The 72089-nt window shown below is 40.4% G+C and overlaps 1 long non-coding RNA gene across 1 annotated transcript; it reads left to right on the top strand.

Moving 5' to 3' along the window:
* The first annotated feature begins 24874 nt into the window (after positions 1 to 24874).
* LOC124720374 lies at positions 24875 to 51622 on the top strand. Its single transcript, XR_007006139.1, has 4 exons — positions 24875 to 24978; positions 25102 to 25250; positions 44550 to 44679; positions 51480 to 51622. It is a non-coding gene; the product is annotated as an uncharacterized LOC124720374 (long non-coding RNA).
* The last annotated feature ends 20467 nt before the right edge of the window (positions 51623 to 72089 follow it).

The following is a 72089-nucleotide window of genomic DNA, read 5'->3' as shown; positions in this document are numbered from 1 at the left end:
CGTGTTGCTTTTGTTGGTATTCATATTATATCCACCTTTCAAGACACTGTCCATACCGTTAAACTGATCTTCCAGGTCCTTTGCTGTCTTTTGACAGGATTACAATGTCCTCAGCGAATCTCAAAATTTTGTTTTCTTCTCCATGGATTTTAATTCCTACTACAAATTTCTCTTTTGTTTCCTGTACTACTTGCTCAGTACACAAATTGAACAACATCGGAGCTAGGCTGTAACCCAGTCTTACTCCCTTCTCAACCACTGCTTCCCTTTCATGCCCCTCGACTCTTATAACTGCCATCTGGTTTCTGTACAAATTGTAAATAGCCTTTTGCTCCCTGTATTTGAGCCTTGCCACCTTTAGAATTTGAAAGAGAGTATTCGGGTCAACATAGTCAAAAGCTTTTTCTAAGTCTACAAACACTAGAAAAGTAGATTTACCTTTCCTTACTCTATCTTCTAAGACTTATCTAAGTCAGAGGGTCAGTATTGCCTCATGTGTTCCAATATTTCTACGGAATCCAAATTGATCTTCCCAATGTTGGCTTCTACCAGTTTTTCCATTCGTCTGTAAAGAATTTGCGTTAGTATTTTGCAACCGTGACTTATTAAACTGATAGTTCGGTAATTTTCGCATCTGTCAATACCTGCTTTCTTTGGGATTGGAATTATTATATTCTTCTCGAAGTCTGAGGGTATTTCGCCTGTCTCATACATCTTGCTAACCAGATGGTAGAGTTTCGTCAGGGCTGATTCTCCCAAGGCTGTCACCAGTTCTAATGTAATGTTGTCTACTCTGGGGCCTATTTCGACTTGGTCTTTCAGTGCTCTGTCAAATTCTTCATCCAGTATCGTATGTCCCATGTCAGCTTCATCATATATATGTGTGGGCTGCACAACTCTGAGTGTGTGCCACCCACAGTTTTGCAGTCCTCGTCTGTCGCACGGACTTTCTCCCCTATCACTGCCAGTTTTTCTATATTGTAAACTGGGAAACATAGCACAAGTGTACCTTCAAGTATTGATCTTATAAAGCGTTCCAAGTTGGAGTACATAAATCCATAACAACTTCTGAAATGGTCGGCTGTGCTATTCTGTGGGTAAAAGACAGACTCGTAAAAGATTCCCCAGTCGCCAGGAAACGTAATGTTACAACCAGCCAGCATCATAACAGGGCATTTACCGGTATTTATTTGGGAGCTAGACTGGTATGATCACGAAACGTATAAATATATGACTTAATTCTTGCTGTTGAGAGTGTGAAACAATCTCCCTCATGACTATGTCACACTTGCTAATTCCATCTTCTGTGATAGACTGCAGCTTTTCGAAACAGGCCATGTCCATCGTCACGAAGTTCTGAAATTCTTGCGGATCTTCAGGCCTCACTTCTTTCATAAGCAGTGAATATAATCTCCTGCCTTCGACTCTTCTTTTCAGCCATGATCGAACTCAACAATGTTTCGTTTCTATCGTCATTCTGCACAAATCGACAGGGCAATAGCTCCAAAAACAAGGGGGTCTTCCATGTGCAAAATGCTTTATAAATACAGGTCTAGATACACATACACCTGTATAACCAAGTGTCATAACATAAAACTAATTGTTGAATCTCTAATTAAGAACACTAGTAACCTACATAAGAGAATAACAACTACTTAATAAATAATGATGAAAGCAATTTCTTATTAAACAGTAACCTTGAGCTGACAAAAATAATTTGCACGAATGAGGTTCCAACATGTCACATGGTCCCCCTTGTGTTTCGTGCAGTAGAACGAACGACTTTACAAGAGGTCAACAGCTCTATTTGCTTTTCTCGTGTTACTGCTTTCTACTGCGCATGTGCGCCGGGTATATCGCGCGTGGATGGTGTAACATGTCTACACGAAGCAGCCTGCAGTCACAGATATGCACACTTGGAGCGCTGACGCAATAGATATACGATTTATGCGCATCGTGTAGCAGGGTCCAAAGACTGATCCTACAAACTGAGCTGAACTGTCCGCCATGTTCTTCCCACACGAGTTCTGTAAGTTTTCCTCTTCTTCTTCGTGCTCTACTTCCAGAAGACAACTCTTCCTGTATGCCTCCCAGCATTCTTCATCAGAAGAGTCCTGTGTATAGTGATCTTCACTTCTCTTAGATTGCCAAATTTGCATTCTTTTATGATTTTTCTGGTTGGTCTCTAGGAGTTTGCGAAGTGGTTTCTGCTGCAACATCCACATTCTCCATCACTCTAGTACCAGTACTAGCTGCATGAGAGACACTTTTTCCAGAAGAGACTATAATCTGTCTTCTTTTCGTGTGACCTTTATCCCCCAGGAATGTTGAGAGTTTCCTCTCTTTGAAGAACGAGCAGAAATGAATTGTTCAGATCGTCTTGTTGCACCTCTCTGTCTCTGATACTTTCAAGAAATGGTTCAGCACTACAGAGGAATGTCCCAAACTTCCTAAAGCCACTTTGGAGGTTACTTTATACATTTGACTGCATCACATAAAGAGTCCTTTTCAGCAGATCAGGACACTGTGTTTAGTAATAACAGCACACTCCATTCCTTCAAGTGTTTGCTTCCGCTCACAGTACCTGCCGCCATGCAACTTTCATGGGATGAAAGGTTACATCTAAACGTTGAGTGAGATGAGTCGAGTTTTGTGGAAGACACGTGAAATTAATGTCATTTCCTCTACACGTCTGGAAAATTTGGATATTCAAATGCGTAGAGGGTTTGGCAGCAATCACAAGCTTTTTTCCTTCCAGTTTCTTCAGCTTGGACAACAGTATGGTCTCAGAACAGTCATTATACGTCACTGCATCAAACCATCCTGAACTAGAATGATTGTAGGACGAGGAATTCCGTCTTATGCAAGACACCTTTCCGGTTTCGTTTTACCCAGACGTTTTCTGTGCTACCTTCAGTGGCTTATTTTATTTTATTCCTGTAAAATTGTCGTTACATATTAGCATTTAGAGAAACGTTTGGTACAAAACATTTACAATTGTGAATGAATAACTGTTGTAAAATATTATACATCATTTGTTTACAGTTCACAGTTGAGATATGTAGTAACGACCTGACGCACTTATGTTGTTTATTACATTATGTCTGAAGTTCTAGTTATAGCGTAATTGGCAAAAGAGTGGATGTATGCATTAGCTTACATACCTTACATGAAGCTATTGGGTATTTATGTTAGTAACTAGTCTGCTACACAATCTACAACTTTTCATCTGCAAACAGCAAAACGTAATTTTTATTTTTCTTATTATTACGCATTTACTGAACAAAACTTCCAAGAACAAACATGATTACACACAAGAACTGAACGCAATAAAACAAATTGCACTCGAGAATGGATATGATGCAAAGAGAGTAGATAAAACAAACCACAAAATACAAAAACAGCCAACATATTACCATGAAACACACACACAAACAAACACAGCAAATCAGCAGACAGTAAGCAAGAAATGGCACAAAACGACTTACAGCAACCTAGTCACACGCCGGGTGTGTAACATACTAAAGAAACAAGGATTCAACATAGCATACAGAACCAACAACACAGTGCAAAGCAGACTTAGAAGAAATAATACCAACACAGACAAATACAGCCAGTCCAGTATATACCAACTTACTTCCAACTGCTATCAATCTGTATATGTGGATCAAACATGCAGGAATTTCAGAACCAGGTATACAGAACATCTCAGAGCACTGAAAAGCAATAGCTCACACTCAGCATTCACTGACCACATGATAGCACACAATCACCACCCAACAAACATTGAAACTGACTTACAGTTCCTTAAAACTAGTATCATCTTATTCCAGAAATTAACTATAGAATAAAACCGTAACATCCAAAAATAAAGAGACCAAGGAAAGAAAGAACTAAATGAATACACATCACTGTGCAACAAAACCCTCTTTACAATGAAATGAATACCCTTAGCTGCATACAGGCGTTGAAAATGTGTGCCCCGACCGAGACTCGAACCCGGGTTGTCCAGCTTATGTGGCAGATGCTCTATCCATCTTTTTTTTTATCGTCGTGTTTGGTCGTTGCGAACGTCACATGGCATCTGTTCAAGTTCATTTGTTGATCCTTCCACTCAGTTTTTTTATTACAAAGGTCAACCAGCTCTCTGACTGAGCACGCTGAGCTGCAGTGCCGGCTATCCATCTGAGCCACAGAGGACGCAGAGTATAGTGCAACTGCAGGGACGTATCTCTGGCACACCTCCCGTCAGACCCCCATTCCCAACTTATTGCCCCGCTCTATATTCATAGTGCCCCTGCCCGTCATAATCATTACTCGCGGCATTACTGCCCATTTCCATGAGTTCGGGCACTGTTTGTGCATCTGCTCAGAAGAATATGGTCAAATGGTCAGTGAGCCTTATATATATATATATATAAATAAATAAGCAGGTGGTCCCGGGTTCGAGTCCCGGTCAGGGCACACTGTTTCAACTGTCCCTGTTGATTTATATCAACGCCTGTATGCAGCTAGGGGTATTCATTTCATTGTAATTTCATTCTAACGAGCTGCATGGTCACCGATGGTATCTGTTCTATTGGATATGTTCAAATGAGCAGATACCTTCTTCATATATATAAAACCTTCTTTGTCACAATTGAAGATCTATACAAATAACACCCACAACAAAACCACTCATGAGGAAAAAAACACCCATTCTCTCTCTCTCTCTTTCTTTCTCTTTCTCTCTCGCTCTCTCTCTCTCTCTCTCTCTCTCTGCCCCAGTGCTGAAAACACGCACACACACACACACACATACACGCACCTGCGCACGCACACACACAAACAAAACATCACAAACGCCAAATACACTTCAAACTTGGACGCCTCACCCAGACAAACACGCCACGAAACAAATGAATACCACAAAGCTACAACAACACGTAATGGCGGCGAAAGCTCTACCCATGTTGTAAGGTGGCTATGATTTCGCACATTACAAGCGCTCGTCTACATACTTTGCCATGATCTTCAACCACAATTAGGTATCATTTGATAGGTTGTACATGGTATATATGAATATTTAAAGAAGACTGACATTGTCACGTACGCCTTGTAAATAATTGTTAACGCTTTTGCATGAAAGGTGATCAAATCAAAACAGCGTAATGAATGATTGCCTATACAAGTAGAGGTTGGAATGTCAGTGGAGATGAAATGGCAGACGCAACTCGAGCCCTGGGTGGAAAAAAAAAGACCGCATGGATGTGCTGGTTCTGCTTGACACAGGAAGTGCCAAGACGGACAGTCTGGACACCTGGGTGCGGAAACACAATACAGCGGCGGCTGGCCAGTATTGTAGCTAGGCCAGAAGGATTACACTTTGGAAACTATGAAAATCTTCGATGCAGCTGCGAGGAACGAGGAAGTGTCACCTCGGAAATCACGCAGGCTGGGTTATTTCCGCGGATTTCACTCAGAAGCGTACCACTCTACGAGTAAAGACATTTCCTAGCAAAATTTCTGCACTGGATGACAAAAGACTAAAATACGATTGGTCGGCGTACAGAAGAATCTGTAGAGGGGGAGAATATTCCGTGGTTTCGAGAAGACGATTTGTTTTCTGAGTTACGAGGGTGGGGAGCCGAGCCTTGCTGGGGAGCCAACGGTGGAGAGAAGAGGACTTCCGTTTTCGAGCGCCCTTGCGTGACGGTCGCTCAGTGTCAGCTTTGTTACTACAGGCTGGCTTGCTGCCTTTGCTCTCAGGAGAGTTTACAATTAGAAGGGTTAGGCACTGTACTGTTGTGAACCTATACGACTCTGGAAGTCGCCACTGAGCACGTAGCGTTCAGTGATTCAGAGCATTTCTTCTGAATACACTTACATCGAGACGTTATTTGAACTCCACCCTTGTGGCTGGGAGTTCGCGTCTCTCGTCTGTAGAACACAGACAGGAGAAGACAGTATTAGAGTATATTAGTCAGAGGACTGCCTTCTGCTGTCCTAGTATTTGAAATAGTTTTATTTTGTGGCTGGAGTTCTTCCATCATCATAGACATGTACGAAAACTATCATTCCAACGAATCGGATGCAGTACATACGGTGATAATGCTAATTGCTTCGGGTTATTAGGGTCATGGTAGTTTATTTCCACTGAGGTTCCACACCTCCGTAGATTATCTTCTAGTGTTTGGTACATAGATTATGTCTGTCATTTCACGTTATTTATGTTAGATCACGTGGCCATAAAAATGGGCAGAGTTGGGCAATTGATCAACAATTTTTAGTCAGGAAATATAGACAATTGTATTATAAGGGGTTGTTTTTTAATCTACAATAAATGTAAAATGAGAAACAACGTTTATCATTTAGTAGTATTAGTTGCTTTAACCATTCATTTATGATGAGGTTGTAATTTATATGTTAAAGAACATTAAGAGCTCCTAAGATATGCTTCAGGATGTAGTCAGACACGGCCAAATTACCATTTTAACGTTCAATATTTTCCGTTGCGCACATGAATTTTACACCCACCTGCAGTAGCATCGTGGAATGTTTGAAAATCCGTTGAAGTATGTGTTGCCAAACGACCAAAAGTCACAGAAATCGGCGTATTCACCTTGTCAAAAATATATGAGAAAATACTACAACATCAAAGCCATAGGTTACACACAAAAATGTGATATATTCTCATTTCCGTTCGTAAATGCATAATAAACAGAAAAATAAAAATTATGTTTTGCTATTTGCAGATGGCGAGCTGTAGATTGTGTAGCAGACTTGCTACCAACATAAATACCCGACAGCTTCATGTAAGGTATGAAAACTAATGCATACATCCACTCTTTTGCCAATTAAGCTACAACTTGAACTTTGAACATAATGTAATAATCAACATACAGTGCTTCATGTCGTTAATACGTATCTCAACTGTGAACTGTAAACAAATGATGTATAATATTTTACAACAGTTATTCATTCAGAATTTTAAAAGTTTTGTACCAAACATTTCTCTAAATGTTAATATGTAACACCAATTTTACAGCAAAAAATAAAATAAGCCACTGAAGATAGCACAAAAGGTGCTGAAAGTTGATGGGTAAAACGAAACCGAAAAGGTGTCTTGCACAAGGGGGAATACCTCGTCCTATGTTCATAGTAAGCACGGACATAAGAAGAACTGCAACACCACAAGTTGATTATAATGACTGTACCTGCATCCCTTTGGACCTCTCTGCGTCCGTGTGTTCCACAGCTGCCTAGACTTGAAGCCAACGTAGGGTGGCAAAAGTTCCTCTGCTGCACTGCCACACATCATAATGGAGCAACTAAATTTAGAAAAGTTACAAATTCTTTCTGGGTATTTTGCACCTCGGCGACAAATAACTCTGCTTCTACCAGGATCATCTGTGAGATTCGTCTCATCTAAATTCCAGATGTGTGATTATGTTGTATCTGTTGCTACTGGTCAGATTTTCAATGTATTTACCAAACACGGTTTCATCAATTGCTGCCCTGCTGTATTTGATGTAGGCGGCAAATCTTTCAGTCAGTTGAGGATGTCATTGAAGGAAGTCTTTTGTCTAATTTTTCCGTGGTATATTGTTGGAAAATGCTTTCACTTTACATTACATTCTATCCAGATAAGATTTTACTACATAATGCACACCAGAAGAATTTAGGGGGAAGCCGTGATCACTCATCATTTCTATATACGATGTAAACGCATTCTCCTCATCTTCATTAACAACCTGCTTCATTCCTGGGGTGTTTTTTTTTAAGCTTGTTAAAAATCGCCCATCTTGGGATTCTGAAGTGATTTGCAGTCTTTCTGCTGGAAAGTGCACCGTTCCTCATACGTTCCAGGTATTGTTCTAACTGTTGGGGTAAATAATCGATGTGTTGACATGATCCTGGTTTCCTTTTGTATTCACAAACCATATCTATGAGAAATAATACAGAAATATAACTAAAAAACATTTCATAGAAATGAGTGGGGTTACTTTGCTCCATTTTCTGACTGGTGCAAAGTAGCCCCACAATTGTTGAAATTGTAACCTGACTTATTTATTTTTGAATAAGAGAAAAACAAACGCAACTGCATAATCAGACTAGATAAATTTTAATTCAGCATTAAATTCTACAACAAATGGTTGTATACTTACCCTTCCAGTAATAAAATTTTTTCTGCTAGAGACAACTTTCCAAACGCAACTTTCAGTTTGATAAAAAAAATACTTCAACTCAGTGGCTTCCATTCAGCAACTTAACACAAAATGGCAAATCCAGAAAGTACTGAAAGAAAGACTGTGATGCCATCTAAAGATTGAAAGATGAAATGTATTGATTTTAGTTGAAGACTTCCCCTCCAGAGGAGTTTGAAACTTTTTTCATTTCTGGGGCAAAGCGACCACCATAGGAGCAATGTAGCCTCACTTTACGGTACTATTTAAGATTCCCATATTTCCGCATTGTGAAAGATACCTTCGCACGGTGCATAAAAATTGCGTACTGCTGACATTGTATGCCAACAATAAAGTCCGCCAACATTGCGGCCACACGAGTAGTTGCAGGCGCATTTACAGGACACCCTTGTCCGGCGATACATTTCTGGGTCACAAGTGTTTGCAGGGGCCCACACTCGTGCCACAGAGCGCGCGACTGCAAGCCACCGGAAGGGAGTGCACCTTGCTCGCGCTTACGTCTTGCAAGCAATGAACTGAGAAATAACAAGAGAAATTGGTCGGTACAAATACCTTCTTTTTTTAAAGTAAGTATAATGCTTCAGGAAATGTAACTCGTGAACTGATGCTGGATCCGTACCTTTTCAAAGTCCCACCAATATTTCGCCACGAAAGTGGGTAAAAAATACACGAAAAACAGGTCACATGTGAGTGGGCCTCGGACACCGAGGGTTCCATACAAAACTTAATTATATATATGTAGCCAGTCCATATGTATCGGGTACTTGTAACCTCCACCTCACTTATCGACCTCAATGACAGTGAAAACTTAAACCACGTGTACCTAATGGAAATTTCGGAAAAGCAGTCGTGACCGAAGTTAATCTGTCGGTAAAGATGGAGGAAAGGGTTACATCTAAATGAAAGGAAAAATGCAAATGAAATTGGTGGAAATTAATTTTGAAAAGGGGTAAAGTTAATAAAGAAAGTAAATGTGTGGTCATTACATTAATAATTAACTGGCATTAATTAGATATTTGAGATTTGTGGAAAATTATGGTCGCCAGTCCTATGGACAACTAAAATAATAACTAAAAAAGAAAGGTTATTGCACATCTAATTAGCACTAAAAGCGTGGCAACTGAAGGTTGACACGTGTTGTGTGAAAACTGAATGTTTGTCAGAAGTAATAATTTTCGATATACTCTGACTTAATTTAGCAAAATAATTAATAAACCGGAAAATTGAAAGTTAATTTAGTGATTGAAAATAATAGTGAATTTTGTTTCTGAAGCACTACGAAATTCAATAAAATAAGGTTAGTCTTGCACTACCTCAACAATCATTTCAAAAGCTACTTGAATCTACGCAAATTAGAAATAAGAGATTTAACTTTGAACTTGAATTAAATGATTCTGAACAATTAACAATAGTAAAATTTAGTACGTACCAAGCTGAGCTGCAGTAACAGGTAAGCTAAAATATGGTAACAAAACTCGCACTCTTAATTTGTGCTTGTGTAATCTAAATATTGTAGCCAGCCAGCTATGGATACCTTAACTGAACTTTGAAATTAAAGCAGTGAAATGGAATGATATTACTTTAATGCTGATGTTTGAATTTCAACTACACTCGCGTTCATTTCGGAAAAGGAAGGGATCCTTCATGGTTATTCAATTGGGACAATGAGCAACAAAGGTTCACTCTAAGTTGCTGTATTTTTGTGAAGCAAATGGAACAATTTTAAAAGCTGAGGTCTGCCAAACAGTTCTAAAACTTTACGTGCTTCCAGTCTTCCTTGTTGTTTGATTGAAGGTTTGAAGTCGTCGGGCGAGGAGGTAGCGACAGTCACTCATTGTCGGCCGTCGCTGTTGCAGAAGCTGGATGCTGGCGCACCTTCTTCTCCACACGGTCACCAGGCGAAACGGGCTCTTGATGTGCGCCAGCTGATGCTTTCCGTCTGCGACACCGTGTCAGAAACTATCATAGCAAGTCGAGCGCAATTACATGCTGCCAAACCCCGAAAGCGCGGCAACTCGCGGGAGCGTCACACAACACACCTGCTCCACCGCCCTACTCCAGCCAGACTCGCCCTCTCTGCCCACGCGCCACAGCGGCAGAGTTAACACTACCAAAGATCCTAAACACTCTGATTCTTCACACGACCTATCAATGTAATCGTTCGATAGCAGTTTTCCGTAGGCAAGACCCAGCGTAAAAATACAAATAATATTTACAAACCAAACCAATTACGCATTCACATAAATGCATAAATCTATATATACAAATAGTAAAACAATATGTAAAGACACAGAAATGTCATATCTTCAGGTAACGAAATAAGGAAAAAATTTATAGTACAATAGATGGAATTAGGAGGATATGCATTTCCACCGTTAGAAACTGAGAATCTCGACGGTTTCTGCCTGCTATCAGCATTGATGCTGACAAGGTATCGATCCCAGGCGTTCCAAGAATTTCGAGAATGATTTAATTTCAAGTCTGAAGTCGGATAAAAAACGACAAAAAGTGTTTTTTCATGTTATATAATTAGAAATTAATACTTTTCGGGCTTTTTTCTATACTTTTTCTGTGAAACCTTGCTCATTGGCACGTGTTCACGACCCTACGTCAACAGGAAGCGACCCGTAGGTTTCGGTGAGTCTGGGAGTGTTTCCAGCTGCAGTCCTGCAGGGCTGTTTATTGCTGTGCGTTTCGTTGTAGTTGTGCTGTATCGTGTCGTGCTGCGTTCGCGTGTCTTAATTTATAAAGTGCGTCGAGAGGCCGTCCCTGGACTGTCACGAGGTTTTTCTGGTTCCCCGTCGACTCCTAAAAACCGGCAATTCGCAGCTGTGAACGACAAGTGGTGGAGATTGTACTAGAGTGCTGTGACTCAGTGCTACAGAAGAAAGGCCTGCTCCACGCAGTCTCGACTGAGAGCTGCTACGCACGCGGCAAAGTACACTGCGAGGAGATTTTCCGAACCTCATCTGGGCGAATCACCTACTAGATTAGACAGAAAACGTAACTGGTGCTATATTATTATAATTTAAAAAATTTTCAATATTTTCCCATGTTGTTGTTGTTGTTGCGGTCTTCAGTTCTGAGACTGGTTTGATTCAGCTCTCCATGCTACTCTATCCCGTGCAAGCTTCTTCATCTCCCAGTACCTACTGCAGCCTACATCCTTCTGAATCTGCTTAGTGTATTCATCTCTTGGTCTCCCTCTACGATTTTTACACTCCACGCTGCTCTCCAATACTAAATTGGTGATCCCTTGATGCCTCAGAACGTGTCCTACCAACCGATCCCTTCTTCTCCCCAATCCTATTCAATACCTCCTGATTAGTTATGTGATCTACCCATCTAATCTAAAGCATTCTTCTGTAGCACCACATTTCAAAAGTTTCTATTCTGTTCTTGTCTAAAGTATTTGTCGTTCACGCTTCACTTCCATACATGGCTAAACTCCATACAAATACTTTCAGAAACGACTTCCTGACATTTAAATCTATACTCGATGTTAACAAATTTCTCTTCTTCAGAAACGCTTTCCTTGTCATTGCCAGTCTACATTTGATATCCTCTCTACTTCGACCATCATCAGTTATTTTGCTCCCCAAATAGCAAAACTCCTTTAGAACTTTAACTGTCTCATTCCCTAATCTAACTCGCTCAGCATCACCCGACTTAATTCGACTACATTCTGTGATCCTCGTTTTGCTTTTGTTGATGTTCATCTTATACCCTCCTTGCAAGACACTGTCCATTCCGTTCAACTGCTCTTCCAAGTCCGCAGCTCGTGCTCGTGCGGTAGTGATCTCGCTTCCCGCGCCCGGGTTCCCGGGTTCGATTCCCGGCGGGGTCAGGGATTTCCTCTGCCTCGTGATGACTGGGTGTTGTGTGATGTCCTTAGGTTAGTTAGGTTTAAGTAGTTCTAAGTTCTAGGGGACTGATGATCATAGATGTTAAGTCCCATAGTGCTCAGAGCCATTTGAACCATTTTTTTGCTCTTCCAAGTCCATTGCTGTCTCTGACAGAATTGCAATGTCATCGGCGAACCTCAAAGTTTTTATTTCTTCTCCATGGATTTTAATACCTACTCCGAACTTTTCTTTTGTTTTCTTTACTGCTTGCTCAATATACAGATTGAATAACATCGGGGAGAGACTACAACCCTGTCTCACTCCCTTCCCACCCACTGCTTCCCTTTCATGCCCCTCGACTCTTATAACTGCCATTTGGTTTCAGTACAAATTGTAAATAGCCTTCCGCTCCCTGTATTTTACCCCTGCCACCTTCAGAATTTGAAAGAGAGTATTCCAGCTAACATTGTCAAAAGCTTACTCTAAGTCTACAAATGCTAGAAACGTAGATTTGCGTTTCCTTAATCTTTCTTCTGAGACGAGTCGTAGGGTCAACATTGAATCGTGTTCCAACATTTTTACGGAATCCATACTGATCTTCCCCAAGGTCGGCTTCTATCAGTTTTTGCATTCGTCTGTAAAGAATTCGCGTTAGAATTTTGCAGGTGTCAGAGTTACTTAGAAGGGTGTGTTCCAGTTTTCAATAACATCATTTTTCAATAACATCATTTTTCAGTGACACATGCTCTATTGTTCCTAAAGCCAGCTCAGTTCTACACGCAGGGGATTACTGTACACACACCGTAGCTCTGACGTGTCGCACGCCGGGATGGGAGTGAACATACAGGAGTCTCCCGTTCCTCCAGTCCCAGTATTCCTCACGTGAAGTAGCGAACTGCAGTGCACGTACGTACCGTTAAATTTTTACTGGTAATGTAGTCTCAGTTCTGTCCAGCTACCTGACGAATGTACGTGCTTTCACTTAAGACGAGGCGCGACGAGGTCATGCACGAAAGAAACGATTTCAATACGCGGGACATTCGAAACACTCTAGAGGAATTCTACTACGTCAGACAGATTGTGCCCAGCTTGCGGGAGCTTTTGCCAGTTTTGCGAGAGAAGATTGTGTTGTAACTGCGACCGGGACGGTAGCGGGGTAGCAATGACGAAAAGCGCGGAGAGGCCGGCGAACGACAGCGCAACGGGAGGGGAGGGACGCGACCGGCGGAGGACGGAACGAGTTCGACAAGACCGAACAACGGAGTCACAAGGAGACAAACCCGTCCACTCGTAGACAGAACAAGGAAGTAAGCTGTCTGACGTAAGGCGAGGTGTCTACCGACGTACCCCCGATTAGACTGGCTGGCTGCTGCTGCTGCTCCTAGTATGACTTCCTTACTGTGAGGATGTTCGATTGGAAGTTTGTGGCCTGTTGGTCTTTACTCCCCTGGGAATCTTGTCGAATCTTCTTTCTGTACTGGTAGGTTTTTCTGGACTGGCAAGGAGTGCCGATGACATATTTCTTGAGCTTGTCGATATGACGATTTTTCTTTTTCTTCTTACTTGTTGCTGAGGGCTCTCCCTCGGTTGGGATAGTGTGCATAGTGTATCCTGCTTTATCATATTCTCCGTTGATCAGAGCGAAGATGATGTAGCGCATTTGCCACTCTGTGAAGATAGGGTGGGAATCAATCAGATTGAAATCCTCCCTAGAAAGACCAACAAGGCCTTCTGGATACCCAAGTGGGTGATGTGGGGGTGGAGGTTTAGGATGGTTAGGTGGAACGAAAGGATAAGGGTTGTCGTCGTGGGGGTAAGTACCATTCCGAATCGAGTCGGCGATCTTCTTCGTTACAGCGCTTGCGCCGTACATGTCTGGAAGTGGGAGGAATGGGACTTCTTCCCACTCTTCTTCTCGCGCTGCTGCTTCGGTGTCCTCCTTGTGCCGTGTCGCCTCCCCTTCGGCAGGCTCGTCTGTCTGCGTGGCCACCGTCGCGAACTCCTCGCGTGGAGGAGTCGCCCGGGTGGCAGTGTCGACTGTCGTGGCGGAAACTGCTTTGGCTGAGCAAAGCTCTTGCGTCAGCACAGCAATCTGACGCCGAGCCTCGCCCAGTGCCGCCAGCATGGCCGCCCTCTCTTCTGCCATGGCGGATTTGAAGGCGGACGTGGCTTCTTGTACGGCGTCGTTAAGGCGCCTGGTGACGACGTCTTCTGTGCAAGTTGTGGGGCGGCGGTGGAAAATTATTATTTACTGTTGCATAAATGTTTGAATGTTGAAACACTTCCCAGCCGATTTATCCATATGTGGGGCGTCAGGTGGAATAATGTTGTTTAAAATGTTCCTATTATTTATGCTGTCTTTCGCCGTTCTCATCACTGGCTTTCTAACTACAATATTGGCAACCAGCAAGTGATTAGCAAAACGTGAAGCCTGTAATTAGAATTCCTAATGCCCACTTCATCTGAGAAACACACTTATAGCTGCAGCTTATAGCTCTGAGAAATTAGGAGATTGTCTGGGATTCATAATCAAAAACGATTTTCTAAAATTTCTCTGTATTCTGAAAGTCTCAGATGAAAAGAAAAAGAAAAATCCACACAATCTAACACAGCCATTCAGAGTCTAATGCGCTGATGCAACTATACCTGTCCAAATTAAATGTTTAAATGAATGCTCGCCATAATTTGATGATAATGTTCATCAAACGCCACGCTAAATAATGGTAGAATGTTTGTCCCGCGGCAGCACGTGAAAATACGACATACGCAAACTGAAGATCGATAATTAAAGTCATCCCAGAATTAACACTTCACTCGAAAATGATTTCATGGTTACGCGTATCCCGAGTAACTTAATACGGCATCCGAGGCTGTTTATAGCAACGATACCGACGCGACGCGACTCCCGACACAGATGGCGTGCTATTCAGCGTCTGGAGAGAACTGGGGCCTTCCTTCCTCGCGCAGCGTTCTTATATATAAAGGCGCGGTGCAGACGGCTAAGGGAACGCCTGATCAAATCGGCTCTCCCAACTAGCCGCTGGGCTAGTAATGCACCACATTAAGTTACCGAATAAATCATAGCTTCTTTTGCTGATGGCCGATGAAGCTCTTAATTTAAATGTGCATTCAGCACACAGGTAAGTAATCATAATAAAAGTTTGACGTGGCTAAGTTAAATATTTTGGGCGAGAGAATTAATTTAATCACCCTGCACGCAGTAGACGAGCTCTGAACTGGCCCTTTGGAGATACGCTATCGCTATAGTTTTATAGGTATTCAAATGAAACTTCTCACATCCTTATGGTTATAGCGGATCTCCATTCTACTTAAATATAAACATCCTAGCCTTATTTATTAGTCTACTTAATCTATCTTGCTTCCTTAATTTTTAAGACAAAAACCAGAAAATCATGAATTTCAACTAAAATCTTAAATTGTGAGATCCAGAAGACTGTTTCTATTAAATAATTGTGAAAAAGGAATCTAAATATAAATTTTTAAGTTTCTAGCTCTTTTCTGTTGCGCCAATGATTTTTATAGAAAAACGTCCAAATTTCGAAAATGGTTAAAGTTATCGAACTGATATTGAACACATATTAATTTGGTATTACTCCTGACACGCTAGAAATTTTTTAGGTTATTTGCTTGATTTTTAAAGTATTGCGCAACATTTATGACGTCAGAGCTAGTTACAGCGGACTGGCTGGCACACAATGGAAAGACTGATGTGAATTTACTACAGCGTGAGTAGGCTGCTTCCCTACAAAGGGACCACCTCTTCGTGTGTGGTGGTCACTTGCTTCTGCGTCTTCTGCTTCGGTCCGCGCCAATTTCTTCTGTAGGCGCAGGAACGGGCGTTGGCCGCATGTGCGCCGCCGCAGTTGGCGCAGGTGCAGGGGGCGTCCTTTTGCTTCTTGCAGTCACGTGTGTCGTGTGCTTGCGCACACTTCAAGCACGCGACTGCTCAGCTGCAGTGCTTGGCGACGTGGCCAAGGTTTTAGCAGCGAAAGCACTGCACTGCAGTCTTCCTCTTCTTCTTGCCGGATGTTCCTGCTAGCGTGAGCAGCAACCCCGCCAAGGCAGCAGCTTTACGTCCCCTTCCTCGTCCCGACATCTCGAGTAGCAACAGCGACAATCAGCTGTGCGTAACTCACCGCGGCGTGAGCGGGAATGACTGGCTGGCTGAGCGAGAGGCAGGCGCTTAAGTGTTCCTATCGGGGGCGCCGATATTGGCCGCTGGGAACACGTGTTCCAGTGTGGCGCCCTCGCACTAAAAGAGGGCTGGGATGCGTGCGCCGCCACAGCTTAAGCTGGGTTCACACTAGCAAGTCGCTTGCAGAAGTTATTGCTGCAAGTTATTGCTAGCTGCTTGCAGCTGTGTTTACACAGCAGCGGAAGAATTAAGCAAGATTCTTCCGCAAGTTCTTTTGCAAGAAACTTGCGTCAACAACTTGCTGATACTGTTCACATATGCTTTCAGTACCACTACGAGTGTCAGCCGAAGTGTAAAATGACAAGTAGGCGGCTGAGATATGCTGCAGCTCTTGTAATTGTAATGCAAAACGTGAAAAAGAAAAGAGAAGTGTTTGGGTTAGAGAGTAGATAATGAGAAGATCGCAAAATGGTGCCTGTAATAACCTTTTGCAAGAACTTAGTATCGAGAGCTCGGATACTTTTGCAGAATGTCCTCAAATGATCTGGAGTATTTGTTGATGTTAATAGCACACGTCATATCAAAACGAGACACAAACTTCGGTACTGCTATTTCAGCAAAGGAACGTTTGCTAGTCACTCTACGATTTATAGCTACCGGTGAGCTACGAATAAAATAGGCATTTCATTGATTTATGTGAAACACACAACCAAACAAAGTTTTAATTTTGAAATCTTTTCTTTGTGGGAGACTCACTCAAAGTCCCTAATGTACTTGTTTCACATTCCCGTCAGCTCGGTTTCTCTGATCGTACCCGACGTATGTAGAGCCATTTTTAACCTCTCGAAAAGGGAAAATTATTTGAGGGTATGAGAAAACACAGCAGTGAAATTAAATTTTTATTGAAATAAACTGCATTTTACAGAATGATATCCTTATAAAAATGTTTTTTTTTCTAATGATCATAAAATGGAAAGTGACAAGCTAAGTAAATATAACATGTAATAGACTCCTAAAACAACAAGCGAGTGGATGCAGGTGGCAAAGGGGTTCTATCTTCAAGTTATGCTACTTTCTATGTACTTCTTCCAGAGATGTGTCGAATATCGACGAGATCTCATTTAATGCACTCATCTTCTTTACTCTATCCTTAAAGTCTCGGTTATGCACGTTCCGTATTTCGGGGTAGCTCTCCACGGCTTCAATAAAATGTTCTGTATCCTGCTTCATCCATTCCCGTTTCTCCTCCATTTCTGAAATTTGTTTGCATATAATACGTTAGATGGTTGCATAAAATTAAGTCACAACATTAAGTAAAATGTTAAATGTGAGTGTTATGCAGACGACACACTTACTATAACTTGCGCTTCCTACTTGCAGGAAATAAAAATAAATCGTAAAAGGTGCAAGTTACTTGCAGATACTTCTCCCGTGGTGTTCACCCTGGAAGCGGAAAACGTGCAGCAAGTCACTTCCGCAATAAATTGCTGCGGTCGCGAGTCGACTTGGCGATATGTTTATACTCGCAAATCTCGCGGCAAGTTCCTCCTCGCAAGTAAATTGCTGCAATAGCTTGCTGGTGTAAACCGAGCATGACGGCGCCATGGTGCAGAGACCTCTATGGGTCTTCGACGTCCATGACGTCTGGCGCGGATTCAAATGCCGCGGCGCGCGGTACCAGAGATTGGATGCAAATGGAGACGTAGTTCCCTCGCAAAACTTTTGAAACCGGTGGGTTCAGTTTGGCGCCGAGAGCGCAATAAATGATCTGGAGCGTCGTGACATTGTGGTTCGGCATTACAGCCTCCTGTTACAGGGGAAAAGCGGCAGGCGGGGTGCCGGTGGAGAGTGCTACCTGAACGAGTCTCGGACGTTCGTCAAATACTAGCGAGCAGAAGGTGTCACAGGTACGCACGTCGATACTTTTAAAAATATCAGGAATCCGATATCCCTCCCAGAGGACACCAGGACAGCTCGTGTGTTCCGTCCGAGTCGAGAGCTTTGCCGACGGTAGCGTAGCTACTGGCAGGGTCACCCAGGGAGACATTCTATCTCGACAGAGGAGCCAGATAGAGTGTGTCCCACAACATAGGGCCGGGAAGGCAATTTCTCTAAAGCAGTAAACCCGATACGAGTCCTTGTCCTCCGAGTAGGGAGTTGGGCAAGCGGCTAACATCCCCTTCCCGTACAAAAACCCTGTTCAGTAAACTCAAAGTAAGGAAGCCAGACTGATATGTGGACAACGACACAGCACTGTTAAAGGGGAAGGCAAAGGCAAATGGAAAACCGAAAACGATATGTTTATTGGAACCTGGAATGTATGGTCATTATACAGGGTGGGGAGGACACTGCCAGAACAGCTCGATAAAACCGAGACACGCATAGCTGCCCTACAGGAAATGTGACGGAATGGACAAGGAGTGCTCAATATGGGAAGCTGGATATTTTTCTACCTCGATCCAGAGAGCGATTGTGAATTTGCTACAGACTTCGCAGTAAGACAAACATTTACACATATAATGGGTGGATTTACTGGAATAACATCTAGAATATCACAAATGAGATTGAAGACCCAATACGCAAACTACTCATCGACCAATGTATGTGCACCTATAGAAGTAGAAGATGACCAGAACAAAGACACCTGCTGTGAGAACTTTGAGAATACCTATGACAGACACCCTGGGCTTGATGTTAAAATTATTATTGGACACCTCAACGCACATATTGTAAAAGAAGAGTATTATTGTCCAGCAATAGGAAAGCATAACTTCCATGGATACACAAATGGTAATGGACACAGAGTTGTTCAGTTTGCACTACCACATAGCGTGGTTGCGGGTAGCACTAAGTTCCCACACAAAAGGATCCATAAAACAACATGATGAAACCCTGATCAGCATACCCTCAACCAAAACGATCATGTAATTATTTATGGCAAGTATTTCTCAAACTTAATAGATGTACATACCTATGGAGGAGTTAATGTGGATTCAGGCCATCATCTTGTAATTGCAAAACTAAGAGCTCGAATATCTAATGTGAGGAAAGTCAGAGGAATGTTTCAAAGAAAGTATATGGTATAAAAGGAAAAACTGAAAAGATTTGCAAAAACGTACTCTGAGAAGGTTACAGGGAAACTTGCGGTATACACTCCTAATGTAAGTGATACTCTGGATCAGGAATGGAATGCTCGCAGGGATGCAGTCATTAAGGGAGCAGAAGAAGTGCTAGGGAAAGAAGGAAAACAATCAAAAAATTCCTGGTTTGATGAAGACTGTAAAAGAATAAGTAATGAGAAAAACTCGGTTGATAGGAAAATGCTAGATAAATCGTATAGACGTTTAGCAGAAAGAAATTATCAAGATAAAAGGAAGGAAGAGAAGAAATTGGGTCGCAAGAAGAAGAGGGAATGGAAAACAAAGCAGACTGAAGAACTGGAGACAGCTGAAAAAAAAAAAGATGTCGAAAATTCTGTCAGACAATTGACAGTGAAAGAAGAACATTTAAGCTGCATGTTAATAAACGAAAAAGTAAAAATAGAGAATTATTGACTGATGAGCAAGAGATATTGGAACACCAGGTTGAATATTTTAGTGAACTGTTGGATGCTCCAGAGCAGCCAGAAGAAGATGGTGAGGCCACACTCTCCCCCCCCCCCTCTCTCTCTCTCTCAAGGAGAAAAGAAAAAATTTGCCTGACTGAAGAACACTAAGGCACCATGGACTGATAATATAGCACCAGCATTATTGAAAGCCAGAGGAGCTGAGTTAAATCTCAGGGTATACAAGATTTTGTGCCTTATCTGGCAAAAGAGTTGTCAGAAGAATGGAATGTAGCGATAGTGTGTTTGATACACAAGAAAGGTGGTATATGTAAATGCAGCAGCTACAGAGGCGTAATACTCCTAAATATTACATATAAAGTATTGTAAAATATCTTGTTTGGTAGACTCCCACTTATAGCAGAAAACATTATTGGACATTATTAATGTGAATTCACGCCAGGAAAGTCAACTCTGAACCAGATTTTTACTCTCCACAAATACTAGAAAAGACCGACGAATTTAATGTTGGTGTGCACCATCTTTTCATTGATTTCAAATCTTCATAAGACACAATAAACAGGGCATAAACTTTATGAGGCAATGCGAGAATTTCGGGTGCCAAAGAGGTTGGTGTATTTGATAGGCGTTACCCTAAGGCACCCACAATGTACTGTGTGAGTTCAGTAAAGGCCATCACCCCGGTTTCCCACATCAACTGGGCTAAGACAAAGTGATGGTCTTCCCTGCCTGTTCTTCAATCTGGCACTTGCAAAAGTGGTGCGTGAATTGGGTATCCAGGCAAGAGGTACTATCTGCAATAACTCCGTAGAATTGTTGGGATAAGCAGATGATTTGGACCAAATAAGTAGAACATTTAGAGACTTTGAAAGTCCCTTCTCAGCTCTAAGACTGAGGGCAGAGAAGATGGGCCTGAAAATTAATGAAGGATGTATAATGGTACAAATCAACCTTTACAGACCACAGTCACCTTCGATGGTCTGACTTTTGAGTGAGTGAGATGTTTCAGTTATCTGGGAGCAAAGATAGAAGCACTTTGACAGAAATTAAGGCTCGCATACATGCTTCAAATCGATGTTATTTTGGAATGCTGTGACATTTTAAATCCAAGCTTTTATCACGAGAGTCAAAGTACCGATTCTACAAAATGCTGATACACCTAAATAGCACTGACATACGGTTCAGAAACGTGGACGACTACAAAGCAGGGTGAAGGTAGACTGACATCATACGAAAGGAGTACATTGAGGAGAGTCTTTGACCCTGTGTATGAAAATGGGAGTTGGAGAATGCAAAGGAATGATGAGCTTTATGTTTGCTGTAAGGAGAATGGTGTGGTCAAGTTCATAAATTTGTGGAGATTGAGATGGGCTGGACATGTAATACGACACAGTGAGACAGATCCTGCAAGGAAAGCCTGCTGCAGTGAACCTGGAGGAAGAAGAGCAAGAGGCCGACGAAGGCTGAGATGGAGTGATGAAGTTGGAGAAGACACTGTCCGAGTTGGTTGCCATAACTAGAGGTCTACAGCGCAGTCCAGAGAGGAATGGCAGAAAATTATCTAGGAGGCCAAGTCCCTACCTGGGATGTAGTGTCAATGTAAGGAAAGGGAATCCGATACATCGATATTTTTTAACGGTATAGTTATAGGACATCGATGTATAGAAGAAATTATCGATATGTCGACAGGAAATATATCGACATACCAGCCAAAAAGTACTTGCTGCACATTCTAAATATACTGCCAGCTTTAGAGCTGTATATTTAAGATTTGATATATTATTAGATATTCTGTACATTATGAAGTTAGCATCATTCCCCTTAGAGCAAGACCTGAAAGGAAAACGGTGCATGTTCATGCTTGGCAACAACCACTTTGCTAACTTTGTTCAAAAAAATGGTTCAAATGGCTCTGAGCACTATGGTACTTAACAGCTATGGTCATCAGTCCCCTATAACTTAGAACTACTTAAACCTAACTAACCTAAGGACACCACACAACACCCAGTCATCATGAGGCAGAGAAAATCCCTGACCCCGCCGGGAATCGAACCCGGGCGCGGGAAGCGAGAACGCTACCGCACGACCACGAGCTGCAGACTGCTAACAATGTTAACTGCAGGTAAGTGGCACAATAAAATGTGCCTGATGAGTCCGTCGTTCGGTTTTGAAACATATCTGATTTGTCTGGAACACTTCATGTCGACTTCCTTGTTTTTTTTTCATTTCTGCAAAGGCCAGCGACCCAACAGTTGTACTGTCAAATTTGCATGGTGAAGCTAGACGTTGCAGTTTCTGTTGGCAGCAACGTCAACATTTCGTCTCACACGTCCTGCTCACCGCAAAGACCAAACTTGTAATTTAGATTTTTGTTCATTAATTTCAACAATTGTTTTTGAAGAATGTCGATAAGAAGAAATGATATATTAGTTGCGTTAAAAATTGTTTTTTAACGGAACTGGTGTACTATTTCTTCGCCTCGGATATCTTGTTATTCCATTCACACCGTCCCCCATCGGACTTCTTCTTTGTGCCATCTGTATTTGCTTCACACAGTCAAAGAGAAAGACTGGACGGGATGAAAGCTCAAAAAGTAGTAGGACTATTTCACAGGGTGAATGTGAAATTAAGTTCTACTCATATTTCAACTAACAACTTCAAATATTTACCGGAAATTGTGGAAAAAAAATAATATAAATTAATAATATCGGCATTTGATATTGCAATTTCGATATCAATATATCGGTGAAGAAAAATTTCGCCGACCTATATTGGTACAATTTAAATAATATCGATATTTTATTAATAGCCGTAGTTAAAGGTGTTATTCCGTAGGGTAGCACTTCAGAGGGTTTGATTATTGGTAGCGTAGGATCGGCAAGCAACCACACCTCCGGTTTTGGGCGAACTCAACTGTAGGTAATTTATCTTGGACAAATGAACTCCACTGATTCCGAAAAATGGTTTGCAGGTATGGTAGTTCCTAATTTTTCCACCCAATTCTGTAATGGTGCCGGGTAATGCGGCATACCCAGTAAAGTTGACAGAGCGCCTAGTAAATAAGGTCTCAGGATCACAATGTTAGAATGGTTTCGAGACAGAAAAATAAAGTGCAACCACTGAGAAAGGCTGGACTGTTAACTGAAATAAAATGAAACAAACCAGCCTAGGTCATGGATAAAATCGCTGGGAGCAGAGGCTGTTTGCTGCCCTGTAACTGCGATCTAAATCCTACAGAATTTTAATGGGCCAAAATAAAACGCGGTTTCAGGAGAAAAATGTAAGTGGTTACATGTAGAATCTTGTTAAGACTGCCTTCTTTTCATTTATTGCACAGGACTGGCGAGGTTACTGTGGAAAAGTGCAAGACTATAATAATAGAATAATGGAAATGACTACTGACAAAGTTATCATCAATACCACACTCTCAAGAAATGACGAGGATGAGGATGATCTTGAATCAAGCACAGATGACAATGATTTTAAGTGAACATCATATTGACCATTCTTTCGGCATAGTTTCTGCTAGGATCTGTTTAATAAATGCAATGTGCAAACGTTCCAAAAATGAGATTTTGTCTACCGATTTATAGTGCCGTGAACTTTACATTCATCTACTTTTCATTTTTCATTGTCTCAGATTAATAAATAATACGTAAGTTGTGGGTGAAAGTCTTGTGCATGAATATGTCGCAATAGTCCTCCCCCCCTCCCCACTTGATGGACAATACCGGAAACCCTCGTCAACTACGTGCAAGTCCACCATGGGAACCGTGTTCGGTGCATCCAGTGTTAATACTGGCTGTCATCAGAAAAATAAAAGTATATAAATGAATCTTAAATGTTTTTTATCGAATTGTTGTACTGTTTCTTTCAGGGTAGCAGTTACAATTACAGTCCTGAAGCCAACCGATCTATTTTGTCAACAAATACAGCATCCAAAAAAATTTGTAATGTTTACACAAGGTGAGGCTGAACAGCCATAAGATATTATATAAAATGCATTTTAACCATCAGCTGTTTATTTGTCCCATTAGTCATCTACCAGTTTCGATTACCCATCATTATCTAGCATGTAGGGTACAATAGATTAGTTAAAAATATCCCATATTCGTTTGAAGCTGAACAATATTGAAATTATCCAGTGAAATTGATGCAAACAATTTGTCATAGAATACTGACAGTCATATCTTATGCCAAACCGACAGACATCATGTTAATGAATACGACCCTAATTCTGACTCCAATGTCAATGTATACGGGCAGGGAAGGGGGGACTGGGTACTTACGTATGCCTAGTGGGCATCCAGGGCTGCCGTTAAAAGACAAAACAGGAAATTAGGTACAATAAAGAGGATATATTTCAAGGTACAGCGTACAGGGGGCGCGCCTAGGGTCGCAAGTTACCTGGTTTAGGCCAGTCTAGGAGGTCGAACATTAATTGAAGCAGGCAACGGAAGGGGAAGCGGTTCAAGTTAACATACGTTGGTGGCCGGTCATGAAAAGCAGAGTCAGAGGCTCTGCCTTCCAAAAAGACGACTGTTCTGCCCGAGGTCTGCGTTACAAGAGAGAGAGGCAGCTGTGTTCCGCACCGCAGAACACTCCAGCATCCACAAACGTGGCCTGTATCCCAAGCACGCTATTGGCTAAAACCAATGGCGTGAATTCGCTAGCAGTTTCAGCAAGGCGTCTCTTGTCAGTAGCTTTAACTGGACAGAACTGCCTCGGTTTTGAAAGACAAGCGACTAGTCTTACGTAGGCACAACGTTAAGTCGCTCGAGGGATAAACTTGTAAAGATTTGACTGGGCCTTCGAAATAAATTTTTTATACCAATTCTCTAAAATATTCCTTGACTGGCCTCCATCATGTACAATCGCAGGAGAAACTAGTCTGCTGTACCCAACTCGTTGGCTGTACCCTCTCTCATGGATAATGGTTAATATCCGAAACTAGCAGCTGATGGTTAAAATGCATACTATAAACAAAATGTATGGTTTTTTGGCAACCCACGCATGAACAATAATGTGTGACTTGGAATCTTCTGCATGTACTGCACAGTGGTTGGATATAAATGAAACTAGATTTTAAAATTATTTCCCGCGTTCTTATTGACCTGTTTGGCAGAATAACCGGTAGATGGTTCTGCAGTATGTGCACTTGGACTTGTTATCGATCTGATCCGTCTGTTGTTGCCCGACTCGAGTGAGACAATTGGGCGTTGACAGGTGACGAAATACTTGTTGATGCTGTTTTATTTACTTTTCACGTTGACATCGAAATATGGCTTTTGTTTAATGTTGCTTGTGTCAGTTTGGGCTCTAATGGATTTTACGACTTCATGTTCACAGTTGCACTCCACCAATTAACGGCGTCCTTGCAACCGTTTCTTAGTTGAGTATATATGCTTCGCTGACACTCTGAGCATGAAAATTTGAGTTGAAAATCGCCCACACGTCTTAAGATCAACTGTCAGAAGAAAGACAAGCTTATATTCCAGGTTAGCAAAGCGAAACACTGTCAAAATATGGCGGTTGGTGATCGTTAGTAAAAAAAAACATAAATTTCGTTACGTTAGTAGTTAAAATTCACGTATGCAAATCTAAGGTTGATTCTTGAAGATTTCCAACCCTCGGTGTGTGGCGGACTGTATTGAAATTCAGTTAACGCCTCTGCCACTTCGAGGCAACACTTTTACCGGTATTTCCAGCTGTATAATGTAGTTTGGCAACAGATAGTTTGATCCTGTACCAGAAACTGTTTTGGTGCAAATGTTGCCTGTTTGTTTACACTTGTATGTGATATGATAACATAATACCGTTTGAGTAGATATTTGTGACTAACCATTTTTATTTTTCACCATTTATATTCTTGATCAGATTTTGACATTATGTTAAAAACTTCAACCATTACTGTCACTCCTGCATTATTTCTCTAGTGTTCTTAGACAAATACAAGATTTTATTTTGGATGGTTACATACTATGTTGCAGTTTGTCATGTGTGCAATCAGTTATCACACAAAAAAATCAGTACATCTGAGTGAGTGATTTAGTACTTATTCATTTAAATTTCTTTTTGTGTGTTGTAAACATATGGTGACTTTTGCAAACATCATATTGTTTACAAAGGTATGGTACATATAAAATATTTGTGTACAAAGTTTTAATACATAACATATATATTTACATAGATTAATCGATAATATATACAGCTTAGATTTCTTTCGGTGAATACAGACATTTATTTACAAAGAAAATTTTAATTTTGTTTCAAAGGGAGTGTCAATGTGTGCTCTATGGACTCCGGCAATTTGTTTCACCAGATATATGGATAGAAACTGTATTTATTTCTTGTTTTGTGGTTATGTACAGCATAATGTTTGGGTGTGTCATCCTGTTAGACAGTTGGCTGTGTAAGTACAATGTGCTGCTCATTTTCTGTTGTAAAATGTTGCACAGTTTTCCCTCTGAAGATTACCATCCAAGTACAAAATAATATATTTAAAGTCTTCATTGTTTGTACTTGAATTCCACAAATATTTCCTACACATCTGTGGCATGAATTGCTTTCTTTGAACTGCAGTAACTGTGATTTTGTACTATTGTCTTTTAGGCCCTTGTTACTAAAATATTTACTAGTCACTTCTTTTGTCCTGTGTGTTGAATGTTATATCCTCCTCATTCTCACCATAAAGCAGCAGAGAGACTCGTCAGCACAAGTAATTATATATGACTTAGAAGTTTCTACAATACCATTTACACACCCCTGGTGCAAGCATCCTGCATTACTGTTTCACTCGTAGACTAAATGTTCTTTTTTTTTTTCATTTTGATAATTTATATTTGTACAATATTTATGTCCTTTTTAGGTATTTAGACAGGAGCTCCTGAGATGAGTGTTTGATATTACACGCCCTCAGTTTCTACAACAGAAGTGTGCAGTTCACCTTATAAAAAGCCTTTGTGAGATCTAAAAATGTGTCCACAGTAGTAGAAATGAGAAGATAGTTTATTCCCCTGATACGAGATCTTTAAATACACTTTAGTGATAAGAAACTCTTTTATGCCATGTCATAACAGCTTTGTTTTAAATTTTTTAAGTACCTCGGAAGTCAGTTATAAGTTTCGATACCTGTGTAAACAGGCCTGTTGTCCGTGCTGTGCCTTGCCAGTGACTGTCAGATCTCTCCCACTGCTATAATGTTTGCATTCCCGTTTAGATCGTATAGCGCTTATGTTTTGTAGTTAGTTGTGTACTTTCAGAAATGTATGCGTACTTAACGTCCCAGCTGGCTGTGTCCCGTGATGTGATGATGTGGTGGCACTTTGTGTTAAATGTTTGTGAACAGGAGGAAAAAAGAACATCTGCAATATTGCCTTTGTATCTGTATTAATTTTTGGAACATAGGTTGTGGAGACAGACTGATCTGTAGAAGTATAGGTCAGATGAAAAGCAGACAGTTCGGTTGAGAGTTGAAAAAACTGACGAATGTGAATATGAAGTCTAAGTTGTGGTGACATTCAGATCTTTAGTGTAGACTGAAATCTAGATTAGGTCGAAATTTGACAGTAGTTAGTTACATGTTCCGTAGATCATTCAAATGATTTTATTAATTGAAATTATGTGGAACGAGGCAGTTTACAAGATATGAATATGTGATTAGTGTTAACATTAATGAATGCATTTTCATCTTTAGTCCTGCTTGTGCAACAGTACGGTCGTGAATTGGTGCGGAAGGCTTCAGTATAATTAATTTGGTACTATTGAACAGCTCTTTGTACACCTCATTGTAGCTGAGATTGCACAGAATCCTGTACTAACTAGTTTTGAGGGATGGACGCAATTTGTATGTTTGGCTGCAGCACATCCCCATGTGTGATGAGTGGATACTTTGATGTACACATTTGCTCACAGTTCAGAACTGAACATTGTATACAACTTCATAAAAAAACTGCATGTGATTTTACCAAGGCAGATGTCTGTCTGATATTATGTCAAGGAAAGCTGTTGTATAATTTCCTTGCCATTGTCAGACTGACATGCCAATGAATCCATCCAGATTTACACCTTAGTCGGAAGTATGCCAAGACTTGGTCTTACTAAGGTTTGCTGCCTAGGCAATTACTTTCAAAATAATTCATTGAGAGGTGTAAAACACAAGAAGAATCAAGTGCAAGATTATTCTAATTGGGTTGCAAATGCATTGTATCATGAATTTCATCTTGATTTGTTTGTGTTCTTATTTTGTGTGAAAAGTTAGGTAAGGAGTACTTGGTGTTTCTGTACACGGCATTAATGCAGGTCTGTTTTGTGTTAAGGTCTTACAAGGGTATTCAGTGCCAGAAATCACAAAGGTAGACCTAGTCTGTTTACAGTGTACACTGGTTGTAAACACAACTGTAACAGGCCACTAATACATTGAAACATATATGTGTGTAATTGTTAATAGTAGTACGACTGTCAGTGACAGATGTGTATGCTGCCACAGTTAGTTAATAGTTTGGGGTTGGTTTGTAAACAGTTATGAATTCCTGATTCACTGGGGGTGAATATTTATTTCATATTGGCCACATGATACCTGATGGAAATATTGGGACCTGTCAGTAAATGACACAGAATTAAACATAACAAAATCGTGTAGAGTATCGTAACATTTATGCAGTTTACGACGTGAACTTACAGACAATGAGTTTGGCATTAAGTATGTATGAGTAGGCTGAAGTTTGCAATGGGCCGTCCATGCGGAGATGTTGGATGCCTACGATTCGATTAGATTAGTACTTGTTCCATAGATCATGAATACGACACTTCGTAATGATGTGGAACGTGCCCGGTTAATAAAAGGTGTCTATACAAGATATTACATTAGACAAAATATTACATGACACAACTCTTTTTTTTTAGGTTGGGGGATTACCCACTTACTATATCCAAAAATTCATCTAATGAGTAGAAGGAGTTGCCATTAAGAAATTCTTTTAATTTCCTTTTAAATATGCTATATGGCTGTCTGTCAGACTTTTGATGCTATTAGGTAAGTGACCAAACACTTTTGTGGCAGCATAATTTACCCCTTTCTGAGCCAAAGTTAGATTTAACCTTGAGTGGTGAAGATCATCCTTTCTCCTAGTGTTGTAGCCATATACACTGCTATTACTTTTGAATTTGTTCAGATTGTTAGTAACAAATTTCATAAGTGAATATATATATATATATATATATATATATATATATATATATATATATATATATGAATATAATAGAGGGAAACATTCCACGTGGGAAAAATATATCTAAAAAGAAAGATGATGAAACTTACCAAACAAAAGCGCTGGCAGGTCGATAGACACACTAACAAACACAAACATACACACAAAATTCTAGCTTTCACAACCAATGGTTGCCTCGTCAGGAAAGAGGGAAAGAGGGAAAGAGGCAACCATTGGTTGCGAAAGCTAGAATTTTGTGTGTATGTTTGTGTTTGTTAGTGTGTCTATCGACCTGCCAGCGCTTTTGTTTGGTAAGTTTCATCATCTTTCTTTTTAGATATATATATATATATATATATATATATAAAAAACAAAGATGAGGTGACTTACCGAACAAAAGCGCTGGCAGGTCGATAGACACACAAACATACACACAAAATTCAAGCTTTCGCAACAAACTGTTGCCTCATCAGGAAAGAGGGAAGGAGAGGGGAAGACGAAAGGAAGTGGGTTTTAAGGGAGAGGGTAAGGAGTCATTCCAATCCCGGGAGCGGAAAGACTTACCTTAGGGGGAAAAAAGGACAGGTATACACTCGCACACACGCACATATCCATCCACACATACAGACACAAGCCTTGTCTGTATGTGTCTGTATGTGTGGATGGATATGTGCGTGTGTGCGAGTGTATACCTGTCCTTTTTTCCCCCTAAGGTAAGTCTTTCCGCTCCCGGGATTGGAATGACTCCTTACCCTCTCCTTTAAAACCCACTTCCTTTCGTCTTCCCCTCTTTCCTGATGAGGCAACAATTTGTTGCGAAAGCTTGAATTTTGTGTGTATGTTTGTGTTTGTTTGTGTGTCTATCGACCTGCCAGCGTTTTTGTTCGGTAAGTCACCTCATCTTTGTATTTATATATAATTTTTCCCACGTGGAATGTTTCCTTCCATTATATATATATATATATATATATATATATATATTTTTTTTTTTTTTTTTTTTTTTTTTGTGGGGCTACAGTGGAGATTTCTAGCTCTTTAAATAAGTGTCTGCAGGATGATCTTGGATGAGCTCCAGCAATTATTCTGATTACACGATTTTGTGCAATGAACACTCTTTTACTCAATGATGAGTTACCCCAGAATATGATGCCATATGATAGCAAAGAATGGAAATATGCGTGGTAATTTACTCAGCTGTATATCGCCAAAATTTGCAATGACCCTAATAGCATAATGAGCTGAACTCAAACGTTTCAGCAGGTCCTCAGTGTGTTTTTTCTAGTTCAACCCCTCATCAATGCATACACCTAGAAATTTTGAATATTCTACCCTAGCTACCAATTTCTGATCGAAGTCTATATTTATTAATGGGGTCATTCCATTTACTGTGTGGAACTGTATATACTGTGTTTAGTCAAAGTTTAATGAGAGCCCATTTGCAGAGAACCACTTAACGATTTTCTGGAAAACATCGTTTACAATTTCACCATTTAATTCTTGTCTGTCAGGTGTGATAGCTATACTTATATCATCAGAAAAAAGTACCAGCTTTGCATCTCCGTGAGTATAGAATGGCAAGTCATTAACATACATTAAGAACAGCAGAGGACCCAAGACCGAACCTTGTGGCACCCCATTCTTGATTGTTCCCCAGTTTGAGAAATCACCAGTTTTTTGCATATTATGTGAACTGCTTATTTCAACTTTCTGCACTCTTCCCGTTAGGTATGATTTAAACCATTTGAGCGCTGTCCCATTAATACCACAGTACTTGAGCTTATCTAGAAGTATTCCATGATTTACACAATCAAAAGCCTTTGATAGATCACAAAAATCCCAACGGGTGACTTCCAGTTACTCAGAACATTTAATATTTCATTAGTGAAAGTATATATAGCATTTTCCGTTGAAAAACCTTTCTGGAAACCAAACTGACATTTTGTTAAAACTTTCTTTTTACATAGGTGTGAAGCTACTCTACAGTACATTACTTTTTCAAGAATTTTGGATAAGGCAGTCAGAAGAGAGATTGGGCACTAGTTGTTGACATCAGACGTGTCCCCTTTCTTATGCAGTGGTTTAACAATGGCGTACTTCAGTCTATCTGGGAAAATACCCTGCTTCAGTGTATGATCACTTGTCTGCACCCATCCATGTGCCTGGCCCCATGCTTTAATTAAGGGGAAAAAAAAAACAAAAACAAATCCTATCAAACATTAATTCACAATTCAGCTGTTCCACCATCTTAGATATCCCCAACGGGCCCTTGTAATGTTTTACCTATGAGGATATTAATGCAATATCTTAAGGTAATGTGACAATTTTATGTTATAAAAATTGCACTTCATTTTTCAAGGAATTTACTTACAGTGTAACAATGGTGGTCCATTAGAAATCACTCAAGTATTATTGTTACTATTATTATTATTATTTCCCTTTCCTTTCTCAGACGTTATGTCTGGTTAAAAATGGAAAGTGACGTGGACCTTGATCAAGCGTGACTTCCTTTTAACTGTACGGTATATGTTACATTGCATTTAGGAACTTTTGAGTAATTGAACATGTATCATTAATTACAGATTTCTGTAGTTGTATATATAAGTTTGGATGTACCTGTATTGCTTTGATGTACTGGTGGATATTGTGTCGTATGACTCCTGTAGTTGAGACTATAATTGGTATAATGTCAACTTTATCCTGATGCCACATGTCCTTGACTTTCTCAGCCAGTTGGATGTATTTTTCATTTTTTTCTCCTATTTTCTTCTGTATATTTGTTGTATTGGGTATGGATATTTCGATTAGTTGTGTTAATTTCTTCTTTTTATTGGTCAGTATGCTGTCAGGTTTGTTATGTGGTGTTGTTTTACTGTTATAATGGTTCTGTTCCAGTATAATTTGTATTCATCATTGTCCAGTACATTTTGTGGTGCATACTTGAATGTGGAATGTGTTGTTTTATTAGTTTATGTTGTAAGGCAAGCTGTTGATGTATTATTTTTGCTACATTGTCATGTCTTCTGGGGTATTCTGTATTTGCTAGTATTGTACATCCGCTTGTGATGTGATCTACTGTTTCAATTTGTTGCTTGCAAAGTCTGCATTTATCTGTTGTGGTATTGGGATCTTTAATAATATGCTTGCTGTAATATCTGGTGTTTATTGTTTGATCCTGTATTGCAATCATGAATCCTTCCGTCTCACTGTATATATTGCCTTTTCTTAGCCACGTGTCGGATGCGTCTCGATCGATGTGTGGCTGTGTTAGATGATATGGGTGCTTGCCATGTAGTGTTTTCTTTTTCCAATTTACTTTCTTCGTATCTGTTGATGTTATGTGATCTAAAGGGTTGTAGAAGTGGTTATGAAATTGCAGTGGTGTAGCCGATGTATTTATATGAGTGATTGCTTTGTGTATTTTGCTAGTTTCTGCTCGTTCTAGAAAGAATTTTCTTAAATTGTCGACCTGTCCATAATGCAGGTTTTTTATGTCGATAAATCCCCTTCCTCCTTCCTTTCTGCTTAATGTGAATCTTTCTGTTGCTGAATGTATGTGATGTATTCTATATTTGTGGCATTGTGATCGTGTAAGTGTATTGAGCTCTTCTAGGTCTGTGTTACTCCATTTCACTACTCCGAATGAGTAGGCCAATATTGGTATAGCATAAGTATTTATAGCTTTTGTCTTGTTTCTTGCTGTCAATTCTGTTTTCAGTATTTTTGTTAGTCTTTGTCTATAGTTTTCTTTCAGTTCTTCTTTAATATTTATATTATCTATTACTATTTTCTGTCTGTATCCTAGATATTTATAGGCATCTGTTTTTTCCATCGCTTCTATGGAGTCACTGTGGTTATTCAATATGTAATCTTTTTAGTGTGTTTTCCCTTGACTATGCTATTTTTCTTACATTTGTCTGTTCCAAAAGCCATATTTTTATCATTGCTGAATACTTCTGTTATCTTTAGTAATTGGTTGAGTTGTTGATTGGTTGCTGCCAGTAGTTTTAGATCATCCATGTATAGCAAATGTGTGATTTTGTGTGGGTATGTTCCAGTAACATTATATCCATAATTTGTATTATTTAACATGTTGTATAGTGGGTTCAGAGCAAGACAGAACCAGAAAGGACTTAATGAGTCTCCTTGGTATATTCTACGCTTAATCTGTATTGGCTGTGATGTGATATTATCTGAATTTGTTTGGATATTAAGTGTGGTTTTCCAGTTTTTCATTACTTTGTTTAGGAACTGTATCAATTTAGGATCTACTTTGTATATATCTCCAATATTTGTAGTAACCATGAGTGAGGTACACTATCAAAAGCTTTTTGGTAATCAATGTATGCGTAGTGCAGCGACCTTTGTTTAGTTTTAGCTTGATATGTCACCTCTGTATCTATTATCAGTTGCTCTTTACATCCTCGTGCTCCTTTGCAGCAGCCTTTTTGTTCTTCATTTATAATTTTGTTCTGTGTTGTATGTGTCATTAATTTCTGTGTAATGACTGAAGTTAATATTTTGTATATTGTTGGTAGGCATGCTATGGGGCGATATTTAGCTGGGTTTGCTGTGTCTGCTTGATCTTTAGGTTTCAGATAGGTTATTCCATGTGTAAGTGTATCAGGGAATGTGTATGGGTCTGCAATGTAACTGTTAAATAATTTAGTTAGATGTGAATGTGTTGAGGTGAACTTCTTTAGCCAGAAGTTTGCTATTTCATCATTTCCAGGGGCTTTCCAACTGTGAGTAGAATTAATTGCTCGGGTGACTTCATGTTGCAAAATTATCACTTCAGGCATTTGTGGTATCATCTTGTATTTGTCTGTTTCTGCTTGTATCCACCGTGCGTGTCTGTTATGTTGTACCGGGTTTGACCATATGTTGCTCCAGAAGTGTTCCATGTCTGATATGTTTGGTGGACTGTCTATTTTAATGTGTGTGTTATCTATTGTCTGGTAAAATTTCTTTTGGTTTGTGTTGAATGAATGTTTGGTTTTGTTTCCTTCTATTTTCACTTTTTTTGTATCTTCTAAGTCGTTTGGCCAATGCTTGTAATGTCTGCTTCTTTTCATCTAATTGCTCTATCGCTTCTTGTTGTGAGATTTTACCTAACCTTTTTCGTTTTTTGTCTGATATTTCATTTCTTATAAATTGTGTTAGCTGTCCGATGTCTTTTCTCAGTTTTTCTATTCTGATCTGTAGCCTGTGTTGCCGTGCTGGTTTTGTGGGTTTCTTCTGTGTGTTGGTTGGTTCTGATCTCTGCCTAGTGTGTATATTTAGTGTAGTGAGTGCTCCTACATAAACCAGTAGTTGTAACTCTTCCATAGTTGTGTTTTCATTTATTTTGTTGTGTATGATTGTGTTGATAGTTTTTATTGCTGTTTCGACTTGTGGGTTATTTGGCAGTCTATGCAAGAATGGTCTAATGTCTGTATTTGTGTCTTTGTATTCTATATATGTCAGCTGAAATTTCTCTTCTATATCTAACATGTGTGTCACTTCGTGTTCTATTTGTGCTTGTTCTGGTGGCTGTCTTAAGATTTCGTTTTCCTCTGATTGTTTAATTGATGCGTGTTGTTGTTTGTTTGTTTGCTCTGGGATGTTTGAGTCCATTACTGTATTTTCTTCTTCTTCTGATTGCACATTATTTTGTTCTAGTATTTGTTGTACTTGTTGTTTGATGTTTTCTAATTCTGACTGGGGTATCCTGTTATTTTTTATTATTACACGGATCTGATCAGCTAGTCATTGTTCTCTTAAAAATTTTATTTCTGGGTATCTGATAATAAATGTTGTGTATACTTGTGATCTGTATCCAGTTGTGTTGGTTCCTAGGTTTGTTGCTTGGTAATAACAGAACACGAGGTGTCGATTAACTTCATCTGACCATCTCATCCTCTGTCTTTGTTTTCCTTCTAGAGTGGTTGCAGGAAGCATATCCTGCGAAACACCTCTATTTGGATTTAAATCATTTTCCAGTTGGCTAGCAGTGTCATTACCATTGTGGGCGGGCATAGGGTTCAAGCGTCGTCCCCGACCATGACGGCGCTTTTCCAGAGCTTCTTTAGTTCTGTCCTGAACCAACTAATCACACTAAAAGGGGGTTGGCCCTATTAGTGGTTTGTTCTTTTTGTCGCCTTTTACGACTGGCAGAACATACCGGAGGCTTATTCTTTTCCTGGGCCTCCATGGGGTTTATTATTATTATTATTATTATTATTATATTTTAAGATAGGCTTCAAACACAAATTTGGTATTATTTGGAGGGTGTTTGTGCAATTGTATTTCACACTGGAGCAGAGTTTTCTGATATACAGGATTTCTGGGTTTGGAGGCACGAATATTTTCACAGTTTTTGGTTCTACGACTATTTGTAGAGCTGTTTGCTGATGTGCACTCAGTCGTGGCAAATATATTGGCAGGAATCTTTGTTCATATTATTCTCAAGATTTGTTTTTGAGTTTGGAATGCAGTTTGACTGCACGGTGCATTGCCCAGAATGTTACTCCCCCTGGATATGCCTTTAGTGCTGTCTTTCTGTTACAGCTTATTTCTAGCACCACAGCTTATAGAAATCAAATTATAGTTTAGCTGTTAAGCGTGCTCCAGTTTAAATCACTTCAGGTAGAGAAAGATAACGGTGGGAGTAGGACAAGGCTGGGTTTTTTTCCCTACTGGTAATTTACTGGTATTTGGCGGCACGCTTCAGGCGAGCCGTACAAAATGTAGAAATATGTACAAAAGTGAATAGAAGAGCGATTAATGCTGACAACACGCTATTAGTAACAGAAAACATAATGTAGCTGTGGACACTACTTACAAAAGTTAAGAGTTGGCAATGATTTTGGTTCTCAAAATGAATTTTAGCGTATTCAGATACACGATTATTGCCTGAGCTCCCAAAGATCTGATTAGGTATTACAATTAACACCGTAGCCACGGAAAGGTTATCAAAATATAAATGTTGTACCATTCAGACCAGTGATAAATTCCACCAGACCTGGGAAATCAGTAGCAGAACTGAAAAGACTGCTGCTGTCTTTTTAAATGAGACCTTTCTTTACCATCTGTAATTTAAACTCGGAACTAAGGCTCTTCCGAACGAACGAGTGCTGTATAGTACCGATACTCTAGTACAGACCGGAGATGCGGACAACTAATGAGGCAATAACGAAGAACGCTGAAGCATTTGAAATGTAGCTGTGATAATGAGTGTTAGAAATTTTCTGGATGCAAAGAATTATCGACAAAGACGTTCTGAGGCAAAAGGATAACGAATATGGGGACACAATTAGAACCAGAAAACTAGAGTACTGTGGCCATATTGAGGCAAGACAAAGATACAGTGTTCTAAGACTTGTAATGGAAGGTAAAGTTGTAGGGAAAAAATTAGTGGCTTCAGAATGTGAGAAAGAAGTTCAGATAAACTTTCCTGCAGCTGTTTGAATCTGCAAAGTCAGGAACAAGATTAGCTCTAATGATGGCCACCTTCTAAAGAAAGATGATGCTTAAGAAGGAGAATGCAGAGATTATGGCTGCAGAAACTGATGAAGCTTAAAGGGGCGGGGGGGGTGGAGTGGGAAGAGGAAAGGGGCACGGGTCCGTAATAGTCGGGCTGCAGAACGGAAGCGGTACGTGTGGAAGGGGAAGAGTCTCGTTTGGTGACGGAACGACACGGGGGACTGCGGGCCGGCAATGAGAAGTCGAGGGACGGAACGAAACCGAGTCGAATAGGAGGAGGGAGGCCACGGCGCTAGGTAGCGGTCGCGGGGTGGGCTGGGATTGGAGTGGGTTACTGCGAGATCAAGTGTGACGTAAGTGGAGCGCCAGTCTCAGCCGGGCAGCCGAGCGTGCCAGAACACAGACTGCAGACCCGGGCAGAGGGGCTGGCTGTCGAGGAGTGGGTGGCCGCCCATCGCAACTGAGGGTGGACAGCGGAGCCGTCCGAGTGAGCTGCCCGCTGTGAGATCGCGCGTGAGAATGTGGGATCCGGCGAGGTTTTCCAGCAGCACAGTCAACTGCGGTTAAGAAAACTGTTGGCTGAGCCAACTGGGTGGGAATTGAGCTGGCTGCTGCCTCTTTTGGGTGGAGCGAGACAACAATGGGGGGGGGGGGGGGAGGCGGCAAAGAAACCAAATGGTAATCTGAGTGTGCTCTCTCTCTCTCTCTCTCTCTCTCTCTCTCTCTCTCTCTCTCTCTCTGTGTGTGTGTGTGTGTGTGTGTGTGTGTGTGTGTGTGTGTGTGTGTGTGAAGTGCATGGCAGAGAATAGATCCCATTATTGTACAATTTACTGGGATTTCTTCCCTTTCCATTCACACAGAGAGTGTGGGAAGAATGCCTCTGTGTATGCCATGATTAATCTAGTCTCGTCTGCCCTAAAGCAAAACAAAACAAACAATCTAGTCTTGTCCTCATGATACCTATGTGAGCAATAAGTTGGGAGTTGTTGGATATTTCAAAAGCCATCATTTACAGTCGGTTCTCAAAACTTTGTAAGTAGACTTTCTCAGGACGTTTTACGTCTGTCTTGTTTGAGAATCTTTGTGTAAGTGTTCAAAATGAGTAATTCAGACAATAAAATAAAATTTATATGAGCAAAAGCGAAAAGTGAAACTGGAAATACCCAAATTAATCCGAGGACGTTGTCGTTAAAGGAATCCCGATAAGTAAAGGCAAATCACAATTACGCCACGCGCTGCCAAAGAAATTAATACTGCGACAGATTCCCTCGAATCCAGAAACTCTCACAGAGTTGATACTATCTCGTAAAGTAGCAAAATAATGTTCTTCGCTTATATACACTGTGTTCGATCACATATCCGTTACAACACTTTCGTAAGTGGTATTTTCAGAAGGACTGAAAAACTAAACTTTCTGTCAGGCTACAACTGTGTGCCAAACCTCACCATTCGCAGGAGCCTGCCTGAGACCTGCTCTCACAGCTTCATTATCGACTCTGCCTACGAGGGCGGGCTGTGTACACGTCCCGGGTTCGGCAGGTTTCGTGTCGGTGCACACACACTGCCTCAGTGGGAAAGTTCATCCCGAAGACGTGGATATGCTGTTGCTTGACCCCTTTACGGTGAATGTAGTCAGACAGAGATTAATAACTGCTCGTCAGTCTCACTACTTCCTTCCTTCTAAAAGATAGTGCAAAATGTTGGAGAATTGTTGGGAATATTTTCTCTAGTATAGTTCGAACAAGAAGAGAATAGAAACTTTCGAAGTGATGAATGCTGAAGATTAGATGGCTAGATCACGTAAGTAATGAGGAGGTATTGAATAGGATTGGGGAGGAGAGGAGTTTGTGGCACAACTTGACTAGAAGAAGGGACCGGTTGGTAGGACATGTTCTGAGGCATCAAGGGATCACAAATTTAGCATTGGAGGGCAACGTGGAGGGTAAAAATGGTAGAGGGAGACCAAGAGATGATTACACTAAGCAGATTCAGAAGGATGTAGGCTGCAGTAGGTACTGGGAGATGAAGAAGCTTGCACAGGATAGAGTAGCATGGAGAGCTGCATCAAACCAGTCTCAGGACTGAAGACCACAACAACAATGACAACAACATTTTCTCTGGTGTTTCAGCAGATATTTGCAATTTCATTTTTACGTTGTGGGTTGGAGTCAGATCAGACAAATATTTCTCATCAAGTCTTTCATGAGAGAAAGCACCGATATGTTTCCCATTATGGCCTGAGCTGCTGGAGTAGGTGCTCGTGTGTGTGTGTGTGTGTGTGTGTGTGTGTGTGTGTGTGTGTGTGTGTGTGTGTGTGGTGAGGTGTCGGCAGTCGTGTGTGCGTTCTGTGTTCTTGCTCTTGTGTATGAATGGTGTGTTTGTCTTTTTTACTGACAAAGACTGCGGCCTAAAGCATTACATAAATGTCTTTTAATTGTGCCAGTATGCAACTTAACGTGTCTTCTTTACGGTAAGTAGCAGTCTGTCTTTACCTGTATTGTTGATATTGCTACTTGGAGTTTTCACTGTTTGATTTTTGGCATTCTTCTGTAGTGCCACATCTCAAAAGCTTCAATTCTCTTCTGTTTCAGTTTTCCCACTGTCCGTGCTTCAGTACCGCACAATCTTAAATTAAAGCCCTCGTTTGACATCTGTAGACTCTTTGCCCAGGTCCGTCTGCTTTTTATGTCCCTCTTGCTTTGTACGTAGTGGATTTTATTCCGTAACGTCATCTATTTGTGGCCTCCAATTTTGATGTCGAGTTTTTTGCTCTTCTCGTGTCTACTACTTCTCATTACTTTTGTCTTTTTCCAGTTTACTCTCAACAGTAGGGGCAAAAGACTACATCCCTGTCATACATCCTTTTCAGTCTGAGCACTTCATTCTCGGTCTCCCAGTCTAATTGTTCCCTCGCAGATATTGTATATCGCCCACCTTTCTCTGTAGGTTGCCCCTATTTTCCCCAGAATTTCAAACATGTTGTACCGTATCACATTATCAAACTCTTTTTCTAGATTGACAAATCTTAAGAATGTATCTCGATATTTCTTAAGTCTCGCTTCCATTACCGAGCACAATGTCAAGAATGCCTTTTCGGTGCCTCTATCTTCCGTGGAGCCAGACTGATTGTCATCTTACGGATCTCAAATTTTCTTTTCCATTCTCCTGTACATTATTCTCGTCAGCAGCTCGGACGCACGAGATATTTGGCCGATCGTACGATAGTTTTCGCACGTGTCTGCTGTTGCTATCTTCAGAATTGTGTGGATGATATTTTTCCGAAAGTCTCATAGTTTCTACACACCCATTTGAATAGTTTGGTTGCCATTTTCCCTAAAGGTTGTAGAAATTCTGGTAGAACGTTATCTATCCCTTCCACTGTATTTGATTTGAAGTTGTTCCAAGTTCTTTTAAATTCTGACTCTAATACTGGATCCCATATGTCTTCCTTATGAACTCCAGTTTCTTTTTCTGTCGTCAGATAAGTTGCCTCCTTCATAGAGGCCATAACTGTACCCTTTCCACCCCTCCTCTCCCTCTTCTGTATTTGACAGTGGAACTCCCATTGCATTCGCAATGTTAGCACCCTTGCTTTTTGTGGTGTCACCGCCAGACACCACACTTGCTAGGTGGTAGCCTTTAAATTGGCCACGGTCCATTAGTATACATCGGACCCGCGTATCGCCACTGTCAGTGATTGCAGACCGAGCGCCGCCACACGGCAGGTCTAGTCTAGAGAGACTCCCTAGCACTCGCCCCAGTTGTACAGCAGACTTTGCTAGCGATGCTACACTGACAAACTACGCTCTCATTTGCCGCGACGATAGTTAGCATAGCCTTCAGCTACATCATTTGCTACGACCTAGCAAGGCGCCATTATCAATAGATATTTAACTTGTGATGCCTGTACCGTCAGACCGATGTTCTACAATTATGGATTAAAGTTAAGTATTACATCAACTACGTACTTTATTTGCTACTAAAAATTCCCTTAACTGTTCCAGACCTCACGCCAGTCTGTGTGAGCTTAACGCGTGCCTTTCGGCTTCTTCCAAACCCCGTGAATTGGCTCCTGCCAATTCACAACACTTTTAACTTCAGCAAAGGTTTCACTGTTACCATCTGAAAATTATTGCAGAACTCAATTAGTCTTTCTTCTGTCTCATTCCTAAACCTTTCTTCTGTTCCTTCCCGTACAACCGCATTCCAGTTGTCCGCAATTATTAGGTTTTCATCTCACGTTACGTAAAGAATTACCCGTTCGATATTCTCGTATACTTTCTCTGTTTCTCCATCTTCTGCTCGCAGCATCGTAATGTACGCACGAACTACCACTGTCCGCCTCGGTCTGCTGCCAACTCGGACGGGAACGACGCTGTCACTGAACTGTTCGCAGTAGCTCCCTCCCTGCCCTATCTTCCCATTCATAATGAATCCTGCCTCTGTCGATATTACACTGTATCTGTGTAACCAGAATTCCTTTCCTTCTTTCCATTTGACTTTACTGACCCCCACTATATCTAGATCCAGTCTTTGTGTTTCCCTTTTCAGATTTTATAGCTTTAATACTACGTTTGAACTTCTGAAATTCCTCGCACGGACTCTCAGACTATCATTGCTGCATCAGTTATTCCGCCTTTTTCTCACAGTCACCTTCCGCGTGGCAGACCCCTCCCAGAGATCTGAATGGATAACTAACCCGGAAGCTTTTGCCAACGGAGAGACCGTCACGCCACTTTCTAATTAAAAGCCACACGTCCTGCAGATACACGCTACGTACCTTTAATACAGTGTTTTCCACTGTCTTCTGCACTGTCACGCCGTCGATGAGTGTGCCCAGAACTGTGTCTGCTCCTATGCCCCCTTTGACAGAGCCGTCGACAGAGCGAGGGTGACTTCTTGCCGGAAGAGAATGTAAGCAGTGGCTGGGTTTGAACTGGAACTCGTGACGTTATAGTAACTAATCGGTGATGCTGCCCCCTAGACCGCGGGTCACAGGTAACCTACATCTCTCAAAACGAGGTACTTAGTTTCAGAAGATGCTCCTCTTTCTGTCAGTTGTGTGTGGACTGTTAGTGAATTTAGGCGGATCACAATAAACACCACACAGTTAGAAATAACGCACGAGTGTTAATGGTTAAATGAAACAGAATATTCTAACTTGTTAGGTGTTTAATATAATAGAGGGAAACATTCCACGTGGGAAAAATTTATCAAAAAACAAAGATGATGTGACTTACCAAACGAAAGCGCTGGCAGGTCGCTGATGAGGCAACAGTTTGTTGCGAAAGCTTGAATTTTGTGTGTATGTTTGTGTTTGTTTGTGTGTCTTTCGACCTGCCAGCGCTTTCGTTTGGTAAGTCACATCATCTTTGTTTTTTGATAAATTGTTAGGTGTTTATTTTGATAAGGACTTGAAGTAGTTGTGTATTACCGCTCTTTTTAAATGTCTGAGCTCTGAATCTCTTATTTTTCAGATAGTATGAGATTTTTAAATAGTTGGCTTCCTTTGCCTGTTATTGTTCACTGACGTCTTGCGGCATCGTAGTCTGAGTTAAAAAAGTGTTTACTTAGTTTTTTAGTTCTTTCCACGTTCAGTGGATCAAATTTGTAAATCCTAACTATAATATGGGATGAGTCAGTTTTACAGTTACAGTTCATCTGCTCAGTAGAAAATATGGCATTGTTAATGTATCCATTTTTCTTGTTGTTGAGCTCTGTGGTTGTGAATTTTATTGCTTTCAAGAATACGAGCCACTTTGTTATGTATTTTTATTAAGTATGTATTAAACGAACTGAAGCAAAAGCTCAGAATGTAAAGAAAAATACATACCAGTGGGGCTCTTTCTTGTATTTCTAACAGTAATATGGCTACATGCTGACCATTTAGGTGATTTATTAAGTTTTTTTTATCATCGTCATCATTATTATTATTTAAAGAAACCCCTACTTTGCTTTCAGACTCCTTTCTGTACCACAAAAAGGCTGAATGATCGGTAATGTATGCCATTTCTCTCTATGGTATTTTATTTGTGAATGTTGCTGGTGTTTTAAAACTGTAGTCGACTGTCGGCAGCAAACTTCATTGGGGTCGAAATGTGCTGCAAGTTTGTTGTGGGTATGGTCACCTGTTTGAAGAGCTGTCTGCTGGAGGTTCCACACACTGTTCTCACTCCACACTTCTGTGAAACAAACGATTCCTTTCCCTGTGACGACTTACCCCAGCTTATTAGTGAACAAAAGTAGGAAAAGTGATTCAATCTTTTTGCTTTTTGACCTCCGTAATCTGATGTTAAACGTAACACAAAATGTATAGAGCTTAAGATTTATAATGTGTGACTCGTAATTCTGGTTCTCGTCAATATAAACACAGAATTGTTTAATAACAATAATGCCTGGTGCCTACACTACAACCTCTTCCAGACAGCTCTTTTAACAGCCGAGCATACTGACAACAAATAGCCTGACAGCACATTTAGTCCCGTATGAAGTTTGCTGCCGACAGTGCGCCACGACACTGAAACGGCGACAGTGTTCTTAAATGTAATACTAGAGGGAGAAACGACTAACCACCTCTTGGCCTTAGTGTAGTATGTAAAGGAGTGAGGTATTCAGCTATGAAGGGCAGTCAAAAAGTTTGATTTTGAGGATGGTGCTGCAGCACACTGTGAGCCCGGCGTGGGTATATAAGCACCGACACGTAGGTGAGGGATCGATACGGTGCTCGTGTCTCTCTGACGTGTGTGCGTCAAATGCAGAAATGTGAACTGTGCCGACATTCTTACCAAATGTCTTTCCTCGGCTGCCATAGGACGGGCACCAGTAGATACCTTACCTGTCATAAAATGGGCAGCACGAGCGTCCGAAAATGCCGCAGTGAGACCGTGCGGAGAGTTCCCCGCCAGTCGCAGTTCGGCACGAGATGCAGGTCGCCGTGGGAGGCACTCGAGCACCTGCCGTGCACTCCCGATTTCTCCCCCGTTTGATTATCGCGCCGTCAGTCCCTTACGAAAGGCCTCGGAAGGTCGACGATTCCCGTCGGACGAGGATGTGCGGCAGGCAGTTAAGGTCTCCTTCACGCGGCAGGACACGGTGCTTCACCGAAGGGGAACTGTCGACCCGGAGCATCGGTGCGACGACTGCCTAGGTGCTTGCAGCGATTTTGATTGACCGGTGTACTGATTCTGGACTGCACGACATTTGGAGGTGAACTTTTTGATCATCTGTAATATAGAACTTCTCGACCTGCTACTTGCTGTGATGTAAAGGATTTAATGGATACTAAAATTAAACACGAACCAAAATTGTAATCGCTCGATGTGTGTGGCTCAGTAGTTAGGCGCTAGACTACAAATCCGAAGGTCTCTGGTTTGATTAACTGAGCTGCACTGCAATTCAGAATTTGCATCGAACTGCAGGCCCCCTGTAATTGGGCTGTGTGTTTCAGTTCTCCAGATCGGAGGAAGGCTGCCTCCGACAGGACTGTCCCCGGCACGGCACTCTCGTGTTCAAAACATCTCCAGGATTCCGTGACAAGTCCTCCTCCTCAGTAGGAGAATTTTTCAACATGTGCATGCAGGAAAGAGAGAGAGAGAGAGAGAGAGAGAGAGAGAACCATTGAACTATATTCAGTACAAATAATGGAAAAAAAATTGAAATATTTCATAAATGATTAACGCACAGTCATACTTTCTGCTGAAAATGTGTACTGTGATTGTAAAACCAATCCATTCCACGTCGGAGTGAGAGGTTGGAGTAAAGATACAAAGAACGTGCGAACGACTGGTTCTGTCATCCGTTCTGTCAAGTAGCTCTCTGCTGTTCACTGTGGGTGGGTTGCTTACGTGTAGAGCGAACGGTAAAGGCCCCGCGACCGATCCGCAGTGCGCGACTCACTTCGCAGTAGCCGGACGAGAACTGTGCCCTTCGGAAAAGTCGTTCCCCACGTGCTCGCTCTCCGTAACCGGATACCTGCCTCGGACGTACAATTGTGAGAGACTGTCGGCGGACTCTGCTGGCCGTATTGAGATTTGACTACTATTACTGTTCTGTTCTCTACTCGAGCTTAGAAAACCGAATATCGTACTGTTGACGAGAGGGGCCAGTAACGTGTGTTTCAATTTGCAGGTACCCGTCTGCCTCTGCCCGCAGGCAGCGCGTCGACTGTGTTTGTGCCGAACTGGGGGCCTCTCTCCTGCACTCCTGGGAGAGGAGGCGAGGGATCGCCGAGGTCATCTCGGTCTTCCGTCGTCCTTGTGTAAGTTGGCCTGGACACCCTCAGATTTCCTGCAATATTTGCTTGTGAATGTCTGTGCTGACCAAAAGTGCCCAAGAGAGGAATTTTTTGCATAGGTATTTCTTGGTCTCACAAGGGGAGGCCGCCAATTGTGAAATTCAGATTCAATTCATACTGCGCATAATAAAAGCTCATGGCCAGAGGTGTAATGTGGCAAAGCACCAAGATGCACTTCTCAGCCGTTGTCGAGAAAATCGACATTTAAAAGAAACCGTTGCGGTGAAATACTCTCTAAGATTATTAATTTTCTACAGAGTCGTGGCGCAACGGTAAGCGCTGGGGTTCGTAATCCGAAGGTCGCCGGATCGAATCTCGCAGCATGCAACTTTTTTTTTTTTTGAGCATTTGTTTTTTGTAATTCAAATGTGTGTGTACACACACACACACACACACACACACACACACACACACACACACACACACACACACAGATTTTATATATATATATATATATATATATATATATATATATATATATATATATATATAAAAAAATTCCCGGCAATCAGTTGCAACAATTATGCATATAATAAGTTGTTGAAAGTCGTTTGTCGTGGAAAACAAAGTTTTATTTAAGACACATTACAGAGTGCCGTCTGGAGACATATGTATGCTTCTCCAAATGGCTGAAAGGTCTAACGCAATGCTGCCACACGCCACCACACACTTCGCCCAGCTTGAAGGCCCATGTCTGTAGCCGACAGAATTTGAAAAGCCCTTTACATCTGGAAACGGCTGAATCGTTCCACGCGCACATTAGAAAGAGAGAGAGAGAGAGAAAGAGAGAGCATAGTCGCCTCTTTAGAACTACTTGACAGAACCAACGGTCCAAACAACTACGGTCTCACGCTCCGAATAGGTGAAAGGTGTATGAAGTAGCCAATTGGCCCCATCTGCAGAACCACACACATGGTCTAACAGCCCTGGAAATCGTAAGTAACACCGAACGATTATTTCACCTTGCGAAATTTGTGCGACAATTGGTGATTCTAATTTGAAAAGCAAGAGAAACACGTGAAAAATGTAATATTGTAACTACCAAAAAATACATATCTTATATGTATAAAAATAAACATATGCTACAGGCCACTGAAAATGCTTTACAAATAAAAGAAGCGAAACGTGTATGGCAATAAACAAACTGCCTTTCATTTAGTTGCGTAGGCGGAACATACCTCTATGAATGAAATGCCATATCACTGATGGCTGAATTTATCTAAGATATTTTCTCTAAATCTGTGTTCAGTAGCCATAATGCATATGCATGTGCTGCCAAGAGGAGAAGATTGCGTCTCTTCAGGAACAAATGTCAAACATGATCGTTTTGCTGGGTACACTAGACATCTCTTCCGACCGAAAGACGTTTGGATTTGCTTTAATCTTATTGCTACGTTGCAAGGTATGGTTTTCGAGTCCATGCATGATAAAACTATCTACCTGAAATCCTTATTCTTTGCAGGTTTCTTTTCGCAGGAATGAGTGCGATTATTCCAGGTCCTTTTTCAGTGTACAAGTATCCACAGCACAATTCTCCCTTGATAGTTCCATAAACTCTTGCTTAATTGTCTTCATAATGTTAACCACGTGTAGTTAACGGAAGACGTAGAAACGATATTCCGAAACGAATATGTATAGCGTAAGTCAAACGTTCGAATTAGAACAGAGACCCCACGAACACAAATTTGCTGTGGCAGGTATGAAATATAAACTCCGTTACTCGCTCGTTACACTTGAAGGACAGATGTTGAATGGGCCGAAACGAGCCGCCACATAACAGCGTAGTTGCCTGCTAACTTCGAAAGAAGGTAGATGCGGTCCCTAGCGCAACTTATAACATCGTCGAAAATCAGTGCGGACGTGAGAGCTTTGGTATACACTGTTAAAAAAAAAACGGAAAAATGGAGGCGGTACAATTGGAGAGCGATCCGCCTTCACCAACATGCATAAGCAATTCATTAATAGTTTGTGTGTGTGTGTGTGTTTTTATATATATATATATATATATATATATATATATATATAAAAATACAAAGATGAGGTGACTTACCGAACAAAAACGCTGGCAGGTCGATAGACCACAAACAAACACAAACATACACACAAAATTCAAGCTTTCGCAACAAATTGTTGCCTCATCAGGAAAGAGGGAAGGAGAGGGGAAGACGAAAGGAAGTGGGTTTTAAAGGAGAGGGTAAGGAGTCATTCCAATCCCGGGAGCGGAAAGACTTACCTTAGGGGGAAAAAAGGACAGGTATACACTCGCACACACGCACATATCCATCCACACATATATATATATATATATTACAAAAAAGTAATAATAAAAAAATTTGCATGGCGCGAGATTCGATCCGGCGACCTTCGGATTAAGAACCCCAGCGCTTACCGCTGCGCCACGACGTTGTAGAAAATCATTAACTTACAGAGTATTTCACGCCAACGATTTCTTTTAACTGTGGATTTTCTCTACAACGGCTGAGAAGTGCATCTTGGTGCTTTGCCACATTACACCTCTGGCCATGAGCTTTTATTATGCGCAGTATGAATCGAATCTGAATTTCACAATTGGCGGCCTCCCCTTGTCAATCATATTCACGTAATAATAATAATAATAATAATAATAATAATAATTTTATATGCAACATCGTACGGTTTTGCACCTACTCAAAAATGGCGAGTGCTACAGTTTTAGATTTCAAGTACATTGCAAATTCATTTTCTAAACATGCTATGAATTTTATATTACTTTTCAATTTACGTAAATATTTTCTAAGTGCTTAGTTTTTCCATTCGAACTGTAAGGGGGCAATCAAAAAGTTTTCGTTTGAAGGTCATGTGGGCAGAGATCGGCTTCCCAGTGGTGCAAAATTCTGTCAGTATTGAGGTCATCATCTCACTGGTGTCTGTTCAGTTTGCACCCTGTTCCACTGCGTGAAGAAATCCGTAACTGCCTGCTGCACGTCCCCTTCCGACGGGAATTGCCGAAACTTCGAGGCCTTTTTTGAAGGACTGAATGTGTGACAGTCGCACGGGGAGAGGTACAGACTGTAGGGCGGGTACACAAGCGTCTCCCAATCGAGGGGGCGTAACTTCTGCATTACGAAGTTTGTGACGAGGAGGTGTGCTTTATCGTGAAGCGGCAGTGCCCCATTCCGCGGTGATGTTTTTTGACGGGCATGCCGCCTCGTAGACATTCTTCATTCCCTGGCGGATGTCTGCCGGTGTTCATGCTTTGGCAGCCGGGAAAAGATTAATGGCACTTCGGTCCCGGTTGGACCCGTTCGATAATAACGTCACCGTAGTTCACATTTGCGCTCGTACTGCACACGTGTCGGAAAGACACGAATGCGACACTTGTCCCTCGCCCGTGTGACGTGTTTATACACGCGTGTCGGAGTTGCTCTTTTTTGCATATAAGCTGCAGCAGTGGCCTCAAACGGAAATGTTTTGATGATTCATTATACATTATGCTTTACTAATATTGCAGTGTATTAAGAGGAAGGCATATTGCATAATATTCAGCAGGACACAGAAAAAACAATTGGACACATTTTTCTTAGTATCCAGTGGAACACATGTAAGATTTTTTATTCTGCCTGAAATAACATTAGTGCAGTTAAAAATGTTACATTATGTAGTACTTTTCTTAGTCCTTTTTCATTTTTTGCACAACATACAATAGAATAGGAAGCAAGTTAGTTGAGCAGTTATATTGTTGATATATATTTTATACTGGATACTATAATACCGCAAAAGTCTATATAAATAATTATATAAAACATGAAAACTCATTTTCTTGAAGTTGTTATACATGCATAAGCACAATATAGAGTTTCTGTATTGACAAAAAATTAAATTGTGTATACAGTAGAGTGTCGATTATCCGAAGTAATTGGGGGACATGGGTGTTCGGAAAACTGGTTTGTTCGAATAATCGAACTGTACATCTTTATTTGCCAAAAAGAAATTCCGTACAGTAAATTTATTCGTAAAAACAGGCATCTCTTTTAGTATTACAAAGTAACATACAAAGGCAACTTTAGTAGGAATATATAGTATGTGGCACAGTTTATTAAACAAAAATATATACATATATTTGATACTGCCGCTACTTCTACTGCCAGTGCCGAGCTGACAGAAGTGTGCCGATTGTTGAAACACAGCGACTGACGGCTCGGCCAGTCAGCAGCGCCTCGTGAAGGCCCCATAAGAAACAATGTTCCCCCAGCGGTGGCCCAGTGCGGCGACTACTGTGGGAAACTTGGATTGGAAGGGAGGGGGAGGATGGACGGTAGGGTGGGAGAGTAACAGGTGCGAGCGAGTACACAGTTCGGTAAAGCGGTCGTTCGGTTGCCTGACGTTCGGATAATCGACACTCTACTGTGTGTGTCTCTGAAAACAACCTGTGGTCTGGAAACACCTCATGTCGGTGAATTCTCAGAATTACTGCAAAATGTTAAAAGGGTCCTAGGACATGTTGCTATCCTAAGAATTCATATAAGCAACGGCAAATTAAATAAGCCTCCAATCGAACTTTCGAACTTTAAAATTTGATAAAGTATCTATGGCAAGGAAACACACGTTCTTCAATGGTTAGCAGTTTAACGGTGACAAAAATGAAACACACTAACAAAGGAGCTAAACTTAAACATTGACGTCAATACGTATGACACGCACCAATAATACTACTGACGCTGGCTGAGATGAACGAAACAGTGGAATGTCGGGAGAGTTCACTCGAAGGGAAGTAACCCACGCAGGCGAACAATCGTACGGCACACACGTCTATCGATGAAACGGCACTGCGGAGAGACTTTTTGAACACCGCGTATTTCCATTGTTCTTCTGCTGTCGAACTAGTTCCTCGAGACACTTTTCTGAAAACGTGTTCAAAACTGCTTCGCAACGTTGTCTGTCTGGGCCTCTGGGCCCCTCCCCCCCCCCCCCCCCTTGCCTCCCCTCTCCCAAATGAATCCACAGACATCCCAGTCGACAGTCAAATAAAATCTCACATTTTGGATGGGATCGAGACTGACCGATCTAGGGAGCCAGTCGAGGTGTGACACGAGGCATGTCTGGCACCTTCTTGGGAGCGTCATCGTGAAGCTGTAGAAAACGGGGAAGTGTTCGGTTACCGAGAACTTGAAATAAGCCTCCCGGTTTGTTTTCACAGCAACACAAGTGAACGGTCAGGTTGTGGTACAAAAAAGACCCCAAAATCTCACTGAAGCACTTTGGACTAGAACTGCAGCTTCCAGATGGTGGGGGTTAAATGCCTCGTCGACCTGCCAGTAGATTCGGTGGTAAAGAGGCTAAATAGTGACACGTCTGGCCGTACGATGCGCCTCAAACTGTCCGCCATCGTCTGACCTGTCAGAGAGGCGTGGCTCCTTGTGTTGTCGTGAGCTGTGGCCTTCTGCGGCATAACCGACTAGAAGCGTCTATTATGCAGTGTTCGCTCTGCAGTGTTCTTTGCAAAACTGGACGAGATCGCTCATGTTCATTGAAGGTGGCGACTCTCGTAACATTCGAAACCTATTGTCACCAGTGAGGTGAGATCGTCGTCTCTGTTTGCTGTCGGTTAGGACCTTTTTACAACCACTGTTCGTACTCCGTCATTACGTGACCATCCCTCGTACACACGTCAGTACACCGATTGACTGCACAACTTCATTCGTGTTGCAGTCGTTGGCACATCCGAATGGGATAGTTCCTTCCTGCCCTTCTGTTGCGTCGTAACAGTGCCGTCTCGTCGGGGCTGCAGCATTAATGAGGGTACCTATTCTACGAAGTGAACCGTCATCTCGACTTCACTAGAAATGTCAGTTACCTCGAATATCTCCATAGAGTTCCGTTTTTGTCGATTCTCGACGCAGTGGTCCTACTGTGCAGTGCCCCCGATTATTCTATCGGACTCTGTTCCAGTGCAGTGGACAGGCTGCTGTAAGGGAAGTCGCATTCTGTATCGACTGGCTACGAAGTCGTGTAACAATGTTTTTGATAATTAGTCTGTGTTTTAATGTTTCTTGTAATGTTTTGTAAAATCATTTAAACAGAACTCTTATCTACAATGTCTTCATAACTCACGACAACTCGGCAGGTGACGTACGGACATTTTGTAACTGGCTTCTTTAGTTTCTTCTTCTCTGGGATGAAACCGATGTCATTTGAAGCTCCTCTTCCCCGTAGCGATCTCCTTCTCTGGAGTCCCCGGCATCCCCGAGCAACAGTGGCAAACTGTAAACGATTTCTCCGGTGCGAGTAAAGATACCCGTTCGATGTTGTGTGTCGCTGGTGGAGTCTCTTCACATTTCTCCTTCTGTATCTGGGCATAAATTGAAAATCAAACGTGTCCACAGTAGAAATTCCTTTCGATAATACTAACTAAAATCAAATATCTCCATGGACAATTTTTATTGACGTAGTAGAAGAGGTTGCTACCTTAAATACAAACATAAACCTCTGCAGTGGTGGCCCACCTTGCTGCGCTGCGTGAACACACACACACACACACACACACACACACACACACACACCATCTACTCTGTGGGGGTGGCTGATACCCATAATACCCAGTCATCTTCCACCACACGCACAGCATTCATCCTGAAGAGCGTGAGACGTCTGCAGTTGGCAGTGACAGTTGTCTGCATTTTCGCAGAAAATGGCACGAACAAAACTTTATCCCTAAAAAAGATTCCTCACGTGCCTCTCAACGGTATCTGCTTCTTCAGTGTCACATCAGTCCCGTGTCGTTCCAGAGCGCCGTAACACCGCGACGAGGAGTGTCACCTGCCGTCTCCGCCGGAGTGACGCCGCCCTGCCGCCGACTCCGAGGCACCGTCTGCCGCTAGCGGGTGATATGGAGGACGCGCGGATGTGAGATCAGAGTTCTTCTGCACCTCAGGATGTGAGTTTATCTGACTTGCATAAGATCCACTCTAGTTCAAACTACGTATTTGACCTAGTTCTCTCCTGCCTTGTTGCAAGAACACATACACAGAGAAGGGGAGGGGGGGGGGGGGAAGAGGGAGAGAGAGAGAGAGAGAGAGAGAGAGAGAGAGAGAGAGAGAGAGAGAGAGAGAGAGAGATGTTTACACAGGTTATCGCTATGGTAGCTCTAAATAATGAAAAGTTGTCAGTTGTGTACACGATTACTAGAAGAATCCGTTAAATTTCAGTTACGGAATAAATTGTACAAATATAAATGCTGTCAGTTTAACTAAATAACAGTGATTACAATCACGAACGACTTAAATTGGAGCTATCACGTAGCTAACGTGGGGTAGGGAACCAAAGACTGTATATTATTGGCAGAACACACGACAGGTCTGCCAGAGCGACTGCCCACACTACGCTCGAATACCACCGTGCGGTGCAGACTCGGTGCCGTGTAGGATCGACGGAGGACGTCGAACGGGTTCGGAGGAGGGCAGCGTCACGAAACAGGAGAGAGAGTGTCAGAAATACGGTACACTCGTCAGGGTGGCTTTTGTCGAAACGGGTGCATTTTTTGTCACCTCGACATCTTTTCACGAAATTTCGATCGCCGGCCTTTTCCTCTGGGCGTGGAAATATTTTCTCGATGCCTCGCTACATACAAAGGAACAATTGTAGTAATAAAGTAAGTCGGAGCTCGGACTGAAAGATTTGAGTGTTCGTTCGTCCTGCACGCCGTTCGAGAGTGGAACGGTAGAGTGGCAGTTCGCAGCTTCTGCCGTCCGTTCGAGTGCGAATTCCAGAGCTCTCGTGTAGGTCTGCGGAGAAGATACCGTGCAGCATTCTGCGGTAACGACGTACATCAGGCAGGGCGCCCGCCAGAGTCACGCGACACGTGCCGTGCCGCGGCGAGACGCGGGCTGGAGCCGCAGCTGCCGCACTGAGATGCGCAGAAGGCTTTCCGTCCATGTTCGAATATCGGTATGTTCTGATCTGATCTGATTATTCACCACAAATTTCGAGAATAACTCTGCACACCTTACTGCAAATGAACCTGTTCGTAAATCGCTGTCAGCAAATGCACTGAAGTAATATTTTCAAACTGGTGACCGACGCCGTAACAAATGTGTCTGACAATTTGTGCACGACACGGGTGCGTGTGACCACTCCTCCGCCCGAGAGTGGCTCCCTTTTCACGTAGGTACGCGTGACCGGTATCCTTCGGCCACTGACGGTGTCAGATACGGTGGGGAAAGGCACGGTCGACTTCCGAAGTCCCGGAAACTGCCGAAGTGTGAGGTGAACAGTTCACTCTGTCCGAATGCCGAAGACGGCAGCACTCCCTGAGATTCCCTCCTCGAAAGACGTAGCAGTACGCTCGCGGTGTACGTGATGCCGTAGGCTGTCTCCTTACGTACGTACGTACAGTGATTTGTGCTCGTATCGAAGTAATCCCGAGTCGGAGAAGTTTTGGGATGTCCGCGGCGACAGGGACAGACGGTGCTCGCACGCCAAAAGGTCGGCAAAAGTAATGGACAGATGGTGTCGTTCTCTACGGGAGGTGGCGAAATTTGCGGCCGTCTCATTCGGTACCGAAAAAATTGAGAGGAGGTCGGACACTCGAGCCGGCCATGTTACGGGACCGCCCGTTCCGATCCTGTGCCCGAGATACGTAGCGTTGTGTCGTGTCAGTCACGTATTCGGACAGAAAAGTGTGCAAGTGCTCTGCCGTGTCACTTCTGACGGTAGATACGTTATCCTTGCTGCACTTGAAGTGCGTGTTACTGGCATTCCCAAGCTTCCGGTGGCTCGGGGTTACTTCAGAGACTGTAAGTTTCTATTCCAAAGTAGTTGTATTTTCACTCCTCCGTTGACTTCTTCCAGTTGAAGCCTGTGACTCATGTCTTTTCTTTCTCCTAGCCACTGTGTGGATTGCCTCTCGGTGCCCGTTTCTGTTTTAGAGCATTTCTCCTTCCCACAACGTCCTGAATGCCTGTAATTGCTCTCGTGTCTTCTCTTCTTTTCCAGTCTTTCTTAGTGAGACCTAGGTGCATAATTTCTGTAGTTCTCTGAGCTGTTCAGAATTTTCTTTTCCAAAACTCATTAAAAATCAGAGTTCCACAGATTAGTACAGGAAGAACGCATTGTTTGAAAATGCCGCTCTGTGACTCTCTCATTATTAATGATTTAAAAACTGTCGGACGTCTTCTCTGAGTCCTCCAGCCTAGCCCGATTTCGAAGAAAATTTTGGGTTTCTATTCTCCTTCGATATCAGTTAACTGACAGAGATAAACGTACTCGTCAACATTTTTTAGACCGGTGTTCGGCAAACTCGATTAGACGGATCTGTCTATAGACAGTATGACAGTTGAAATTTCTCCTGTGAGCCAAAATATTTGAACTTAAGCTATGTAAGTAGATATGTTGTCATAACTTAATTAGGTTACTCCCAAGTTGCTCGTTGCTAAAAAAGAAAAGCCCTCAATCTGATTGAGATAAGTTCACTGAGGTCGACCCCTTCCAACTCTCCCGGTATACTTGTTTTGTCTATCTCCTTTCATTTATCCTCTCCGTAAATCCACTTAATAAATTTTAAGTAAAGTTAAAAAAAGTTGTACTTAAACTATAGAACGTTCGATGAATCTCAATATAGTGTGTAATTCGTTGAAAATATTAAATTATAAAGTGTCTGTAAAATTAAATTGTGACAAAGACTGCCAGTCAGTAATGAGAGCAAAACCTCGCATCTCCTCGGAAAGTCGGGTAAGTCAAGTTTGTAAGTTGTCTTTAATTTTAGGCACGATTCTAGGTTGTTGCAGACAGTGCAAGTTCTCAATTTACTTTTCGTATGGTACACGTTTGAAAATGATTATTTTCACAAATATGTAGATGTAAATACAGAAAGAGCAGAAAAATCTAATTTTTTTAGCTAATTAGATGAGTCAGGAATACTATTCGAGGTATTAAAAATCCACATATCTTCCTTCTCCAGGTCTTTCAAAGGAAACCACAGGTACTGTGAATTAAATTTACATTTGTTTTTTTCCCAATGTGTTGTATCAGTACAAAGACCTCAGATTTCAAGGTCTACAGATCTCTTTTTTGTTGTTGTTGTTGTTGTTGTTGTTGTGGAATCATACAGTGTAGGCTTTCACGGCCGGTGTTGTCTTCAGTTGAAACTTCCGGGCTGAGAGGCCGTGGTCGATGTGCAAAATTTCCACCTAACGTTTCGTCTCCATCTGTGGGAGCCATGTTCTGAGGCCGTCCGGCTACTGCCACTGAGGCTCCAGGTACTCTCGCATTTACAGAGCACACAGAGGGCACCACCGTTTGTCACGTGATGCCGACAGTATGCCTGTCTTTGGAAGGTGTCGTCATTCCCGATTAAAAGTAATCGATTGTCATTCTGCTGGCGCAACGTCGACATCCGTATTTTGTCCAACTTTCAAACTTCCTGTTTTCTATTAAAATTACTATGGTGTTTGCGAATCTCTATTGCTTCTCTTTACATGTGTGCACGATAATGGGACGTTCGTGCTAGAATGCCTGTGGATGTCGACGTTGGCGCCAGCAGAATGACAGTCGATTACTCTTAATCGAGAAGTATGACGCCTTCCAAAGACAGGCATACTGTCGGCATCACGTGACGAATGGTTGTGCGCTCTGTAAACGCGAGAGTAGCTGGAGCGTCAGTGGTAGCAGCCGGACGGCAGATGGAGACGAAACGTTAGGTGGAAATTTTATACGTCGACCACGGCCTCTCAGCCCGCAGGTTTCAACTGAAGAATTCTTTTGGGGTTGCAATGAGGCTCGCATCACTTTGCTGTCTCTGAATTCGTGAAAACTGTTGAGAAATGCTTTCCTCATATTTAAAGGTATTGCTTTGACATAGCAAATATCAGTGTGGAAATTATTTTCTCGAGGATATGTCGACAGGTTAGAAAGTGAATAAAAGTTTCTATTTCAAAATTTTGTGCAAAAAGAGAGAATTTGTTTTGTAATGAAATAAATTTTTCTAACGAGGAAAAAATACATTTCCTTTCTCCCTTAGTTTAGAGGAGACTCTACCATATCTTCCTTCGCCGTCGGCGTTGTCGTTGTTACCGTGAGACACCGTTATACCAAGAGGAAAGGCGCGTCGATCTTTGAGCATGAGATATGATGACCTTAAGTCACTGACAACACACAACGGTCACGGTAGCACCTGATTCCAGAATAGCTGCAGTAGTTAAGATCTACGAACTATCCCCTCTTGACCAGGTCCCCAAAACTTAACTCGTAACGAGATCCCTTCAAAGCAAATTGTCATAACGATCGTCTATAAAGGCTTCGTACAATGAGAAGAAATGCTACAGTTTATGGAATAATAACAGATACGACCAAACTGTCTTGTCTCTTCTGCTTTATTTAACATAACTTCGTTCACAGTTTCATTTCGCATTCACCACTCATTCACCGAAACCCTTTGATGAACAGTTTTGGTTGTTTGTTAATGATAATGATATAGCTTTTCTCCTTTTTATAAATTGAAGCCCGCTCTCCGCGATATAATAATAATAATAATAATAATAATAAAAAAAAAAACACCACACTTCGCTGTCCGCTATTTCGCGTAACTGAATGTCCATTTGTTAGTCTGATTATACACCGTAGCTATTTAAAATTCGCCCCTATATTTTTCACAATGCATAATTAGCACTTGTTTACTTGTTTTGTTTTTTTTCCCCCCCTAAGAGTAAACGGAAAAAAAGACGCCGTATTATCGGCTTAGTTGATATAAAGCAAAACACCTTAATATGCCCAATTTTACCTCTTCTTATAGGATCGGCTACCGTACTCATAAATTTACTACATATTATTTCCAATAACACTAAACAGGCATCGCCGTTATATTTTAATTGTATTCAAAAGCATGTTACTGTTATTATGACCGACCAAATCGTAACAAATCACGCTGCGTGCATTTTTAACAATAACTTTACGCTATTCAATTTCCGTTACACGGCCCCCCAGACTGTGATGTCTTGAAGAGGGTTCCAGACAGAACAGGCTAATTTTTTTTTTGTGTACTGTGACAGGAGAGGGTATTTGTTTCGGCGAATACACTCACTCTCAGATTCACTCAACAAGTCAGTACATACATTCAACAATATTTAAGTTGAGTTAATAGGCCTAGACAGAATGCCCTTAACTAAATTCCACATTTGTTTATAGGTTGTCTTAGAAACACTTCGCACTAATCACTTCATATTCACACCACATTTTTTTTCTTGGATGAAGTCCTCAGTTCCTCAATCGACTGTGCAAGGCAGGGATCACAGCCGGGTTCGACGATTGGAATCCTAGGCCCAAACCCTTATCAGGCCACTTGTTTAACCAGAGAGGATTTGGTCCTTTTCTTTTCCTCTTAATTCCACTTTTAAATCATCCATCCTCGCTGTTCGGTGAGAGGATAAATCGTATTTCAGCGTCGACATTGTTGCTGATACCAAGAAGGTATCTCACGGAAATCTTCGGTACATTCTTTAATTTTCTTTGTAAGTAAGTATAAGTACGTATTCATCCACTGGTGCTTTTATTTAGTCCACTCTGAGTGTAGTCTTGGTATCATTCAGTGTTTCTTGAATCTATATTTTGCTCATTATTGATAATACTTGTTCAGGTCGATGTGGGGGATCAAGTCTTTAATGACAGCAGTATCACAATCTGCCAGGAGGTAGCTCCCTTCATGAGGTATTTTCATTATTTTATATGGACCTGTATATAAATATTGCCATTTCTTATTCAGTCTTTTCCTGGCTGATGCTTTTGGGTGATTTCTCAATAAAATTTCTTCCCCTACATCATATGTGACTACTTTCTTCACATTTTTATCAAAACGGGTTTTTCTCAATTGTGCTTGATGCTTCAGGTTTTCGTAGACCTTCTTCACCATATCTTCTTTCTTGGTAATCTTTTGTTCTATCGCAGGTAATTTCTTCATCCATTCTGGCACAATACTTTCACCAAATACTATTTGGTTAGGTGAATAGCCTGTCGATAAGTGTGGTAAGTCATTATACACTTTCTCAAATTCATAAATCCAATCCATCCATTTATAATGTTGTTTGGGTATGTACGTCCGTAAAAATCGGTTCAGCTCTCAGAAGATTCTTTCAACCGGATTTCCACAAGGGTAAAATCTTGAGATGTAAATGTGCTGGATTCCTTGTTCTTTCATAGTCTCTCTCCATACTTTGCTTGTATAATAAGCAGTGTTGTCTGTCAAGATCATTATAGGTTTGCCAAGCTCAGTTATATAGCTGTTGATAAATTTGCGTAACATGGGTCGAACGTGGAGATTTTTCAAAGGATATAATTTCACATATTTCGAAAAGAGATCATAGAAAGCCAATACATATTTGAACCGTCCACGTGTCATGGGACATGGCCCACAGACATCACATGACACCAACATTAAAGGTTGTTGTGGGATGATAGGATGTAATTCTATCTTCCGACAATAGTTTATGGGTTTCGCCTTCTGACATATTTTGCACTTCTTAAGAATATTTGTAGCTATACGTCCCAAATTTGGATGATAGCAGTGTTGTGCTATTTTGGCTGTACATTTAGCGGCACCAAAATGACCCAAATTCATGTGAGTGTACCATACTAGTGATTCTAAATATTTATTTGGAACACAAACTTTCCAAACATCTTCTTCATCCTTCCTCCGATACAATATTCCGGATTTTAATTGATACTGTTCTTGAGAGTGACTTAGCGTTTTGCTTTCAACAGCCTGCCTAATGGCTTTCCACAACTTATCATCTTCTTGCAGTTGTGGAAGACTTCGAGATAGCTGTGAAATCTGCCTCTCACAATATTGCCTTGATAAATTCATGACTTTAAAGTCAATAGTCCGTTCTTCACACTCGTCAGCATTCTTTCTTTTCGGTAGTCTTGAAAGAGCATCGGCTATGATGTTGTCTTTCCCTCTGATGTATTTGAGCGTAGTATCATATTCTTGCAGTAGCAAGGCCCACCGGGTTAAACGTGAATGGAACATCCTTCATGTTAAAATAAAAGATAAAGCTTTGTGGTCACAGAATACAATGATCTTCTTTCCATATACAAAATAGAGAAACTTTCTAAGGGACCAGACCACGGCCAGTACTTCCAATTCAGTAGTACAATATGCACGTTCACAGCTAGAGAGTGTTCTGCTGGCAAACCCAATTATTTTGATGGTACTGATATCTTCTGGATTGTCCATCTGGAAAAGAGTGGCACCCAATCCTGTTTCAGAAGCATCCGCAGCAATATAAAAATCTTGATCGAGTCTCGGGTGATGTAACAGTGGAGCATTAGTCAAAGTATTGCGGATGTTATCAAAAGCTTGCGTGCATTCGGAATTCCACTCCCACATGACATTTTTTCTTAACAGCCGTAACAAACAGTCTCGGCTTTCTAACTGATTGGGTAAAAATCGTTGAAAAAATGAAACTAAGCCGATAAATGACTTTAATTCCGTTCTATTCTTTGGATAAGCACATCTTTTAATCGCATCCATCTTTTTAGGATTTGGTTTTATCCCTTCAGGAGTAATTATATGTCCAAGAAATTTCAATTGGTTATGAGCAAACTTGTACTCAAATTTACAGTAACTCTGTATTCCAAAAATTTCACAAAACCTCTTCCTAATAAGTCCAAATGTTCCTCCCCAAGTTTTTAGAAGCAATTATCAAATAAACCACATATAAAGTAACTTCATTCAAAAGGTCTCTGCCCAGTACGGTATCTAATGCCGATACGAAAACACCACCGCTTATTTTCAACCCAAATGGCATGACGGTTTGGCCTAGAAAAACGTATGCAGTATAATTTCGAGATTCTTTCGATATTCTAGTTTGCCAATATGAACTACGCATATCCAAAGAAGTTAAGAAGCGGGCACCATAAAACGATTGTACTAACTGTTCTAGGTTCTCCGGTCGCGTTTGTACAGGTATAATGATCTTATTGATCTCTCTGGCATCCAACACCAATCTGATGTCACCATTGGGTTTAATTACCGCCACAAGAGGGTTACAATATTCGGAATCTGGGGGCTCAATAATACCCCATTCTAACATTTTATTGATTTCCTTTCTGACTACTTCTTTCTTTGTCCATGGGATAGAATAGGAAGTACGACAAAAGGGTTTATGCTCGTACGTCTTTATATGGTATTCGAAGTCTTTTATTATACCCGGACGTTTACTAAAAATCGACTGATATGCTTCGAACAAGTAGTACAGTTCGTCCTTTTGGATAACAGATAAATATTCTGATTCTAACACCTTTTCCTGCAATGACATTTTATCCATCATTTCTTCAGAACATTCAATAAGGCATATATCATACACATTTTCATCATCAATACTGACATATTTTACCATTAGCTTCATAAACAGCTGATTTGGAATTACTCGGCCCTTTCTCAGGGTGGCTGTCAAAACATTACCATTGGAATTAAATATACATTCACCTTTCTCTAAATTAATGATTGCACCGGTCTCACATAAAAAATCCAAACCCCAGATACATGGTACTGTCATTTTAGGAACAATCAGGAATGTACTTTCTATTTGAGCCCCCCCTCCCCCCCCCCCCCTCGTATTGTAATGTCGACACGTACCTGTTTCACAACTTTCTGCATTTTTGTGCTGAACACGCCAGACACGGTACATCCTGTGAGAGGAAAAGTGGGCATTTTTACCAGTCGTGTGAAGTTAGCACCCCTTTTTCGAGAAATATACATTTTTTTCAGAGTTCTTGATAGATATGGCATAGTTCTAGAGTTCTTTGTACAAAATTTCAATAGTTCTGCAGAATTTAGCGAAAAAAACAACAATATTCGAAAAAATTTTCGTATCGAAAACGTTCTTTGGCAATTTCCGCAAAATGTAAATAAGTACAAGAGTTCTGAGCACAGTTCTGAATAGAGCTCCAAGAGTTCTTTCGAAAATCCAAGTAACATTTTTTTGTGCAGCTAATAGTTTACGAGATAATTGCATTTTAATGAGAAAATCTTTTCACTTACTGTGAAGTTGGCACCCTTTTTTTCAGAAAGATATATTTTTTTCAGAGTTCTCGATAGATATGGCATAGTTCTAGAGTTCTTTGTACAAAATTTCAATAGTTCTGCAAAATTTAGCGAAGAAAACAACAAAATTCGAAAAAATTTTCGTATCGAAAACATTTTTTGTCAATTTTCGCAAATTGTAAATAAGTGCAACAGTTCTGAGCACAGTTCTGACCAGAACTCCAAGAGTTCTATCGAAAACCCAAGTAACATTTTTTTGCGCAGCTAATAGTTTACGAGATAATTGCAATTTAAGGAGAAAATCTTTTCACTTACTGTGAAGTTGGCACCCTTTTTTTCACAAATGTATACTTTTTTCAGATTTCTTGATAGATATGCCATAGTTCTAGAGTTCTTTGTACAAAATTTCAATAGTTCTACAGAATTTAGCGACGAAAACAATATTCGAAAAAATTTTCGTATCGAAAACATTCTTCGTCAATTTTCGCAAATTGTAAATAAGTACAACAGTTCTGAGCACAGTTCTGAACAGAACTCCAAGAGTTCTATCGAAAAGCCAAGTAACATTTTTTTGTGCAGCTAATAGTTTACGAGATAATTGCATTTTAATGAGAAAATCTTTTCACTTACTGTGAAGTTGGCACCCTTTTTTTTAGAAATATATATTTTTTTCAGAGTTCTTGATAGATATGGCATAGTTCTAGAGTTCTTTGTACAAAATTTCAATAGTTCTGCAGAATTTAGCGAAGAAAACAAAATTCGAAAAAATTTTCGTATCGAAAACATGTTTTGTCAATTTTCGTAAAAATTAAACTTGTACAACAGTTCTGAGGACAGTTCTGAACAGAACCCCAAGAGCTCTATCGAAAATCCCAACAACATTTTTCTATGGCGATAATGGTTTGAGATAAATTGATTTAATATGGGACACACTTTCTTTACGGAAAATATAAATATATTCGTACAACAGTTCTGATGACAGTTCTGGACACCACCTGAAGAGTTCTATCGAAAATCCTAGTGAAATTTTTTTGTGCAGGTAATAGTTTGAGGTAATTGCAACTTAATTAAGAATTCCATAAGAGCTCCTACTGTGAAGCTGGCACCCTTTTTTTCAGAAATGCATACTTTTTTCAGATTTCTTAATAGATATGCCATAGTTCTAGAGTTCTTTGTACAAAATTTCAATAGTTCTGCAGAATTTAGCGACGAAAACAATATTCGAAAAATTTTCGTATCGAAAATATTCTTCGTCAATTTTCGCAAATTGTAAATAAGTACAACAGTTCTGAGCACAGTTCTGAACAGAACTCCAAGAGTTCTATCGAAAACCCAAGTAACATTTTTTTGTGCAGCTAGTAGTTTACGAGATAATTGCAATTTAAGGAGAAAATCTTTTCACTTACTGTGAAGTTGGCACCCTTTTTTTCACAAATGTATATTATTTTCAGAGTTCTTGATAGATATGGCATAGTTCTAGAGTTCTTTGTACAAAATTTCAATAGTTCTGCAGAATTTAACGAAGAAAACAACAATACTCGAAAAAAATTTCGTATAGCAAACATTCGTTATTAATTTTCGCAAAAAGTAAATTCGGACAACAGTTCTGAGGGCAGTTCTGATCAGAAGCCCAATAGTTCTATAGAATATCCTAATTACAATTTTTTGTGCAGCTAACACGTTACGATATAATTGAAATTTAATTAGGGAACCTCTTCACTTACTGTGAAGTTGGAATCCTTTTCTTCAGAAATATATATATATATTTTCAGAGTTCTTGATAGAAATGTCATAGTTCTAGAGTTATTTGTACAAAATTTGAATAGTCCTGCATAATTAAGCGAAAAAAACAACAATACTCGAAAAATTTTTCGTATCGAATACATTCTTTGTCAATTTTCGCAAAAAGTAAATTCGTACAACAGTTCTGAACAGAACACCAAGAGCTCTATCGAAAATCCTAATAACATCTTTTTGTGGCGATGATAGTTTATACGGTAACTGCTTTGATGTTAGACCCACTTTCTCCACAGAAAAAGTAAATTCGTTCAACAGTTTTGATGAACAGTTCTGGTTAACACCTCAAGACTTCTATCGATAATCATAATAACATTTTTTGTGGTTATAGTAGTTTGTATGGTAATTGATTAATTGTGGGGCACTCTTACTAAAAAAAAAAAAATTATGTCTGTTCGTATGCTCTCATGCCAGCTCTGGGTAGCATTGTAAGAGTTCTATCGAAAAAACTAGTAACATATTCTGTGCAGGTAATTGTTTACGTAGTAACTGCCATTATTAAGGAATGCTTATGAGCATTTCCCGTGAAGTTTGAACCCCTTTTACGATAAATATAAATTTTTTTCACAGTTCTTGATATATATGCAATAGTTCTAGATTTCCCTGCTCAAAACACGAATAGTTCTATAGAATTTCGGGAAGAAAACAATAACACGGCAAAATTTTGGGATGGTAAAAAATTATTTGTCAGTTTGGAAAAAACAAATTTGTATAACAGTTCTGTTGGCAGTTCTGGATAGCACCGGAAGAGTTGCATTGAAAATGATAAGAACATTTTTGTGGCGATAATAGTTTATACAATAATTGTTTTAATCTGATACTCACTTTATCTAATATAGCAAAATTCGTAGAATAGTTCTGATGACAGTTCTGAATATCACCCACAGAGTTCTACCAAAAACTATAATAACATTATTTGTGACGATGACATTATATGAGATAATTAATGTGGGACTCACTTTTGTCATGTAAAAGTAATAAATTCGTACAAAAGATCTGACGGCATTTCTTAATACGACCCTAAGAGTTCTACCGACAACGGTAATAACATTTTTTGTGGGGATAACAGTTAATGAGATAATAGCATTTTCGAGAGACCCACTTGGTCTACATTATAATAAATTGGCACACCCCTTTTGCTGCCAGTTCTGGATAGCACCGAAAGAGTTCTTTTAAAAACCCTCATAACATTTTTATGGTGCCAGTAGATTATGAAATAGATTGTGTGTTCACTCTGCAGTGGGTGTGCGCCGATGTGAAACTTACTGGCAGATAAAAACTGTGTGCCGGACCGGGTCTCTAACCCCAGGCTGTGACCAAAGAATATCGTCACAATATCCTTTCGTCCAGGAGTGCTTCTTCTGCAATTTTCGTAGGACAACTTCTACGAAATTGGGAACGCAGGAGATGAAGTACTGCTGGAAGTACAGCTATGAGTACGATCGTAAATTCTCACTTTTATTTTGGAAAACCGAAAATCGAAAACCGGATGTATATTCTACTAAATACAAAAAGTCTAAATGTTCAGCACTATACAAATGCCAGTACACCTTCTTAAGACTGACTGCAGTAACTGTAGGTGGAAGCGTGGGATGTGCACGCTTAGATGATTCAAGGAGAGAAGGCTCGTCAGTGCAAAACAAACAGATGGCTGAGAGAGCAGATACATTCACACGCGCCACTAACCAGATGGTGTCACACCTGTCGAGAAGGTACAATGAGCTGTGGTGGAGTGCTGTTGGCGTGGTTACTATGCAACTTACTTGATGGGCATCAATACACCGTTATATTAATGTACAATACTTGAGAAACAATGTCATTCACACACTCCGAGTTCCTTATCACTCAGTACTAGACTAAATTACCGGCCTAGTGATAAGCAGCCTATGGATCTCACCGACTACACATCTTCGTGTTATAAGAAAAAAAAAAGAGAAAAATACCAAGGGACACAAAATATGAATCCGGATAAACCGGAAATCCGGATTATTGAGGACCAAATAAACGAGGTTCTTATTTACAAATTTCGAACTTCTTATTAACTTTAATACTGTATCCCCTCAACATTATAACACCTCTATCAGTCATGTATTGAATTAGGATTTAAACATACTACTTAGTTCATTTGTACGATATATTCAGTAAATATACTTACATTTCTATACATTGTAAAGACTTTTAACTCTCGCTGTAGTGTAACTCATCAAACTTCCACACTTCCTTTCTAACTAGAACAAATGTTTGCAACAATATTAACGACATCAATTTCAAATTTATTCGTTACACACAGCACATGTTTTTATGTATCCTAGCGGCTGGTGATGTTGCAATATAACTTTCATCCATGAGGGTCCTGGGCATATTTTTAGCTGTTAGTGGGTCCTGGATGTCATGAGAGTTCAAAACAATTACTGTTTTACGTGATAAAATTCATCTGGTTCTTCCTGATTCTAAAAATATACACTTCATGTGTGCCTTTCATTGTTGTATGTATGATTCAGTATCGACGCTAATGCTCTCTTGATGAGATATGAGCCGATTGCTCGTTTTTATCCACTGTGCCCTTTCGTATTTCATTTCAGCGATTAGTTTATTTGTTTATCAACGTAGTAAGTAGTACAAAGCTAATCCAGAATCTAAACTGCACTTAAATTCTGTTTGAACTGTTTAATAGTCAGTGTCCGCTGTCCGAACGTCAAATATCAGATTAATACACTGCACCTGGTTGCGTTATTTTATAGGAATTTTATTATTTTAAGTGGGAAGTACTAGATAATGTTGAAGAAATTCGAAGCATATTGTTCGAAGAGCATAATATTATTCGAAATTTACCTGTACCAATAGGTGCAGCCAAAGCAGCATTTGTGATGCTGTAATTACCTCATAGATAACGATATTTGTCTATTGTAGTTTTATATTCCAATCAGAATTTTGAGAGCATCAAAGCCTCATTTCAGCGTGATAGAGGGGTAAAATCAATAGATGATATTGAATTGAAAGTCTTCATCAGTCTCTTGTTTTTAATTGTTGTTAACAAAAGTAACAGATAAAGCCTGGAAGATCTGTGTGGAACTGATGGTGATGGCATTGCAAAAATTCACCTCGCAAACGAACATAAAACGTTTCAAATTTATTCTGGAGAGCCTTAGATTTTACAGTCGCGCTATTCGTGATGAAAGGAGACAATTAGACAAGCTAACAGCTATTCGGGAAATATTTACTGTGTTTGTACGCAACTACCACAAATCTTACACCCTTGGGGAAAATGTTACAGTAGGCAAGAAGCTGGAAGGATTCTGTGGAAGGTACAGTTTTCGCCAATATGTGTCAATCAAAACAAACGAGTATGGATTCTTAAGTGTGGATTCTTAAGTATTTTACCCGTACAATTTGGAAATATACGCTGTGTTGCAACCAGAAGGATTTACCAACTGAGCAATAAACAATTTGATGTTGTTCTGTGACTGTGTAAACCTATATATCAGTCAGGTCGAAATGTGAAAGCGGACAACTGGTTTACTAGTACTGGAATGATAATAGAGCTATGAAGGGAGAGTTTTTCTTTTGTCGGCATGATGAAGAAAAACAAGTGTGGAGATTTCTCTAGAGTTTGCTATCAGTAAAAGAAGGGCTGCCCACATTTCCTTTTTTGACTTCCACAAGACTGAACTCTAGTTTCCTCCGTACCTAAAAGGGGAAGTGAGTGATCCAGCCATCACGTTTGCATGAAGATAATTCGATATATGCTGACATTGTACATAAACGGAAGTCATCCACCGTAAATTTTAAAATAGCGTTAAGTGTAGTATTTTCACAGCGGATAAGCCGAATGCTTTGTACAACGCTGCAAGAAATGTGCGCCGCTGGTCAATGGTTGTATTTTTGTAATGATCAGTACAGTTGGAATCTATGCACAAGTGATTTATTGTGGCAACAGGAAGAATTGTATCAAAAGGAAAGGGTTCATGAATCAGCTTTGTTATACAATGTTGTTTTCTTCGCTAAATTCTGCATAACTATCGAAATTTTGTACCGAGAACTCTATAACTATGACTTATCTATCAAGAACTCTGAAAAAATATATATTTCTGAAAAAAGGGTGCCAGCTTCACAGTAGGAGCTCTTATGGGGTTCTTAATTAAGTTGCGATTACCTCTTAAACTATTACCTGCACTAAAAAATTCTACTAGGAATTTCGATACAACTCTTCACGTGGTGTCCAGAAATGTCATCAGAACTGTTGTACGAATATATTTATATTTTCTGTAGAGAAAGTGTGTCCCACATTAAATCAATTTATCACAAACTATTATCGCCATAGAAAAATGTTATTAGGATTTTCGATAGAGCTCTTGGGGTTCCGTTCAGAACTGTCCTCAGAACTGTTGTACCAGTTTAATTTTTGCAAAAATTGACAAAAAATGATTTCGATAGAAAAATTTTTTCGAGTATTGTTGTTTTCTTCCCTAAATTCTGCAGAACTATTGAAATTTTGTACAAAGAACTCTAGAACTATGGCATACCTGTCAAGAAATGTGAAAGAAATATATATTTCTGAAGAAAAGGGTGCCAACTTCACAGTAAATGAAAAGATTTTCTCCTTAAATTGCAATTATTTCGTAAACTATTAGCTGCACAAAAAAATGTTACTTGGCTTTTCGATAGAACTCTTGGAGTTCTGTTCAGAACTGTGCTCAGAACTGTTGTACTTATTTACAATTTGCGAAAATTGACGAAGAATGTTTTCGATACGGAAATTTTTTCGAATATTGTTTACGTCGCTAAATTTTGCAGAACTATTGAAATTTTGTACAAAGAACTCGAGAACTATGGCATATCTATCAAAAAATCTGAAAAAAGTATACATTTGTGAAAAAAAGGGTGCCAACTTCACAGTAAGTGAAAAGATTTTCTCCTTAAATTGCAATTATCTCGTAAACTATTAGCTGCACAAAAAAATGTTAATAGGGTTTTCGATAGAACTCTTGGAGTTCTGTTCAGAACTGTGCTCAGAACTGTTGTACTTTGCGAAAATTGACGAAGAATGTCTTCGATACGAAAATTTTTTCGAATATTGTTTTCGTCGCTAAATTTTGCAGAACTATTGAAATTTTGTACAAAGAACTCTAGAACTATGCCATATCTATCAAGAAATCTGAAAAAAGTATACATTTGTGAAAAAAAGGGTGCCAACTTCACAGTAAGTGAAAAGATTTTCTCATTAAAATGCAATTATCTCGCAAACTATTAGCTGCACAAAAAAATGTTACTTGGATTTTCGAAAGAACTCTTGGAGCTCTGTTCAGAACTGTGTTCTGAACTCTTGTACTTATTTACATTTTGCGGAAATTGCCAAAGAACGTTTTCGATACGAAAATTTTTTCGAGTATTGTTGTTTTCGTCGCTAAATTCTGCAGAACTATTGAAATTTTGTACAAAGAACTCTAGAACTATGCCATATCTATCAAGAACTCTGAAAAAAATATATCTTTCTGAAAAAAAGGGTGCCAACTTCACAGTAAGTCAAAAGATTTTCTCATTAAAATGCAATTATCTCGTAAACTATTAGCTGCACAAAAAAACGTTACTTGGATTTTCGAAAGAACTCTTGGAGCTGTGTTCAGAACTGTGCTCAGAACTCTTGTACTTATTTACATTTTGCGGAAATTGCCAAAGAACGTTTTCGATACGAAAATTTTTTCGAATATTGTTGTTTTCTTCGCTAAATTCTGCAGAACTATTGAAATTTTGTACAAAGAACTCTAGAACTATGCCATATCTATCAAGAACTCTGAAAAAAATGTATATTTCTCGAAAAAGGGGTGCTAACTTCACACGACTATTTTTACCCCTCGGCTTGTCTGTTTTAAACAGTCCAGCGTCATGACACTAATAGTTGCTCCAGTATCAATTAATATTTCAGCATCAACATTATTTATACTTGTTGGAATTATTGCCTGTAAAATTTGTCCACATTTATTAGAAACTTCAGGTTTTTCTTCAATTAATTCATTCCTTATATCCTGACCATTATTGTACCCTAATACTCTCAGTTCAAATTGATGCCTGCCTTCCTTCTCCATACCAGTCATCCTAGGAAGGCATTTGGTGACTGGTATTAGTTTAATCTATCGCGTTGAGTCATCGGTGGGGGTTTATGAACTTCCACAATCCGTACAGTATGATCCGAGTTATGGTATTCACCCCGTTGCACATTGGACGCTCCTTCGCACATTGGTATAACTCCTTGTGCTGGATGAGGACTCGAGGCATTTGTTCCATCCTGCCGATGAACATTATGCTTCGAATTATCTTCCCAAGGTCGAATACAATTGGGTTCATCACTTGGGTACCTGTTACTCTTATTAATATCACTACTATGCACATACGCGTCACCGTAACGAGGTTTACCTCTAGCACAGTAAGTATCTCTTCTATATTTATTATAATCATTGTTTTTATTGCAACCATAGGATGAAGATTGTCCACGCTCCTGTGATGTGGGTTTGACCTGGTTTTCGGTATTATTATTATTATCATACGTTAAATTATTATTATAATTATTCGTATTACTATGAGTGTGAGTCGACATTTGATTACTACTCATTTGTCTCGCGTCTTCCATAATCACATCTATAGAGTCAATCGCCGACAAGAACTGTTCTACATCATGGTCAGGAACATTTATTAACTTTTCACATATATCAATGGGCAACCTTCCCTTCAAAATTCTGATCACTTCCTTGTGAGAAATTGGATCACTCCAATAACGTGTCTTATTTATGTACTTTTCAAAATATTGCCTTAAAGTACTCCTTTTACTGTTAAAATACTCAGGTTGATAAACCTCTTTTCTTAATTTCTCTTGTTTACTCGACGACCAGTATTTGGCCAAAAAAAGTTGTTCAAACTCAGCGCAAGTATGGCAACTTTCACTTACTTCGGCAGCCCATAATACGGCTTCTCCGGTAATTTTGGATACTATAAATTGAAGTCGGTCGTGTTCTGACCAGCTACGTGGAAACATTCTTTTGAAATTATTGATAAAGATTTTCGGATGCAGGTTGTTCTTTTCAGTGGAGAATGTTGGGAATTGTCTACTTTTAAAAATGCTGTTCTCCGCCTTTAAAGAAGACAAATATCCCCGCTGACCAAAAGAATCATCATCTTTACCAAGCGAATCATCAACTTCCCAATGCAAATTTTCACCACAATTGTACTTCGTATCATCACATGTTCGGTTGTTTTTCGACCTATTCTCCGAACGTTCGTCCTCTGTCAACAAATTTTGTGATGACTTTCGTTCTAACTCCGCCAATTTATGATTGGTTTCCTTTTGCCATTTAGGTAACTCATCAACTATTTTGTCTTTTATTTTCTGAATTTCGCTAGTGAATAGCTTAATTAATTCATCATTTCTACTTAGGTGCTCATTGATATTTTCATTTGGCTGGGATCCAATAGTAGTCTTAACCTCATCTACAATTTCATTTCCTTTTATTTCTGTCCATTCAGATAGATCTTCGTCAAGTCTTTTAGTTTGATCTACCAAATACTTGTCAATCCCCTTACGAGCATCAGACTCAAACTTGACTATTTGTTTCGAAAGCTCTTCTATCTGTGCGCTAGCACTGAAACAGCTGCTTTCACACTTAACCATCCTATTGGACAGGCCATCATAACTCTTCGAAACTACCTCATATTTCTTTTCTACGTCATGAAGTTTTCCCATTAAATTATTGTATTGCCTTTCTAAGGTGTTAGAAAATTCTACATCTAGTTCTCCAAATTTCGCATTTAATTGAGTCTCCCAGTCCGCCTTTAATTCTTTCTTAGTATTTTCCAGTTTACAATCAAAGGTGTTCAGTTTGCTTTCCAAAGAATCCATTTTAACTTCTAATGAACTAAATTTGGCCTCAAATTTTTCATTTAACTTTTGATTGTCCTCTTTTTAATTTCATATTATCTTTTTCTAGTGAACCAAGTCTTCCATTCATTACACCCATTTGAGTATTTATTGATACCAGCATATCAAACATTTTTTGATTAATATTTCCATTTTGAGGATCAACTTGCTGATCTACTTCTGAAACCTCAAGATCTTTATGTTCTCCCACGCTGCTTACCTTACTTATCATTGTATTTGAATCTCCTAATGGCTCTAAATCAATAACTGTATTATTATCTGTACATGTCTCCTGTCCCACATTGAGCTCATGGGATGCATCATCCATATGCTCTTCACTTTCCTCTCTCTCTCTACTCATTACTCTACTCAACTGCACATTATCATGTATTCTTTTCGTTCGTTTTGACATGATTATTCACTGAACCATGGACCTTGCCGTTGGTGGGGAGGCTTGCGTGCCTCAGCGATACAGATAGCCGTGCCGTAGGTGCAACCACAACGGAGGGGTATCTGTTGAGAGGCCAGACAAACGTGTGGTTCCTGAAGAGGGGCAGCAACCTTTTCAGTAGTTGCAGGGGCAACAGTCTGGATGATTGACTGATCTGGCCTTGTAACAATAACCAAAACGGCCTTGCTGTGCTGGTACTGCGAACGGCTGGAAGTAAGGGGAAACTACAGCCGTAATTTTTCCCGAGGGCATGCAGCTTTACTGTATGATTAAATGATGATGGCGTCCTCTTGGGTAAAATATTCCGGAGGTAAAATAGTCCCCCATTCGGATCTCCGGGCGGGGACTACTCAAGAGGACGTCGTTATCAGGAAAAAGAAAACTGGCGTTCTACGGATCGGAGCGTGGAATCTCAGATCCCTTAATCAGGCAGGTAGGTTAGAAAATTTAAAAAGGGAAATGGATGGGTTAAAGTTAGATATAGTGGGAATTAGTGAAGTTCGGTGGCAGGAGGAACAAGACTTCTGGTCAGGTGACTACAGGGTTATAAACACAAAATCAAATAGGGGTAAAGCAGGTGTAGGTTTAATAATGAATAGGAAAATAGGAATGCGGGTAAGCTACTACAAACAGCATAGTGAACGCATTATTGTGGCCAAGATAGACACAAAGCCCACGCCTACCACAGTAGTACAAGTTTATATGCCAACTAGCTCCGCAGATGACGAAGAAATTGATGAAATGTATGATGAGATAAAAGAAATTATTCAGGTAGTGAAGGGAGACGAAAATTTAATAGTCATGGGTGAATGGAATTCGGTAGTAGGAAAAGGAAGAGAAGGAAAAGTAGTAGGTGAATATGGACCGGGGGTAAGAAACGAAAGAGGAAGCCGCCTGGTAGAATTTTGCACAGAGCACAACATAATCATAGCTAACAGTCGGTTTAAGAATCATGAAAGAAGGTTGTATACATGGAAGAATCCTAGAGATACTAGAAGGTATCTGATAGATTATATAATGGTAAGACAGAGATTTATAAACCAGGTTTTAAATTGTAAGACATTTCCAGGGTCAGATGTGGACTCTGACCAGAATCTGTTGGTTATGACCTGTAGATTAAAACTGAAGAAACTGCAAAAAGGTGGGAATTTAAGGAGATGGGACCTGGATAAACTGAAAGAACCAGAGGTTGTACAGAGTTTCAGGGA

This window comes from Schistocerca piceifrons, chromosome 11 (assembly GCF_021461385.2).
Source record: "Schistocerca piceifrons isolate TAMUIC-IGC-003096 chromosome 11, iqSchPice1.1, whole genome shotgun sequence".
Lineage (NCBI taxonomy): Eukaryota > Metazoa > Arthropoda > Insecta > Orthoptera > Acrididae > Schistocerca > Schistocerca piceifrons.
This window is presented reverse-complemented; position numbering and strand designations above follow the sequence as displayed.